The 54,453-nt window shown below is 44.3% G+C and overlaps 2 protein-coding genes across 2 annotated transcripts; one reads left to right on the forward strand and one right to left on the reverse strand.

Annotated features, from left to right (window-relative positions):
* Positions 1 to 465: 465 nt before the first annotated feature.
* LOC123429261 (probable cinnamyl alcohol dehydrogenase 6) lies at positions 466 to 1,858 on the reverse strand. Its single transcript, XM_045113318.1, has one exon. The coding sequence runs from the start codon at positions 1,732 to 1,734 to the stop codon at positions 658 to 660; it is 1,077 nt and encodes a 358-aa protein (XP_044969253.1). The 5' UTR covers positions 1,735 to 1,858; the 3' UTR covers positions 466 to 657.
* A 5,787-nt stretch (positions 1,859 to 7,645) lies between these two features.
* On the forward strand, positions 7,646 to 9,051 carry LOC123429262 (probable cinnamyl alcohol dehydrogenase 6). Its single transcript, XM_045113320.1, has one exon. It carries the CDS (start codon positions 7,756 to 7,758, stop codon positions 8,830 to 8,832), a length of 1,077 nt encoding a protein of 358 aa, XP_044969255.1. The 5' UTR covers positions 7,646 to 7,755; the 3' UTR covers positions 8,833 to 9,051.
* The last annotated feature ends 45,402 nt before the right edge of the window (positions 9,052 to 54,453 follow it).

Below are 54,453 nucleotides of genomic sequence, written 5' to 3' on the forward strand. Positions count from 1 at the left end.
GAATGCGCATCAATGCTTGAACAATAAGTGTTCATTTTCCAAAGCATCTTGCAGTGTATATGTCTAATAGAAATTGGGATGCTTCATAAAATTTTCACGTGGTAACAGTGATGCTCGGGATGTAAAGCGGTATCCGATCCGCCCGGCTTTCAAGTCAAAATATCTCGGATTAGTTATAATTTTTATGAGAAGCTCCTCTAGGTGAAATGATGGACAGCACAAAGGTTACTGTCGTCGGTCCGGATTCAAGTCTTCTTATTTCCTATAAAAATAAGAAAGGAGGAGTCTTCTCTCTGTTTTCATTCTTTTAGTTATAATTCCTTTTGTCAGATTCAATTTAGTTTACTTAATGTTATGTTTATACGGGTTTATGCAGGATGTCCATCTATATCCCTAAGTGGTACCCACAGGGATGTGCTACTGGCCTGCTACCTCTCTTTTTTTCTTTTTGCGGGGTCAGCTATCTTGACACGGCTCACAAATTAATCTTTTTCTGAGACTCAATGAGATATTGACATGGTACAATTTAATCGCAGACAAATTAAGAACCCCTGGTGTCGATCACTCTTCCCATACCCTGAAACTGAACTGAGCTGTGAAAATGAAACAGGCACCCATCCTTTCTTTGTGACAGAGCAGCCAGCCAGAATCCAATAGCTAGAGCCTGGAGCCATTCCCGGCGACGTCGACGACGAAGCGGTAGCGCACGTCGTTGCGCGCGAGCCTGGCCAGCGCGTCGTTGATCCCGTCGGTGGAGACGAGCTCGATGTCGGCGGTGATGCCGTGCTCCCCGCACAGGTCCATCATCTCCTGCGTCTCCTTCATGCCCCCAGTCATGCTCCCGCTCACCGTCCTCTTCCCGAAGATGAGCGGGAAGGACGGCAGCTCCACGGGCTTGTCCGGCGCCGCTACCAGCACAAGCTTGCCGTTCACCTTGAGCAGCTCCAGGATGGGCCCCAGCGAGTGCTGCGCCGACACCGTGTCGATCACGTAGTCCAGGCTCCTCGCCATGGCCTGCATCTGCTTCTCGTCGGTGCTGAGGACGAAGTCGTCGGCCTTGAGGCTCTCCCTGGCCTCGCGCTCCTTGGCCGGCGACGTGCTGATGACGGTGACCTTGAGCCCGAAGGCCTTGCCGAACTTGACGGCGACGTGGCCGAGCCCGCCCAGCCCGACCACGCCGAGCCTCCTGCCAGCGTGCAGCATCCCGTGCTGCTTCATGGGGCTGTACACGGTGATCCCGGCGCACAGCAGCGGCGCGGCGGCGTCCAGCGGGAGGGTGTCCGGGATGCGCACGAGGAAGCGCTTGTGCGCGACGAGCATGTTGGAGTAGCCGCCGTAGGTGACGCTGCCGTCCCAGAAGATGCCGTTGTAGGTGAGGGCGACCTTGTCGCAGTAGTTCTCCTCGGAGCGGCGGCAGTGGTCGCAGTCGAGGCAGGAGGCGGCGATGCAGCCCACGCCGACGCGGTCGCCGGGCCTGAAGCCGGAGACGTTGGAGCCGACCTTGGTGACGACGCCGGTGATCTCGTGGCCGGGCACGACGGGGTACATGGTGATGCCCCAGTCGTTGTTGATGAAGTGGAGGTCGGTGTGGCACATGCCGCAGTAGTGCACCTTGATGGTGACGTCGTCCACGCCGTTCTCACGGCGCTTGAAGGCGAAGGGCACCACCTTGCCGGAGGCCTCCATGGCCGCCCACCCGCTCGCGGCCTGCGTGTGGTTCGGGGTAACCTCCATCGCACAAAACCTGACGGACCTCTAGCTCTTTCTCGGCGCCGGAGCCTACACCGTTCGCGTGTAGGAGTATCCGTGAGTGTGTGAGATAGTGAAAGATTCTTGCTGTCTTTGTGGTGCTGGTTGCGCTGTGTGTTGTGCATCTCAGCAGCTCTACCCACGGCTACTTATAGTGCGCTTGAGCTTGACGCGGTTGGTCCCAGTAACTCAGTGTGGTCTACTCTGATTTTTTTGTAAAGTCTTGCTTTGGAGGTTAGGTTAATTTCGGCTAAGTAGTTAAAACTTAAAAGGGGTGATTGCACTTGACCTGCCAGGGCCGTCACATATAATCATTGAACACTTGGTCGTGTTGGACGTGTTCGTTAACAAACTTGACAGTTTTGTTGATCAACACATATAGTTCATTACTTCATTTCGTTAGGTAAAATTTTATAGAAAAAAAGAGGCTCAAAGAACATTTTATCTTATATTTATGAAGAAAAACAATAGCCTTAGCACGACGGTTTTTCGAGTGTCTAATACAACAAGATCTGACCTGCTCCAGTAAGAGAGGGGCGGTGATAGTGACACGCCTTCGGCTCGCTCCAATGCTTTTAGGGGGTCTACAAACATAGATGTGATTTTTATTATTTCTCATGTTCTTTATAATGTATGATGTTTGATGAATATAATAGATCAAAAAATAAAATAAAAATGAAATACAATGAAAATCATACTCTTTTTCTTGGACTGTTTGTCGCATGTGAAAGCATGAAATTTGGACCGAGCAAACAATAAAGGGAAGAGACACCTGCAAACATCCTCACTGTACAAGGTTAGACTGCAATAGCCACATGTCGCAAATAATTAGATCAAATATCCGCAGAAAGAACATCTGACAAAGAAACCACCATGCGTTTCAATTCTTCGACATCAATCTAGGGGGGAGGGGGTTGAAAATTCAGACTATGCCGCAAAACAAACCGAGAGAAGAGGTGAAAGTTGTTGCAACAAAATTCAGCCAACTGATGCCCATAGTGGAGACAAAAAGTAACCAAACCCGAAGATAGCTAACGGGTCTTGCAAACTTACCCTCACTAGCCCTTTGTTGGCATCAACTGAAAAGTTCAAGTGGTTCGTGAGTAAAGATGTAAAAGAAAATCTTGTTCAAAGATGTCGTCTGTGTTAGGAAGAGCTTGGAGAGATTTTGTTGAAACGCGACATCGTCACCACCACCTCGTTAAAGAACCATTTTTTTTAGAAAAACAATGACTTGCAAAAACTGAAAACCACGAGGGCATGGGTGATGGGTCCTCACTCGTCTAGACCCCGACGAAGTCGCCAGACAACAAAGAGAAGGGAAAGATAAAGGGCAGTTTGGTAAAAATATCACAATTTAGCCATAGAGAATTATTATGTTATTTTCTTTGTTTTTAAATATAAGTCTTTCTTTAAAGTAAAACTTATATTTAAAAACAAAGGAAGTATTTTGCAGAAATGCTACGTTCAGGGTGCCTGTTCACGCATACACCGGGACAATGCCAAAAGGAACCAGTACCTGAGTATACAGTATGGCGATATGGTAGTATGGTACATGACGAATCCACTAAAACAACACCCCACGCCGATTTGTCGTTCGAGTGGATCCAAATCCTGGCGAGAGGATCATCGTGCCTGCTGGTCGGCTCGACGCGCAAGCAGCAGTATACCACAAGATTTGGATTTTTCTTGGCATCCTTGGCATTTATCTATGTAAGAATCTTGAATCCGACCGATCAGACACGTGATGCGTCCGTCAGAAATTTGTACATGCACCGAAATGACAGAGAAGAAAAGACGAACGATCGCGTAAAATTACTGTGCACCTACCGCAGGATTTCAATCAGCCACAGCAGCACGCGCGTTCATGGCCGGGCCAGAAAACAAATGGTCCTGTACTTTAAATTTCTTTTTGACGGTTGTACTTTAAATATTACTCCCTCCTTAACACATACACACACACACACACAAACACCCCCTCCCCCGCCCCTTAAAGTTAGGAAGAGCATCTACAGCCCTGACCACTCGAACCCTCCTCAAATGTTGAGACTGGCCATTCGGTCATTGACCGGTCATAAAAATTCAATTCAGAAGGGCCTCTCAAACCGGCCTGAAACGTCCGGGCTGACCGGCATCATCCATTTCCAGCTCAAATATGCGGAGGATATGGAGAAGCCCGGGCATGCCCATCTAGCCCGCACTAGCCCGCATATATTCTTCCTCATTCGTTGGCCGGATCAAACCCTAACCACTTCATTCCACTCCAATACACTCCCATCTGTCACCCACCTCACCTCCGGCGATCTTCGACCTTCTCTGGCATGGCCTCCAGCGGACCCTATTCCGATCAGTCCAAATCCATCGACTGGGGGATCGTCCCGTGCGGAGTGAAGGAGGCAATGATGGTTCACATTGCACTTCGCCACTCCCACGAGGACAACGCCCGACTAACGGGAGGATCTGTCCGTCGCGACTCCATAGCGTCCGTTCAAAGGGCGCTCGGTTTCTCTGGGGCGGGATCATGCATGTCCCGACGGGCGGATCCATCGACTGGACCCACGGACTTCGAGTCCCACCAGGAACGAGCTGCCCGTCGTTGGAAGGAGAGGATAAGGACCGTCGAGGCCTATCTCGCAGAGGAAATGACGGAGGCGGAGGCGGTTGATGCAGCGGAGCGGGCGACTACAGAGGAGGAAGCCATACGCGTCCGCATTTTAAAGAAACGACACCGGCATAACACGCACGCCCTCGCCCGTGAGCAGAATCAGGCGGTCCGTAAAATAGCCGGACAACCACCAGAGGAGAAGGAGGTGAGCGACGGCGAGGACAACTCCGGCGACGAGCAGATCCGGCTTGATCCGTACTGCGTCTTCAACCGATACTTCCATGATAATGACGGCAAGGGCACTCGGAAGGGCAAGGGCTGCTGTGGATGATCTTCACCATATTCAAACATGTCAAATTTTAATAGTTTGTTGCCATGTTAATAGTGATGAAGTAGCGTCACGTCGTAGTTACATGAGTTTGTATGAATTTAAGATATAAGATTTGAGATGTCCGGATTTATAATGCATTATTTAAGACGTGATCGATTGATGTTTACGGACGCGTCCGGACGGTCGTTTGAGGGTCCGAACGTAGATGTTCTAAACTTAGTAGTACAAGCGTGTGATTGTTCCGGGTAATTTCAGTTCGAGCGTCACCGCTGTTGGCCTTCCGCAAAGCGGTTTTCTTTACGACGAGAAACACCACTGACGTGACGGCGTGGGGAACTGGGGATTCGGTCGGTCAGTCGTCAGACGAAAAACACAGCGCGTTCGCCCGTGATTTCCCGGAAAAACCACACGTGGTTGCTCCGCAACGGGAAGTGACAATGACCGGCGATCGGCGATCGCCGGGAAGAGCGTGTGAAATTCAGGTGAAACCGATGATGGGTTGCCACGGGGAAGGTACGGGAGACTTTGCCATGTGAAGAAGCGTGACCGGACAACAACCACTCGACCCGTGGGAAAGGGAGGCTGGCAGACCGAGCTTGACCCTGGAACGACCGCGGGCTCGTGCGTCCAGTTGAGTTCACGGGCGTGCCTCCGGGTACGTGGTTTCAGTTCCGGTCGGTCTTTAATTAGCTGTGTTGGGTTTTTCAGACTGACAGGGATCGATGACTACGTGGTAGTAGATTAGAGTGAATGATATACATCTGAACTTGAAGAGAGAAATAACAACTTATAATTCGGAGTATCACTTTTCAGACATGTGCCCCACCGGACTGTCACTTCACGTTTTCTCCCGCAGAACTTGCTATCAAGTGGGTTCTATGTTTTGGCTAAAAACCTATCGCTTTTGGTTAGAGCATCTACAGGACCCCTAAATGACCCTTCATACGATTATGGATATTTTCGGTTAGTGATCGGATAAAAGAGAGAAGAAAAAAATGATCGAACCGAACCCCTCGTATCATTCATATACGTCCGGACTGTCCATAAACCCCTCATATCCATCTCAAATATGAAAAGATATGGAGAGGATATGAGGGCTCACGGACGCGTCCGTGCGCGTCCGGTCAGTCCGTCACATAGGACGCGGTCCCACTCCGGATCACCTTATTCTTTTCTGTATTCATTCTTTTTTTTCTCTCTCTTCCTCTCCACCAATTACGTGTAAGTAATCGAACATATGAGAAAGAAAATGAGAAGTGTGACTATACGAACGGACAAATAGGGGACACGTCCGGTCACTGATCGAGCGCGTCCGCAGACGTTTAGGAGATTATATTTACAATATGCGGCTGTGGTTTAAGCTGGACTATGAGAGGCCAGGCCCATCCGCCAGGGCTGACCAGACACAAAATGTCAACTTCGTTAGTTTTAACAGTTATATTTGTCGTTATAACAGGTGGGCCACATGTCAGCATCACCCCTTTTCTCTCTTAATTTCGAGCTCGCGGTTCCTTCGAACGTTGCGGGCGGTGAGTGCCAACCTGATCCTTCGAACGTTGCGGGCGGCGAGTGCCAACCTGATCCTTCGAACGTTCAGGGCAGCTGTGGCTTATTAGGGTCTAGGTTGATCACGCTTGAGGGCGCGTCCAACAACGGCTCTGACTCCGAGCATGCCCCGTTCTCCTGCCTCGGTGACGGCCGAGAAGGGTATTACTGCCGAGGCACTCGCCCAAACCAAAACCCCCCGCTCCACTATTCTTGTGCTTCACCCCTACAGCCCATCCGTCGAAGCCCGCTAGAACCACCATCACCAAGCACCATTGACATTGTTCCTCATGGCTCGACGCAACGATCAGAAGAGAAGGAGCCACCCTGTTGACTAGTGGAGAGACGGGGACTGTGCTGGTGGTTGGTCAACAATTGGAGAGAGGGGGGTTGGGGACTTAGGTGTGTTGGGCTTCCATGTTGAGCATGTTGTGTGTGTGGTTTGGGTGACGCGTGTTGCGTCAGGCGGGAGGAGGCTTGCAAGTCGGTCGCCGCCTGCGGCGCGAGGCACGATCGAGGTGCATCTCGTCGAGGGGAGACTACATTGTTTTTTTACTCAGAATGGCATGTGGGTCCCAATATCATATCGATGCAACATAACGGGTTGATTTTTTCCACGTCGGCCCTAGCAAGTGGGGTTGGTGCGTCTCGCATCATCGAAGGACGTATAAAGGCAAAAATGCTAGACTTACGAATTTGTTTTAAAAAAAAGACGTGTCTCCAGCGGATCTCGCATGATTCGGTCGGTGTTTGTTTTTGATGGATTTACATAAATTATGTCTTGGTTTGTCTGTGCTCATGCGTTTACAAGTTAAGTGTCTCTTATATATATTTTTACCTAACCAAATGAATTATTATGTGTTGATCAACAAAACTGCCAAGTTTGTTAACGAACACGTCTAACATGACAAGTGTTCAATGATTATGGCCCTGTTTCTTTAAAAAGTCCTAGGACTTTTTTTAGTCCCAATTAAAAAGTCTCTAGTCCCTTTTTGTTTTTTTTAAAGACTAAACATGGACTAGAGGTCATTAAATGACATGCAAAAAGACCATGCTTCCCCTAGTAATATAATAGAAGTTATTAAATGACATGCTAAAAGTAGGGGCATTGTTTAGTCCCTAAAAGTCTCTAGTAATATACTAAAAGTAGTCCCAAATACTCCTTTTTAGTCCCTAAAAGCCCCTCATGTTTCTTTCACATGGGACTAAAAGAGACTTTTTTTAGTCCCCGCACCAAAAAAATCCCTGAAAAGAAACACCCCCTATATTTGACGGCCCTAGCAGGTCAAGTGCAACCACCCCTTTTAACTACTTTACAAACGATCAGAGTAGACCACACTGAGTTACTGAGACCAGCCGCGTCAAGCTCAAGCGCACTATAAGTAGCCGTGGGTGGAGCTGAGATAGATGCAGCAATCACAACCAGGAAGCACCACACGCATCAAGAATCTCTCTCTGTCTCTCGCCCACAGAGCCACCCACGGGCCGGCCGTGAGAAAGAAAGAGGTCAGTCACGCTTTGTGCGATGGAGGTTACCCCGAACCACACGCAGGCCGCGAGCGGGTGGGCGGCCATGGAGGCGTCCGGCAAGGTGGTGCCCTTCGCCTTCAAGCGCCGTGAGAACGGCGTGGACGACGTCACCATCAAGGTGCACTACTGCGGCATGTGCCACACCGACCTCCACTTCATCAACAACGACTGGGGCATCACCATGTACCCCGTCGTGCCCGGCCACGAGATCACCGGCGTCGTCACCAAGGTCGGCTCCGACGTCTCCGGCTTCAGGCCCGGCGACCGCGTCGGCGTGGGCTGCATCGCCGCCTCCTGCCTCGACTGCGACCACTGCCGCCGCTCCGAGGAGAACTACTGCGACAAGGTCGCCCTCACCTACAACGGCATCTTCTGGGACGGCAGCGTCACCTACGGCGGCTACTCCAACATGCTCGTCGCGCACAAGCGCTTCCTCGTGCGCATCCCGGACGCCCTCCCGCTGGACGCCGCCGCGCCGCTGCTGTGCGCCGGGATCACCGTGTACAGCCCCATGAAGCAGCACGGGATGCTGCACGCTGGCAGGAGGCTCGGCGTGGTCGGGCTGGGCGGGCTGGGCCACGTCGCCGTCAAGTTCGGCAAGGCCTTCGGGCTCAAGGTCACCGTCATCAGCACGTCGCCGGCCAAGGAGCGCGAGGCCAGGGAGAGCCTCAAGGCCGACGACTTCGTCCTCAGCACCGACGACAAGCAGATGCAGGCCATGGCGAGGAGCCTGGACTACGTGATCGACACGGTGTCGACGCAGCACTCGCTGGGGCCCATCCTGGAGCTGCTCAAGGTGAACGGCAAGCTGGTGCTGGTGGCGGCGCCGGACAAGCCCGTGGAGCTGCCGTCCTTCCCGCTCATCTTCGGGAAGAGGACGGTGAGCGGGAGCATGACTGGGGGCATGAAGGAGACGCAGGAGATGATGGACCTGTGCGGGGAGCACGGCATCACCGCCGACATCGAGCTCGTCTCCACCGACGGGATCAACGACGCGCTGGCCAGGCTCGCGCGCAACGACGTGCGCTACCGCTTCGTCGTCGACGTCGCCGGGAATGGCTCCAGGCTCTAGTTACCATTCCGTCCGTCTACACGGTGTGGCGTACGGGGGGTGACCGAGTACGTATACGAACACCTTCAGTATACGAAGGGTGATGGGTTTATTTATTTATTTTCTTTTGCGGGGTGGTGATCGTTCGTATGATGGGTTCTTATTAATTTGTCAAGTATGCAAAAAAGTCCAACACCAAGATGTATAGTTGGGGTAACAAATGGAGTACTATTTTTGACACCATCGCTGTTCCCTTCGAAGCTAAGATGATAAACACCCTAGAAACAATCCACACGCATGGATCCGCGACACCCCAACATCGATGATCAAAGTTGTCGGCGGAAGGGAACCGTTGAAGGGCGGCGCTGAAAGATTGTCCCCCGTGAAAAGAAATTGATGGAAGTTGAATCCATCAACTCTCATTTCCCTTTCTATGCTTAAACTCACACTAGTACATTTATGGGTCGTCCAATGCCCAGTTTACAAGATGTGTTGTTGGTAAATTTGTAGAAGTCGTTGAATTTATTGAACTCGGGAAACCGATGACGAATCTCCCCTCAATCTAAGGCTGGTCATATAGTAATATCGTGCATATGATATTATTATATGATACTACCTCCGTCCAAGTGTATAGGGCATGCGCGTAGTTTTAGGTTGTCAATTTAACTAGCTAAATATATATTATATGCGATAAAAATTACATATTCATAAACTACATCTCCACATGAATCTAATGATATATTATTTATTACATATAATACATATTTATGTAGTTAAATTAACGACCTAGAACTACGCGCATGCCCTATACACCCGGACGGAGGGAGTACTACCTTTTGCATGGTATCATAAACTAGTATCATATGTAGTTTTATTTATTGTCATGCATGACACAAAGTAGCATTGCATTTAACATGTTATGGTATCTACCTATGTTACTCTAATTCTTTCTCTCTTCTTTAATTGTTTGTCACATCAGCATGTTTAGGCTGCTCATAATGGGGAGTAACTAGGAGTAGTAACATAATGTTGTTACTACTCTATGTTACTACCTCCATAGTGGGGAGTAACATACATGTGGTGTCATGCAAACTAGCATTTATTAGGTTATAGACACATAATGCATTGAAATATGTGATGTGATGATAACTAGCTATGTTACTACCACCATCTCTCTCCGCATTAATTACTTGCCACGTCAGATTTTTTACCTACGTGACGTTGATGTTACTACTTAGTTACTTCCCACTATGGCTAGTCTTAACAGTACGAAGATTATGATACTACTTAAGTTATTCCCACTATGGCCAGCCTAAACATCTCTCTTGCACAGATGTGTTTATCTGATCTGTCGAGTCTCCAACGGTCTCCCGCCATCATAAATCTGTGAAGCGCTTGCACACTGAAAATTTTCTATGACAGCAACAACTCATTGTGAGTGCATCAATGTAGGGACCCCACCATCGGCACTACAGAAACATAGGAACCGACCATCTCCAGCAACTCAAGGATCTAGGACATGTTAGCTTCTTCGTTTAACCATGTGTATAATTTCGTCACAACTTTTCCCCAATTTGCTTGAATAAGACTGGGAGATATCTATGACCAATGATGTTCCTTGAGAATAGCTCAAAAGTATGTTCATTGAGAATACGAATAGTGTGATTGTGTGATGCGGAATAGGCATGTTGGTGCAACAGCTCCAAGTATTAACTGCACATCAACCGGACTTTGTGAAAGTAGTACTCCCTTCATCACAGTATATTGGACGTATCTCAGAGAGCTCTGTGACCTAGATGTTTTTCTATTGACAGAAAAAGCCGAGTCGACGAGTTGTAGAAGCGCCTAATTAATCACAAAATTAACGCATTAGTAACCTCCTGTCCACTAAACAAGCGACTTCCTCGCATGCATTGGTGGAGACGGTTTCCAAAAGACCCCAATTAATAGGCTAATTAATATCATGCGCCTTATTTTCTTCTAATTGTGAAAAAATATCGTTTTGGAGATACGTACAATATACTGTGATGGAGGGAGTATTAGTTGTTCCTGATCCATATATTTTTTAGAAAAGGAAGATGCACCCCTGACTTCTGCATCTGGACGATGCATGCAGCAATTTTATTAATTATTCATCAAAAAAAATTATAAAGTAATACATCAATATGTCTGAGGCCACCATGTTAACAACGGGCTACACCTATCCCCCTGAGGAAGGGGTGCCGAATGTCCAGGCCAAATACCAAACACACATCGCACCAAACCCTAACATCTAAAGCCGGATGCCTCATCCAAGCCACACCGTCGGGATTGGGTGACACACCGGTCCGACGCACTCCCAGTGGGCACCAACGTATACGCTGCAAGGACCGTCACCTCTGTCTTCCATGGATCCATCCTCAATGCAGCTACTGACGCATCTACCTTGCCAGGCCTCTGTGCCATCGACATCACCACAACGCCAGACATCGTTGTCCTCATACGCGAATCCATCGCCATGCATCGGATGCCGAGCCTCCACTGCTTCACGCCACTGAGATCCACCGCCATGAATATGTAGGATGAAGCACCGCTCCGCCGAAGATGAGTCCACTTGTCCCTCGAGCTCGCGTACACCTCCAAGAATGACGCCCCAAGGGGGAAACGACACAAGAGTGTCGCCGTCATTCGATCTGCTGATCTAGGGTTTCCCCCGGAGGTATTGGGTGGAGTTGGGAGCTTGACCTCGATGATGCCTTCATGAAGGAAACAACGATAAGGGCGTCGTCATCACCATCTCCGGCAGCGGCCGAAGACAAGGTTTTCACCTGGATCCGTCCCAAAAAGATCTACCCGACAACCTGTGCACCATCCCGACCGCCTTCAAAGCCCCAGATCTAGCTGCCTAAATCTGGCGACCATCCACGACAGCACTGTCACCGTAGGAGCCCTGGCGCACCGGCCACTGCCTGAGTGTGCCACCACTGGAGCGTGGGAGAAGGGCTCCCACCCCACCTCGCCAGACCGCAAGAGCCACCGAGATGGATCCCGCACGCTCAACCCCGTTTCTGATCCGAACGAATCCGTAGTAAAAGACCACAAGATCGTCGGTGCAGATCCCTTGGATGGGGACTGCACCACGCCATGTTGCCGCTGTCAGCTTGAGCTTCACCTGCCGCCACCTTTCAGGGCCGCCGCCCCAGGATCCAGGCCGAACGTAGCCGCCACCACCGACCATGTTCCGCCATCGCCGAACCGCCGAGTCGCTCGCCACAGCCAGCATGGCCTCCGCAACCACGCAGACGCGCCCAGCAGCCTGCACCACCCGATCTTCCACGTCGCCTTGCAGCTTCGTCGCTTCCGCCCACCAGCATGCCGCCACCTCGAGCCATCGCCGAAGTCGAGCCGCCGCGCCGCCGCGATACAAATTTTATTCTGTTACAATCAAAATTTTAGCAATCATCTAAAAGTAACACCTTTGACTTACATCAGATTAATAGGTTACTCATCTTTCTTGCTCCCTATAGCTCAATTAACCGCATGGTGAGTGAGTATCAGGTAATAAAGTTCAAGAGTAGCTTCGATGAATGGAAGCAACTGATAACTGTTCTTCTAATCGAGTGTCGACATGGATATTTAGAAGTTAGAACCATGATATAAGGTACACAAATCTAAGTCATTTACTACTAAAAAAATTCAGCATCATCAAGGTTACCCATAAACTTTACATTTAACACAACTTATTTGTATGGAAACATATTGTTATCTTCACCAAACTCGTAGTGTTAATGCATCTGGCTAATTTATGGTGTGATTTTTTTCCATTCTAATATTTTTACATCTCCCTAAAACTTGAATAAGTTTCTGTGAGCCAGTTGAGTAATTCAATGATATAGAAATATGTATAGAATTTTTAGGTTTTCTCTCGTTTTTGGTAAAATTCGGTCAACGCATCCAAAGTTGTCTGATAAATAATGAGATAGGCTTAAGATCCCGCAAACAAGAATATTTTGTAATGGTTCGAGTGGTACAAACGCACATGACAGTTGGAGGGATAGAGACATCCGAAGCTAAATTTCGTTACTCTTGCTCGTCGGCACGATGTTAGAAAAGATGGAAAGGAAAAGAAACAACTTTCTTGGGGATGACCAATATATCGATTCCGCAAAATACAAAGATCCTTTTTGCAGTTATATTAATTGCTCATCATATAACTGGATCATGTTCGTCCTTTTTATATTCAACGGGACAAATATTATATCTGCATGCGACACACTAGTTTATTTGTCACACATAATGCACGCTCGTTATCCCCTCCATATCTCCGCAAATCCCCACTCCCTCACCATCCACAAAGTGGAGAAATGAAACTCTGGTTTGCTTGGAAGAAAAAGACCGGAGAAGAGGAGAGAAATAATAAGAAGTAAAAAAAAAATCAAGAAAAAACAAGTTAATATAATAATTTATGTCCGGATTCAGATAGGAGGTGATGAATCCGGGAGGATTGTTTTGAAAAATATAATTGCGCCCACGTATCCAATCTCAATGATATGATTGCCATGTTTCTAACTTTGTAATAAACTTTTATATCCGTAATAACTCTATTTTATTTTGTTAGTTCATAGTTATAACTAATAAGTTGTTCTAAGCATATACCATATTTCATAATAAAAGTTAATATTTTTTTCGAAACACACTTCATGTTAAAAAAGTTAAACCAGAATCCTTGAAAATGTGATAAAATAAAAATGAAAGCCACACCTCTCATTAAGTTGTGCCACTTGTATGGATACTTTCTCCGTCACGGTTTAGAAGGCGTGCATGCAAATTCTCTAGGACCTAGGTGGTTATTGATTGGCTGCGAAATGAGTTAAAAAATAACATTCACACTACGCATGCATATAGAAATAGTACAACGGAGTACTAATTAGCTGCTAGGAGTAAATGCAACGTGACTTAATCTTTGTCTATTTTAAAAACGCACGCAAGTCTAACTTTGTCTTCTAAACCGTGATGGAGGGAGTATAGTGTATGTTCCTATGTGTGTATCCATAACTATTTTGGTAGATAAATAGAGTATAAGAATATCTTGATAGATGTTTCTAGTTTATGATTATACATAAACAAATTGTAGAAACTAAAGTACATATATGGTGTCCATGATCTTGTCACCAAATCGCTAGTACATTTTGATGTAATTTTTTTTGGGTCAAATGGGACTTACATATAACAGTGGGTTCGCTAATCTGTTGACGGCTCATGTCTACTCCATGATTGGTACCGAAATTTAACCCCTATAGCTAAGATGACATTTAGTACACCATATAGGTCGTTCAATGAAGAGAGAATGGTAGACTTCCTAAAGTAGCTAAGATATTTCTCTTTTGTCAACAACCTTTGTAATCAACAGAGAAGAAAAGCAATAGCCGGTTTGACAGTTGGTGGCCTTTTCATGTTTAATGTTGTTCCGACAGCTTGAATTTGCGAGAGCTCACTATGTTTGGTACTTATGAAAAAGTTCACCAGATGCTAGTGACATTGACTAGGCATTCGTCAAAAAAATTTCTCTACCTACATCTTTGGTATGGGTTTCGGAAAAAAAATGGACAATGCCAGATCATGTTTGCTAACCGGTTTTGGTGATACCCCTCCAAGTAGTGCCAGACATAGTCCAAATTTGAGTCCCTGACTTGTTAACGATGAAACTGTAGAATATGTGACTTGCGAAGATTCCTTCATGGATGGCCTAAACACACCGTTAGTATATAAAATAATTTCATGAAACTATTTTAAATCTTGAACTTTTTCCATAATTCATGAGCATTTTGTAAAGATTCATGGCAATTTTAAAATTTTAATTTTTTTTCTAAAATTGTGTGATCATTTTTTATAACTCGTGAACCTATTTAAATGCACGAACATTTTTAAAAATTCATGAAACCTTTTAATAAACTAGAAAAACGGCCGAAATATCGTGGGCCGTGTCCCCTGCCATGCACTTTGCGCATAGAATGGGCCAGCCCAGCGAGCGCTTTGGTTCTATTCCACGCACAGATTCAGCACGTTCTGGCCTCCCGGAGCTGGACGGAGCCGCACACCTGAAACCCCAGAGCCAAAACGACACAGCGGCGGCGGCCGCGACCGGCGAAGTCCTGGGCGAGGAAGCGCTGCCGGCGAGCACGCGCGCGGTCAAACTGGGCGAGGAAGCGCTGCCGGCGAGCACGCGCGCGGTCAAACTGGGCGATTCGCCCGGTGTAAGTTGCGGGCGTAGTCTCGACCTCGAGCACGAGCCCATCTGGTGAATTGTGAGTGAAAGAAGAACGATCCAAGGATAGTTCGTATTCCTGTGCCAGCGCTCCGTGACGATCCAAGGATAGATCGAAGGATATGTTATGTTCGGTTTTATTTGCCGTTGAGATTAACAAGGAGTTCGCCGCGCGCTGACCCACGCGCCTCCACAACGGAGCCCTATTTCAGCGGCGATTGGAGAGGCGAGTGAGCCCACCACTCCCGTTTCCTTTTCTTGCATCATCAGACCAAATAGCGGACTGAATGTGTTGAGGTGAATCCTGCGTCTTCTTCTCGTGCTAGCGGACTGAATGGTGCAGATGGATCCTGCTGGCATTCCGGGAGGGTACGTCAGATTCAGTCTTGTTTGAATTCCACCCCATTGATCTCTTTCATGTGATCAATCTGTGCGTGCGCGTTGCTTTGCATTCATGTCCACCTGGATTGTAAATTGCAGCAGTAGCACTAGTACTGTAGTAAGTCGTAGTAACTAATCGTGGATGCTGATTAATTTCAGAGTCGATACCATTCCCAACGACACATCATGTACCGACGGCAAGATGCAGAGGAATTGCCCACCGCCGCCGCCACAGCCCGCGGACGTAGTAGCCCGGAGGTCGCGGCCGTCGCCCACCGGGCAGAGAGCTACAGCCTGGATGCTTACGAGGAAGATTTCACATGCATCTATGAGTGCCAGAACGACACCATCTTCGTCTGTGGCTTCCAAGGCGGGACGTGCTTGTTTGAACTGCACTGGCCGTTGTGCCCCAACAGATGCGTCCTTCACATCCCAATGTGCCCACATCCACATAAACAACTCGGTGACGCTGGAATCACCGCGGCTCATTTCCTCTTGAAGGACGAAGGCGACGGTAAGAGCTTGACCTACATATGGTTCTCAGTGGATTATCTCATAGAGGAAAAGGGAAAAAAATATTCCTTAAAGTACAAGGCACACATATATATTCTGCAAGATGGTCTTTGGCACTGGCGTTCTGCAGCAACGGCAATGCTTCATTCTCCGCGTTCGAATGGTGCAAAGCCTCTCCTGTCTGGCGATCAAGGTTTTAAATTGCCGGCTATTGGATTTAGCGCCTGGCTTTTTCGTTGAGCTATTTGGGGCTATAGCTGGGCTATTTGAGGCTATAGCGGGCTATAGCGGTAAGATTGTGAAGGAAAGCAAAATAACTGGACACTGCAGAAACAGCAATAGCAGCAGCTATAGCTGATAATAGCCGGCAATTTAAAACATTGCTGGCAATAAGATCTATATGGAGAACTGCACCAACATTGTCGCATTGGATTTACTAACCTCAAGCTTCTCCACGATTCCGCTCCCGGAAGGAATGGATCAATATGTTTCTAAAGATATGATCTTGTCACGGGCCAACGATTCGGGGTTTTATCTCATACATCTTGAGAAACTTCAGCTTCGCATCTGGCTCCACGGGGAGGACAGCGGTGGCAGCATGAGAAACTGGTTGCTTTTGGATACCATTTGCTTGCCTGAGATGTTGGATGCTTTGGGGATGTCGTATCAGGCGTCTGATGGTGAGCAGCTGTCTGATGATGAACAGCTTACTCTTTTCGACACAAACCACATGGGGGATAATCTCCAGTTTCTGTTCCTGAAATTGGGCAGATGTGCACTTTACATGGATTTTAAGCGCAGGGAGCTACGCAAAGTGTATGAGGTGACAGATGATCGAACTTTAGAACGGATCCGTCCTTTTATGATGACATGGCCTCCCACATTCCCTGTGCTCAAGGATGATCCTGCAAGGTTTGTCTTTAGTCTCTGGGTGATCTGTACTTGCTGAGAACATACTTGAGATGACCAAAATTGACAATGTGGATTCTGTTAGTATTTTGTTTCTCATGTGTATTGTATAATTGTTCATGGTTAAGATTCGTAGTTGTGATCAATATATATACATCATCATAAAAAAATCTGTATATAATAGGCCGCACTGATCTTGCTACATTACTTTTGTAAGTAGTTCATCTCATCTACCATATGACTAATTCCGTAGGTTATTTAGGAACTCTAGTTAAGCATCGTTTTAGTGGATAAACTATGAAGGTGAAATATTTCTGTTCTGTAACTTGTCATTTAATCTTTGCGCTGGAATATATATGTATCAGTTGACACATAATATTTTGATTACCATTGTGTGCCTTGTCTCCTGTGTTTGACTCTGCTGTTTGATGCATGATGTCCTAATTCCATAATTCCATTTTTCTTTCTAATCCTAACAGAACTGTCACCTGAAGAACAAGGCATCATGAAGTTAGTGGCAAGGGAGGCTGGCATCAACGAGGAGCAATGAGCATCAAATCATGTCTTTGTGTTTTAGTACGGTGTTACTGCCAAGACCTATTTTCGACCTGTTATTCCTACCTTTTTTGCTTAGAGATTGATAATTAAAAGGACTCCGAGGTGATTCACCTTGAAAATAGTTCTCAGCAGATTGAAATGGTTAGTGTTTTTTTTACGTTTCTGGATTAATGAATGATAATCACTTCAATAGATCTTACCTTTTCCTTCCATATATAGCATTTCTTCATTATAAAGAGCTGGTTGGTTATCTCTAGAAGGTTATCACTAGGGAATCCTTCTCTGGAGATATGTGAAACCATGTGAAGCTTGTAAGATGACACAATATACATCCTTTTAAAGCATGTGTAATGAAAGTTTTATTTTCTCAAATCATCACTGTTGAAATTATCAGCTCAATACCACAATCTTTTAGAGCATCTCTAACGGCGCGCTATCTTAGCCGTGCGCTAAAAAAAACGTTTGTTTGCGCGCGCGGAGCCGAAACCGGCGCTCTAGCACATGCGCTAAAATCGTACGCGCGGTAAACTTGGTTGCGCGCGGGGGGAAACGACATCGGGCGCAGCTTATTTCGTGTGCCCGCTCCCGCACGCGAGTTTCATCAACCGTCACATCTGAGACCTCTAGGTGTTGGCGTCGTCGCCCGCGACCTTCCTCATTTGCTGCGGCGACCCAGCGACGCTTCCCTCGCCTATCCTCGCGCGCCGCAGCTGCTTCCTCTACCTCCTTTCCTCGCCGCCCCCCTTGAGCGCACCATTCCTCTAGCAAACAGCGCCCGACGGCCGTTTGCAGCTCCGTGCCTACAAGGTGTTTGACAAAACGCTTGGAGGGAAGATATTGCTTTAACTTTATAATTTGTATATGAATTTGGTGCATGTTGTTTGTAGTTTTAAACTGGTTCAAATTCAATATTGTAGATGACTTCGTCCTACGATTCTTCCGACGAAGAATTTGATATTCAAGAGGAGGAAGACATCGAAATAATCCTAGCTATGCACGTTAATGAAAAGCCTAAGCACGGTGGTTCGGTTATGGATCATCGGAAATTATGGAGGGATAAGATCGATGCTCACAACAGATTGATGAGGAACTATTTTGCGGAGGATGCCACATATACCGAGTCATACTTTTGACGCCGTAGATGAGCATCGAGTTGTTCAAACGCACTGCAGAGAAACTGGTGAGACATGGTCGGTGAAAGTGCGTTATATCGACTAGAGGGGGGTGAATAGAAGATTTTTAGAATTTCATCACTGAGGAAATTCCTTTTGAGGAAATTCTTCACTGATGACTAACTTACAGCGGAAACAAGAAAGGATCAGGAGTGCAAAGTATCACTACAGCAGTTTTTCATGGTAAAGAATATGGAAATCAGTTTGCACAGAGGCAGCGGGTGAAAAATAACTCGTGTGAAGAATTTGGGGTTGAGGAATTTCAGAGAAATAGTCTTCAGCAAATTCTTCAAACAGTGGCAATAAAAATCTTCAACATACAATGTGAGGAATTGAAATAGTTGAAGAAATAGAACCCGTTTCACAGTGAAGACAGTGGTTGATGACCCAGTTCCAACTGCTGTGACAGTTGTACATCTGGTTTGGAGCGCCTTGGTATTGAAAACCAAAGACACACAGTCCCCGGACACACAGTCCCTACCGTAATTTCCTTGAGCTAGGAACATACAGTCCTCGTCCAACACTCGTGATAAGTCTTCAGGGCAGACTTCCAAAGCCTCACAAACTTGGTCACCTGGCGATCCACAATTGACTGTTGGATTGCTCTAGACCATGACGCCTAACCGTCTGGATGATTCACAGTCCTCAAAGGTAAAAGGCTTCAGTCCCACACAGGAACAACTTCTTCAGTGATGCTCAATCACTTGGTTTTCGGTTTGTGGTTTGGTGTTTGGGTATTTCCTCACTGATGAATTACTCTCGAAGACTCTGAGGAATTTGGGTTGCTCTTATGACAAGTGTCAGTTTTCAATGGAGCAGCCAACCAGCTAATGGTTGTGGGGGCGGCTATTTATAGCCTGGGAGCATCCCGACATGATTTGACATTAATGCCCTTAAATAATATGACTGTTAATGTGGATAAGATCAGTGATGTGGCGTGACTTGCGGTAACGGTCGGGACCCTCAACTGTGAGAGTCCTCATACCTCTCATATTCCTCACTTGAGACTTTTGGTAGGATTAGGCTTGGGTTGAGCATCATGAGGAAATTCATTCCGACGTGTTACTTTGATCCCCTTTAACAGTACGGTGTTCCTATGACTCAAAAATGAAAAAAAATAAAACAGACAGAAATAAATCTTCATGCTTTAAAATATTTAGATTGTTTTTCTTCAGGACACACCGGATTCCTCATCTTCAATTTCTTCATGAGGAATATCAATTTCATCGCAATTTCTTCGCGATTCAATTCTTCAGCTTCAGACCAATTTCTTCAGCCGAAGATATACATTTTTAGGGGTCGATATTCATCGAATATTTCAAACTCCTCAGCGACTTATAGATCCTGTGTACACTCATGAACACATTAGATACTTAATCTATAAGTCTTCAAATCACCAAAATCACTAAGGGGCACTAGATGCACTTACAATCTTCCCAAACACATTAGATACTTAATCTATAAGTCTTCAAATCATCAAAATCAATAAGGGGCACTAGATGCACTTACAATCTCCCCCTTTTTGGTGGTTGATGACAATTAGGTTATGTCTTCAATGGAGATAAAAATATGAAGTGTAAATACTCATTTGAGTAATTTGAAATCAAGATTCAGAGAGACTCCCCCTGAAGATGTGCATATCTTGAGGATTTTGCTTTTCACAGCAAATGCACATTGATGATTTATATCATGGAGATCTCCTCTGAGTCTTGTAAAACATGCATACATACAACATATACTATGAAGAAATTGAGGATGCATGATGACAAATGATATCTGGCGAATTCCAGCATGCGTGCATTAATATTTTGAGGAATAAGCATGCGAAGAAAAATGTTCAAAAGCGTCAGAGTACCATCGGGCTTAAGTTACAACTCATTATATAAAACACTTCACAAGAGCCAAGAGTTTGTAACTTAAATAAAGTTCATAAGCACCAAAATATATCCCGCGTGAAGACTAACTCTCAGATTTCTCCCCTTTGTCATCAAGTGACGAAAAGGGACAAAACTGAGGATTAACGCCCCATGAAGACTTTCACTTCTTGGCAGTTGAGGAAGGCGCGTGAGGATTCTTGGAAGCAGACTTCCTCCTTGGACCAGTGGTAGTGTCTTGTTGGTCTTCATCTGATTTTGCAGTGCGGAATGAAGAAAACGAACTGTGCTCAAGGTCTGGACTAACACCTTCGGAGATGCCTGTAGAGCATCTTTATAGTCACCCAGTTACGTTGCGACGTTTGATACACACAAAGCATTCCTCCGGTGTCAGTGAATTATATGATCTCATGGTCATAGGAATAAATACTTGACACGCAGAAAACAGTAGCAACAAAATGACACGATCAACATGCTACGTCTATTAGTTTGGGTCTAGTCCATCACGTGATTCTCCCAATGACGTGATCCAGTTATCAAGCAACAACACCTTGTTCATAATCAGAAGACACTGACTATCTTTGATCAACTGGCTAGCCAACTAGAGGCTTACTAGGGACGGTGTTTTGTCTATGTATCCACACATGTAAATGAGTCTTCATTCAATACAACTATAGCATGGATAATAAACGATTATCTTGATACAGGAATTATAATAATAACTATATTTATTATTGCCTCTAGGGCATAATTCCAACAGTCTCCCACTTGCACTAGAGTCAATAATCTAGCCCTCACATCACCATGTGAATTACATTGTAATAAATCTAACACCCATACAGTTCTGGTGTTGATCATGCTTTGGCCGTGGAAGAGGTTTAGTCAGCGGGTCTGCTACATTCAGATCCGTGTGCACTTTGCATATATTCACGTCCTCTCCCTCGACGTAGTCGCAGATGAGGTTGAAGCGTCGTTTGATGTGTCTGGTCTTCTTATGAAACCGTGGTTCCTTTGCTAAGGCAATGGCACCAGTGTTATCACAGAACAAGGTTATTGGATTCAGTGCGCTTGGCACCACTCCAAGATCCGTCATGAACTGCTTCATCCAGACACCCTCCTTAGCTACCTCCGAGGCAGCCATGTACTCTGCTTCACATGTAGAATCTGCTACGATGCTTTGCTTGGAACTGCACCAGCTTACTGCACCCCCATTAAGAATAAATACGTATCCGGTTTGCGACTTAGAGTCGTCCGGATCTGTGTCAAAGCTTGCATCGACGTAACCTTTTACGGCGAGCTCTTCGTCACCTCCATACACGAGAAACATCTCCTTAGTCCTTTTCAGGTACTTCAGGATATTCTTGACCGCTGTCCAGTGATCCACTCCTGGATTACTCTGGAACCTACCTGCCATACTTATGGTTAGGCTAACATCCGGTCTAGTGCACAACATCGCATACATGATAGAACCTATGGCTGAAGCATAGGGGACGGAGCGCATATGCTCTCTATCTTCATCAGTTGCTGGGCACTGAGTCTTACTCAATCTCGTACCTTGTAGAACTGGCAAGAACCCTTTCTTGGATTGTTCCATTTTGAACCTCTTCAAAACTTTATCAAGGTATGTGCTTTGTGAAAGTCCTATCAGGCGTTTTGATCTATCCCTATAGATCTTAATGCCTAGAATGTAAGCAGCTTCTCCTAGGTCCTTCATAGAGAAACTTTTATTCAAGTAATCTTTTACGCTCTCCAAAAACTCCACGTTGTTTCCAATCAGCAATATGTCATCCACATAGAATATTAGAAACGCCACAGAGCTCCCACTCACTTTCTTGTAAATACAAGATTCTCCAACCACTTGTATAAACCCAAATGCTTTGATCACCTCATCAAAGCGTTTGTTCCAACTCCGAGATGCTTGCACCAGTCCATAAATGGATCGCTGGAGCTTGCATACCTTGTTAGCATTCTTAGGATCGACAAAACCTTCGGGTTGTATCATATACAACTCTTCCTTAAGGAAACCGTTAAGGAACGCCGTTTTGACATCCATCTGCCAGATTTCATAATCGAAAAATGCAGCTATTGCTAACATGATTCTGACGGACTTAAGCATCGCTACGGGTGAGAATGTCTCATTGTAGTCAATTGCTTGAACTTGTGAAAAACCCTTTGCCACAAGTCGAGCTTTATAAACGGTCACATTACCGTCAGCGTCTGTCTTCCTCTTAAAGATCCATTTGTTCTGAATAGCCTTGCGGCCCTCAGGTAGTACCTCCAAAGTCCACACTTTGTTCTCATACATGGATCCTATCTCGGACTTCATGGCTTCTAGACATTTGTTGGAATCTGGGCCCACCATTGCTTCTTCATAATTCGCAGGTTCATTGTTGTCTAACAACATGATTGACAAGACGGGATTACCGTACCACTCTGGAGCAGCACGTGGTCTCGTCGACCTGCGTGGTTCGACAGAAACTTGAACTGGAGTTTCATGATCATCATCATTAACTTCCTCCTCAACCGGTGTCGCAATGACAGGGGTTTCCCCTTGCCCCGCGCCACCATCCAGAGGGATGAGAGGTTCGACAACCTCATCAAGTTCTATCTTCCTCCCACTCAATTCTCTCGAGAGAAACTCCTTCTCGAGAAAAGCTCCGTTTTTAGCAACAAACACTTTGCCCTCGGATTTGAGATAGAAGGTGTACCCAACTGTCTCTTTTGGGTAACCTATGAAGACACACTTTTCCGCTTTGGGTTCCAGCTTTTCAGGCTGAAGCTTTTTGACATAAGCATCACATCCCCAAACTTTAAGAAACGACAATTTTGGCCTCTTGCCATACCACAGTTCGTATGGTGTCGTCTCAACGGATTTAGATGGTGCCCTATTTAAAGTGAATGCAGCTGTTTCTAATGCATAGCCCCAAAAAGATAATGGCAAATCAGTAAGAGACATCATAGATCGCACCATCTCTAATAGAGTACGATTACGACGTTCGGACACACCATTACGCTGTGGTGTTCCAGGCAGTGTTAACTGTGAAACAATTCCACATTGTCTTAAGTGAGCACCAAACTCGAAACTCAGATATTCACCCCCACGATCAGACCGTAGGAACTTGATCTTCTTGTTACGATGATTTTCCACTTCACTCTGAAATTGCTTGAACATTTCAAATGTTTCAGACTCGTGCTTCGTCAAGTAGACATAACCATATCTACTTAAATCGTCAGTGAAGGTGAGAAAATAACGATATCCGCCGCGTGCCTCTACGCTCATTGGACCACACACATCGGTATGTATGATTTCCAACAAGTCACTTGCACGCTCCATTGTTCCGGAGAACGGAGTCTTAGTCATCTTGCCCATGAGGCATGGTTCGCATGTGTCAAGTGACTCAAAGTCAAGTGACTCCAAAAGTCCATCAGCATGGAGTTTCTTCATGCGCTTTACACCAATATGACCCAAGCGGCAGTGCCACAAAAATATGGCGCTATCATTGTTTACTCTAACTCTTTTGGTCTCAATGTTATGTATATGTGTATCGCTATCAAGATTCAATATGAACAATCCTCTCACATTCGGTGCATGACCATAAAAGATGTTACTCATAGAAATAGAACAACCATTATTCTCTGACTTAAAAGAGTAACCGTCTCGCAATAAACAAGATCCAGATATAATGTTCATGCTCAACGCAGGCACTAAATAACAATGATTTAAGTTCATCACTAATCCTGACGGTAACTGAAGTGACACTGTGCCGACGGCGATTGCATCAACCTTGGAACCATTTCCTACGCGCATCGTCACTTCATCTTTCGCCAGCCTTCGCCTATTCCGCAGTTCCTGTTTCGAGTTGCAAATATGAGCAACAGAACCGGTATCAAATACCCAGGCACTACTACGAGAGCCGGTTAAGTACACATCAATAACATGTATATCAAATATACCTGATTTTTCTTTGCCCGCCTTCTTATCTGCCAGATACTTGGGGCAATTGCGCTTCCAGTGACCCATACCCTTGCAATAGAAACACTCCATTTCAGGCTTAGGTCCAGTTTTGGGTTTCTTCGGCGGATTGGCAACAGGCTTGCCGCTCTTCTTCGAATTGCCTTCTTGCCTTTGCCGTTTCTCTTGAAACTAGTGGTCTTGCTCACCATCAACACTTGATGCTCTTTACGGAGTTCAGACTCTGCGACTTTCAGCATCGCAAACAACTCGCCGGGAGACTTGTTCATCCCTTGCATGTTGTAGTTCAACACAAAGCCTTTATAGCTTGGCGGCAGTGATTGAAGGATTCTGTCAGTGATAGCCTCTTGCGGGAGTTCAATCCCCAGCTCAGCTAGACGGTTTGAGTACCCAGACATTTTGAGCACATGTTCACTGACAGACGAGTTTTCCTCCATCTTGCAAGCATAGAATTTATCGGAGGTCTCATACCTCTCGATCCGGGCGTTCTTCTGAAAGATAAACTTCAACTCCCGGAACATCTCAAATGCTCCATGACGCTCAAAGCGACGTTGAAGTCCCGGTTCTAAGCCATACAAGACTGCACATTGAACTATTGAGTAGTCCTCCTTACGTGCTAACCAAGCGTTCTTAACATCCTCATCAGCCGTAGGGGGTGGTTCATCTCCTAGCGCAGCATTAAGGACATAATCCTTCTTTCCAGCTTGTAAGATTAGCTTAAGATTACGAGCCCAGTCTACAAAGTTGCTTCCATCATCTTTCAACTTAGCTTTCTCTAGGAACGTATTAAAATTCAGGATGACAGTCGCGTGAGCCATGATCTACAACACAAATATGTTCAAAGTGGACTTAGACTATGTTCAAGATAATTAGAGTTTAACTTAATCAAATTATTTGCTAAACTCCCACTCAAAAAGTACATCTCTCTAGTCATTTGAGTGGTTCATGATCCACTTACACTAGCTCAAGTCCGATCATCACGTGAGTTGAGTATAGTTTCAGTGGTAAGCATCGCTATGCTAATCATATCAACTATATGATTCATGATCGACCTTTCGGTCTCATGTGTTCCGAGGCCATGTCTGCACATGCTAGGCTCGTCAAGCTTAACCCGAGTGTTCCGCGTGCGCAACTGTTTTGCACCTGTTGTATGTGAACGTTGAGTCTATCACACCCGATCATCATGTGGTGTCTCGAAACGACGAACTGTAGCAACGGTGCACAGTCGGGGAGAACACAATTTCGTCTTGAAATTTTAGTGAGAGATCACCTCATAATGCTACCGTCGTTCTAAGCAAAACAAGGTGCATAAAAGGATTAACATCACATGCAATTCATAAGTGACATGATATGGCCATCATCACGTGCTTCTTGATCTCCATCACCAAAGCACCGGCACGATCTTCTTGTCACCGGCGCCACACCATGATCATCCATCAACGTGTTGCCATCGGGGTTGTCGTGCTACTTATGCTATTACTACTAAAGCTACATCCTAGCAAAATAGTAAACGCATCTGCAAGCACAAACGTTAGTATAAAGACAACCCTATGGCTCCTGCCGGTTGCCGTACCATCGACGTGCAAGTCGATATTTCTATTACAACATGATCATCTCATACATCCAATATATCACATCACATCGTTGGCCATATCACATCACAAGCATAACCTGCAAAAACAAGTTAGACGTCCTCTAATTTTGTTGTTGCATGTTTTACGTGGTGACCATGGGTATCTAGTAGGATCGCATCTTACTTACGCAAACACCACAACGGAGATATATGAGTTGCTATTTAACCTCATCCAAGGACCTCCTCGGTCAAATCCGATTCAACTAAAGTTGGAGAAACTGACACTTGCCAGTCATCTTTGAGCAACGGAGTTACTCATAACGATGAAACCAGTCTCTCGTAAGCGTACGAGTAATGTCGGTCCAAGCCGCTTCAATCCAACAATACCGCAGAATCAAGAAAAGACTAAGGAGGGCAGCAAAACGCACATCACCGCCCACAAAACCTTTTGTGTTCTACTCGAGAAGACATCTACGCATGAACCTAGCTCATGATGCCACTGTTGGGGAACGTCGCATGGGAAACAAAAATTTTCCTACGCGCACGAAGACCTATCATGGTGATGTCCATCTACGAGAGGGGATGAGAGATCTACGTACCCTTGTAGACCGTACAGCAGAAGCGTTAGAGAACGCGGTTGATGTAGTGGAACGTCCTCACGTCCCTCGATCCGCCCCGCGAACAATCCCGCGATCAGTCCCACGATCTAGTACCGAACGGACGGCACCTCCGCGTTCAGCACACGTACAGCTCGACGATGATCTCGGCCTTCTTGATCCAGCAAGAGAGACGGAGAGGTAGAAGAGTTCTCCGGCAGCGTGACGGCGCTCCGGAGGTTGGTGATGACCTTGTCTCAGCAGGGCTCCGCCCGAGCTCCGCAGAAACGCGGTCTAGAGGAAAAACCGTGGAGGTATGTGGTCGGCTGCCGTGAAAAGTTGTCTCAAATCAGCCCTAATACCTCCGTATATATAGGTGGGAGGGAGGGGGGCCTTGCCTTGGGATCCAAGGACCCTCAAGGGGGTCGGCCGAGCCAAGGGGGAGGACTCTCCCCCCCCCCAAACCGAGTTGGACTAGGTTTGGTGGGAGGGAGTCCCCCTTCCTTCCCACCTCCTCCTTTTTTTTTCTTTCTCTCTTGATTTTCTTCTCCTTGGCGCATAGGCCTCTTGTGGGCTGTCCCACCAGCCCACTAAGGGCTGGTGTGTCTCCCCAAAGGCCTATGGGCTTCCCCGGGGTAGGTGGCCCCCCCGGTGAACTTCCGGAACCCATTCGTCATTCCCGGTACATTCCCGGTAACTCCGAAAACCTTCCGGTAATCAAATGAGGTCATCCTATATATCAATCTTCATTTCCGGACCATTCCGGAAACCCTCATGACGTCCGTGATCTCATCCGGGACTCCGAACAACATTCGGTAACCAACCATATAACTCAAATACGCATAAAACAACGTCGAACCTTAAGTGTGCAGACCCTGCGGGTTCGAGAACTATGTAGACATGACCCGAGAGACTCCTCGGTCAATATCCAATAGCGGGACCTGGATGCCCATATTGGATCCTACATATTCTACGAAGATCTTATCGTTTGAACCTCAGTGCCAAGGATTCGTATAATCCCGTATGTCATTCCCTTTGTCCTTCGGTATGTTACTTGCCCGAGATTCGATCGTCAGTATCCGCATACCTATTTCAATCTCGTTTACCGGCAAGTCTCTTTACTCGTTCCGTAATACAAGATCCCGCAACTTACACTAAGTTACATTGCTTGCAAGGCTTGTGTGTGATGTTGTATTACCGAGTGGGCCCCGAGATACCTCTCCGTCACACGGAGTGAAAAATCCCAGTCTTGATCCATACTAACTCAACTAACACCTTCGGAGATGCCTGTAGAGCATCTTTATAGTCACCCAGTTACGTTGCGACGTTTGATACACACAAAGCATTCCTCCGGTGTCAGTGAATTATATGATCTCATGGTCATAGGAATAAATACTTGACACGCAGAAAACAGTAGCAACAAAATGACACGATCAACATGCTACGTCTATTAGTTTGGGTCTAGTCCATCACGTGATTCTCCCAATGACGTGATCCAGTTATCAAGCAACAACACCTTGTTCATAATCAGAAGACACTGACTATCTTTGATCAACTGGCTAGCCAACTAGAGGCTTACTAGGGACGGTGTTTTGTCTATGTATCCACACATGTAAATGAGTCTTCATTCAATACAATTATAGCATGGATAATAAACGATTATCTTGATACAGGAATTATAATAATAACTATATTTATTATTGCCTCTAGGGCATAATTCCAACAAGTTGATGCCTGATCTGCGTCTGATGAATCTCATGATCCATGGAGCGTAAATCTTCAGGTCAAAAAGGGACATAACATTTTCTGCTAGAGTTCTCAAGAAGAAATCGTGAGTGTTGATGGGAATGCCATGGATGATGTTGAAGAGGATATTCTTCATGATGTCTACGACATCTTCTTCATCATCATGCCCCTTGATTGGCGCAAGAACACTGCAGATGATTCTGTAAACAGCCCTGGGTTCATACTTCAGCTCATGGACCAGGAAGGTTGTTCTTGGTGGTTGTCCCTTGGCCAAAGGCTTCATGAGGACTTCCATCAGCTTATTCGGCAGCTCCCGTTCATCATACATCTTCACGGCCTGCTCTGAAGGAATTGACACAATAAGTTCTCGCAGCAGCTCATTTGCAGGGGCCTTGAAGTGTGTGTGCTGCGTCATCCAATCCAGCACCTTGATATCTGTTGGATCTCCAGAGATGTGTAGAGTTGCATAGAATTGAAGAACGATGTCGCTGTTGCAATCGCAGATATCAGAGCACAGAGAGAGCAGTCATGTTTCATGAAGAACGTTGAGGACTGGGACAAAGCAAGAAATTTATTCAAGCTCAACATGAGGAATATGCATGTGCTGAAATTTTTTGTTTCTTCCACAAAGCACAGATGCATAGTAGTTGAGCTGAGTCTTGGTCCAGAACTTCATATGCCTAATGCGAGGTTTGTCATAAGGATTTTCTCCGATGAAATACATACGTTCCACAAAGCACAAGGAAGTATATATTCATTTGGTAGGCCACATATCAACTTATTTACTGTTTATAACTGTTAATGCTTGTCTATCTCAAATTGACAAAGTCTAATATCATATGATCAAGCAAGCACGAGCCATGACAAGACCACATCATCTGGGGGAGGTGTCCGAGCTCGTTGAGGAGATCCTGATCCTCATCCCGCCGGACGAACCCACGGTCCTCATCCGCGCCTCCCTTGTGTGCAAGGCTTGGTGCTGCCTCCTCTCCGGCCACTCCTTCTGCAGCCGCTACCGTGCCCTGCACAAAACACCTCCAATCTTTGGCTACCTACAAAACTGGGCGTCCAACGTTGAGCGTTTTGTCCCCACCACAAGCTTCCGCCCCCGCAATCCCAAGTGGTGAGACGTTTTCACGTTGGACTGCCGTCATGGTCGTGTTCTTGGGTGTGAGGATGAGGACGGCGAGTTGTACATGGTCGTCTGGGACCCCATGTCAGGGAGCCAGATGGAGTTGCGCGCCATCTGGCACCTCCCCCTCTAGCTATTCGGCCAAGGTGCTCTGTGCAGCGGATGGCTGCAACCACACTGCGTGCAACTTGGGACCATTTTCTGTGGCCTTTATCGGCCGTGAAGAAGACGAGAATGATGAACGTGAAGATGTTGAGATTGAGGATGATGTGATTGAGATTATTAATTATCACCAAGATAAGAGCGTGTTGCGGGCGTATGTATACTCATCAGAGACCCAGGAGTGGACCTCACCAGCCTCTATTCGTATTGGAAGCGTTGAATCATTTGGGGCAGGCTTGGCGGGAAAGCGAGGTGTCCTAGTTGGACAAGCGCTCCATTTCCACTTCACTAGTCGGGAACATGGCTTCGGCATTCTCAAGTATGATTTGGCTGAGCATTCCCTATCAACTATTGGTCAGCCAGAGCTGTGTGTGCACGACCCTCTCCTCGTTTTGGCGGATGATGGTGGGCTGAGTGTTGTCCACCTAGATAAGCACGACCTATGCATCATGTGGTCGATGGAGGTGAGTCTTGATGGAGTAGTGTCATGGATCCAACTCAGAGTAATAGACTTAAACATGCTTCTTCCCATTGGCCATCCCTGGAATGGAGATACAACAGAGTTGGTTGGATATGTGGAGGGCACCGAGATTATCATTGCGGCCACTAATATTGGTGCATTCACAATCGACCTCAAGTCCCTGAGGCTGAGGGAGTTGGTCAGCAAGAAGTTCGGATCCCATGTGGGATTATGTGATGCAATGTTTCTCTACATGAGCTTCAGTACTCCACCAGGTGTGTTTACTTTATTAACCCTTTGTATAAGGTGTATGTGTTCTTTAATGGGTTTGATACTTTGATTCACCAACACATGTTAAGTTATCCTTTAAAAATCGCTCAAGTTGGGAATTCCCATCCTATCGTTATTTGCTTCATTTACTGATGGCAGGTGTTCTGGACGATGCAAGAGCAAGAGCAAGACCAAGTAAACTCTCCGTATCGCAAAATGCCAACTAGGAACTTTCCAGGAGTGCGTGCTTACACTAATTCAGTTTTGTTGTGACATTTTAACTAGTAGTATACTAGATATGGTACCATTTTGATGTTTCCGCAGAAAAATAAGGGTAACATTTAGGACCTGTTCGGAGTCACTCCCGCTTCCTGACTCCACTCCAGGAGCAGCAGGAGCCGTAGTTAAACTTTACGGAGCGGGGAAACAGCTACTCCGTGGATCCTTCTATTTGACGGAGCTGGAGGTCTTCCGAATAGCTCCTTACTCGTGTAGTAGTGATCCACATGGATCTAGGGTGTCTTGTGCCCTGCACTATCTTACTCTTCAGAAATGCTTTGGTCTTCACTTGATGGCTCAACACCACCATCCTTGATTGACACCCCTTTGTCCAGAAATTTCTGGAGCCGACCGAAGAAAGCACACGAGTTAGAGAATCGTACGTTCCACATGAACAGAAGCACCAACCATCATCCAACAGCACATCGGAACCCCGGAAATGACGGTCACAGTCACTTACATTGGGTGCCTAGTTGCTGAGTGCTGGTGCAGGTACTCCTATGCTCCGACCGTTGATCCTAACATCAAATTTTGGATATGTGCCATTTCATCCCCCTAATACATGGCTAGCAGGTCTATAGCAAACTTATCACCCTGCTGCAGGTATGAATTAAGCAGACTTTAAACATGACTAGTTAATTGCCCATGCGTTGCCACGAGACATCATAACTTGCCAACAAGACAAACACTCATGCATAGGTGTGTTTCTGTGATATGATATGTTAGATTTATGATGACATGACATGTTAGAATTGATGCGTGTCATGCTTTTGTACAGGTTGATAATCCTCAAGCGTACTGTGTTGTTTTTGTGAAAGTTCATATCCCCGTGCGTTGCCACGAAACAACAAATTCAGGTAGTGCTAGCATCCTACAGATGACATGTAAGACCTCATAGCTCCATACCATAATTGTATCCATCACCATAGCACAAGTTGCACTCTTATAATCTCACAACAACATTTTCTTTGACTCCGCGCCACCGATAATGCATGAATTAGTGAATCCAATGACAATTAGATAGCTTTGGAATATATTTACCATCCAAAAGATTATTTACCTCTGGAAGGAAAGAATTTCAATACTATTGAACATACATATACTATTCAAAAACATATAGTACATATACTATTCAAAAACATATTGCATACTTTGATCTTATTCAACAAAATTAGCATAGTATATGAAGTCAGTTTGTAAATATAGGAATATACATAAAGACTTAACCAAAAAAATGCCACACCATCAAATAAACTTCGAAGAAATGCACACACATTTAACGGCCCGTTCACCTTCAACACAACTTGTACGTGCAGATTGAGCTTCTATTATATTTGTGCATCTGCTTGCTTCCTCCGTGTTACCCTTGAAGATGTAACCTCATGGACAAAGACTTCGACACAACATAGGCAAATTATTGACAAACTCATCTAAAACAGTGAGTAACCCCATTCATTAGCCTAGTGATATAAGAAATGATAGTCTATAATAGCCACGACTAATTTGGCTTATGCAAAGGAACAATAGCACTATCCATGTTGGTTTATATCATTTTCCAACAAACAAAAGTCATATATTTACTATAAATGTTCAAGTGTATGTCATAACAAATCCAAATTGGTATAACTTCAAATAATCATGTAAGGTCAATAGCAGTTATTCGGAAAACAAACATACATTTCTCTAGAAGTGGAAATACTGATTTGTAGCATTGACAAGACAACCATCTCAAATGCTATGAGCAAAAATAAATTAGTGTATGTACATATCTATAACCTTTGGCCAACAATATAATACAGAGCCTTGATTTTTACTGCTAAGCTCTCCTATTCTCGTAATGGAATCCATGTGTACAGTACTGCAAGATAAATGGATTAATTGCACTAAGCCATCTCAAATATCTATGCCCCATTATCTACTATTCTAGTAAAAAAGAGATAAACATACAAATTTTTCATTTAAAAACTGAACATACATGTATATTCTCATCAGCAATTTTCTCAGGTGTTACGACATTTTCTGTAGAAAGTCAACAATAATCTTGTTGTTCTCCAGTTGCTTATTTTTCTTGGCCACCTTCATATTCTTTCTTTATAGAGTCCCCTTCTCCCTTATCACTTTCCCTTGTTATAATCCTCTAGTTGTAATCCTCAACATTGTTGTTTGTAGAACCTGACAAGTACATTTTTATGTTTCGGAGGAAAGCACTGTACCAACATTATTATTTATCAGCATTTGCCTCATGTTTTTGTCTTCAAACCCCACAGGTAACAAAGGAAGCACATTAGCACACAAAGTACCTTGTACTACAAACTGAGCACAACCGAGTAATTTATCATAACAGGAGAACATCTCAAAGGGAGTTTACGAAGGATAGTTGAAAAACCAAATAACTAATCAAAAATTGTAAGATGGGTTGTTGGCAAGAGACACGGATGAATACATTGCTTAAAGAGAAATCCAAGAAGAGGACTATCTATACGCCCAAAAATATCAGTAGAGTAGATTGGAGAAGAATGACCTCACTACGGGCCCTGGTTCACCTATTTGGAGGTTGTGAGGCTGGCATGATCAGGCTCATGTTTTATGAAAATTTTGATTCTGGTGAACTCAAAGTATGTATGACAATGAATTGCTTGTTAAAAAGAAACTATATGAGTATACGGTGAGCACCACAATTGAAGCCAGGGGTAATTCAGATTTTCCATGGGCAAGAACGGTATGACATAGAATTCATGTACAGATTAATATGGTACCTAAAGAAACTGTTTCACCACAAGTGTATATGTTATGTCAATTTGAAGTTACATACGACTCCAGTTCATAGCATTTTTCATGTCAATTTAAAGTTACATATAACTCCAGTTCTTAGCGTTTTTCATTTGAATTTAAATACTTATCCTAAAAGATATACAAACAAGATTCAGAGGTTGACTCTGTCTAGCTAAGATGTGGGCTATAGTTGTTAACATGGATTAAAGAATACATCAGCACATCCTAGTCTGTCTTTGTCATGACGATCATAGCAAGAAGAAACAGACATGCATAAACAAAAAAAAAACAGGAAGTTTCATCGCTCTGGCACCCCTTTTCATAGATAGTACAGAAGGATCGAATGATCGATGATTCTTAAAGCAAAATAAACTTGACTGCATTATGAGCAAGATGACAGGCAAATTGGAAAGTAAGAAAAGATCAATAAGAACCTATATTAGTGAACTGAGTGATCACAACTAATAATTGATGATGCCAAAGTACGCGAAAAATAAGGAACCATGTTCATAACTCTCTGTTCTAATATCCGTATCAGCAAGTTTATTTTCGTCCAGTTTTTTGAATTTGCAATTGTTGCCAATACAGTCTTTGGCTTGAATTTATTAGTTCAGTTTGGCAAGATACGCCCGAAAAGAATTTCTGTTGAATTGTGTAATAAAAAAGTGGGAGATGAGGGGCGATGCAACATATTGATTCTATATTAGATGGATCAACTAATGAATAGAACATTAGATGCACCCTTATACTAATTATTAAAACATTGGAGTAACAAGTAAGAACAAGTTCATATATATTATATATAGAAGTGGAATTTCAGAATATGGAAAGGGGCAAAAGACCTCACCCATTTGATTCCATAGTGGAGGCTTGGAGTAGCCGCCGCTGCACCTGCTTGACACACAAGATGACAACGAGTGGTCCTGTGTAGGGTTGTGCTTGGCCGTTGTTCTTTTGCTCACGTCTCAAATGGGCAGCTAATAACATACAGAAACAATAGTGCCTAATACTATATTTCAAAACAAACAATCACACATAATCTTTACTGGAGGCGGACAGGACACATCTCGGAGATATCTCCAACCTGCCATTGCTAGAGGCCCGAGTAGTGTTGCTGAACAAGGTCCTCATAGTGGCTGACTCCTCTTCGGGGCTTGCCCTCAGCAACGTGACCGCCCATGCTCTCGCTGCTAGGTCAGTCAATATCCCATATGAAGCCGTCGTCGCCGCCCTGATCGACTGCTGCACGGCCCAGCCCGCGTCGCCGATACTATGGCCCCGCACTCCTGTGAGACCACGTGCTGGGTAGTCCCCGATATGGCCACCGCCTCCAAGGGCACTCTTCGTCTCTTCCGATGGCCTGACGCCCGCAGCCGTCCAGACGAGCCACGATTCACCAGCAGTGGAGAAGGACGGTCGAGGCCGAGGCCTAGTCCTAGATGAGATGCGCGACGCAGGAGAGGGAAATTGCAGGGGTGTCGGTCGGGTGGTTCGGATTCGGGACCCATGGGAGAAGTGGAGGACGTGCACGTTTTTTTTTCTTTTGGTTTTCGCTACTTTGGAATGTGGGGTTTCCCATCGTTGATTTTTTCTGCCGGAGAATCGCATGAGGTCGAACGAAAATGACGGAGATGGGGGCATGCGACGTGGGATGTCTGTTCGTGGGGTATTATTTTCTCCTATTTTATTTAGCAGAAAACGTGGGGAGGGGTTGGTTTGTTTCCCAGATATTTTTACCATGAGATGGAACGACAGTTTTGTTCGTGTGAGGATGTATCGATCGGGAGACGGGGGCAACGAGGGAGGTCGAACCATCACAACGACGGGAGATTCTCCTTTAATAGTAGAGATATTTAACAAGCTTTCCAACAACAGAAACTAGTGGGGACATGGCCTATAGCCCCGGCCCGTAAGGGGCTTTAGTCCCGGTTCACCAACCGGGACTAAAGGGGCGGGACTAAAGGCCTAACCTTTTCGTCCCGGCCCTCTTACACGCCGGGACTAAAGGTGCTCCACGTGGGCGCCTCGTAGCGCCCCAGGGGCAGGCCCTTTAGTCCCGGCTCGTTACACGGACCGGGACTCAAGATTTTCAGATTTTGCTGGTTTTTGGCTTTTTTTTTGAATGAAATTATTTTTGGGTTTTAGGGTTTTAGGGTTTAGGTGTTCGGGAGATTAACGTGATGCCTCGTTTGGTGTTCGGGAATTAGTTTCAATATAATTTAAAATAGAAATAATTATGCATATATATATATATATAATTAACTTATCTTACAAGCGAGCATAAATATACAATTATATGGAGATGAATTATCGGGACTAGAGCCCGTCTATTCGATTACATGGACGGACATCAGTAATGGCCCCTAACTACACTAAATCGTCCTTTGTCATCTATAGCTTCCGTCCTCAGAAAGATCGCAAGCTCCTCTGCAACAGCAATCGCGCGTTGCTCTGGTAGGACCTTCGTCGTCATGGCCGTGTGCTATATAAGAAGAGGAGATGAATATGAATATCAATCATGATAACAAAGAATGACGGGTAAAAATAGAGGTGTGAATGTTCATTGCTTACGTCGAATCTGTGATCCTTGTGCTCAGAGGTAAACGTGCGAATGGTCTCGTAAACATAGTATCCGCATAGATGCGTTCCCCGTGGCTGCTGGTCACACTTTACGAGAATAGAATATATATAATCAAAATAATAATCTAGCATCGTAAATGTATTGAAAATTAATAGAAGTATATCATACTACTACTTACCTGAGCCGCTCTAAAGGTCAGCTTCTCATGAAAGTTACCGGGAGTCACGCACTTGAACCGCTTCCAAACCCTGCCCGACAAGGATAATGATTTGCTCAGTTTTTCATTAATTGATATATCAGAAAATCATCGAAAGAGACCGATAGAGCGCAAGAATGATTAAAATTACCCTTGGAGCATGTCCTGCAGGCTTTGGAACTGTTTTAAGGGTCTCGATAATGGGTCGAAGGCATCAACTCTTCCCTTATCAATTTGAATGTCCAACAGAATCCAATAAAAGCTGCACATGTATATATATATATATATATATATATATATATATATATATATATATATATATATATAAGTGTCAGTAACTTATCAATTACACTTATAAGTGAATGGACACAACAGAGTAAAGACCCTCACCTGAAGTTGTATGAAAACAGTATGTGGTCACAGAAATTTTGATCTATTAGAAACCTTAGAAGGTTTTTCTCCGTCTCCTTGGGATAATTAGTTAGCGTCGCTATATGTATTTTATCTGGGTCAATAAACCCAATATTTAGGATGCACTTACTTTTACAATACATAATCTTCATTCTGCATAATAGAGTACAAGTTATATATAGACAATGAATTGAAATAACTAAACAAGTTATATATATGTAGACAACGAATTGAAAAACTTACAGACAATAGCAACTCATAAGCGATTTGTCGAGGGTGTCGCCATTGTACATCTGGAAGAGTTCATCAAAGTCGATATGGATTTGTTCAGGGCGGCCGTAGTACTCCTTGGGGACACTCAGCACGATCATCGTTCTCCCATTCTTTGATTCACTTAAGTACCATTGATGCAAGTAACGCATATTTGTTGGGAGATCATCTTTGCTGACAAATGCTCACCCAAGACAAACTGTGGCTTAGGGGCTACCACAGCCTTGGGTATCTTGTCGTCTTGGGAAGACAACAATTGTTCAACCGAGACACCATATTCAGCCGCCAACTTCTTTGCACTTTCTAAAGCTAGACCCTGGATCGAAGGGGGAACATTCTCGGTTAACACCTTGAGGGGTGGGATCGACTGTTTGGCCTATTGTCCAAGCTGAGGAACGTCTGATTTTTTCTTGCTTGTAGTTGAACTTGATTTGCTCCCACTTGCACTTGCACGTGATCTGCTCTTTTTCACTTCCTTCTGCAATGTACGTGTATAGTCATCAGGCTTATGGTGTAAGTCATAAGGTCTGATAGGAAGATTAGCATGACGTACCTTTGGGAGGGGCGACAGTTTGCGCTTTGGGGTGCTCTGTGGCTTAGGAATCGTCGGCGGAGCGTTCTTGGTGGCACGCTCCCTCTTAGTATCCGGAGCGGGCGGCGGCAGAGACGGACGACCCAAGTCCGGCGGCGGTGATCGAGATGGACTCGTGTTGTGCTGGCAATGTGCGTGTATAGTCATCAGGCTTATGGTGTAAGTCATACTGTGATGGAAGGGGGTACGATCATAAGGTCCGATAGGAAGATTAGCATGACGTACCTTTGGGAGGGGCGACCGTTTGCGCTTTGGGGTGCTCTGTGGCTTAGGAATCGTCGGCGGAGCGTTCTTGGTGGCACGCTCCCGCTTTGTATCCGTGGCAGGCTCAGGCTTTGTATCCGGAGCGGGCGGCGGCGGAGTGTTCTTGGTGGCACGCTCCCGCTTTGTATCCGTGGCAGGCTCAGGCTTTGTATCCGGAGCGGGCGGCGGCGGAGCGTTCTTGGTGGCACGCTCCCGCTTTGTATCCGTGGCAGGCTCAGGCTGCGTATCCGGAGCGGGCGACGGTGGAGCGTTCTTGGTGGCACGCTCCCGCTTTGTATCCGTGACAGGCTCAGGCTTTGTATCCGGAGCGGGCGGTGGCGGAGCGTTCTTGGTGGCACGCTCCCGCTTTGTATCCGTGGCAGGCTCAGGCTTTGTCTAGGTTTGGCCGTGCACACCAACTGCGAGCACCACCGTGGTGAGCCTCTTGTTCTTATCTTCTTTTTAAAATCAAAAAAATCTTACTTGTATGATTTAGATACATACTTGTATAAATTACTCACTTTCATTATTTTTTGTTATTATATAGTGCGATGGTTTTGGTATCCGCCTCCGTCGGCCCTCATCCTGTCTATGATTCGGATGTGATATATATTATCTTTTATAACTATTTGTTTTATTTAGTGTTTATGACAACTATGACGACCAATGTGACATATATTTTTTTAATCTAGGAGGTATGTGAACCGGAAATTCCAACCCACATAAAAATTCTTGTCGAGAAGTTAAATTTGGTTGAAAAAGAAAACAAATATTTGAAGAAAAAATTGAAAATAATTGAGGATAAGAATATGGAACTGGAGTTGCATGTCGCCGATGTCATCGATGATCGTAAGATGAAGATCGATGCGATGCGGTTGAAGATGGATGCAATGCGCTTGAAGATGGATGAAATGCGCTTGAAGATTAGGAATATTAGAAAATATGCCATTGATAAAGAGGCTTGGTATCATTATGCTGTTGGGTCAATTGTTACCTTAGTTGCGATTTTGATCGCGTTTGTTGTTGCATTTAAATGTTTTACATAGTTGTATGTTGTTTTATGAGAGAACTTTATGTATTTATTTTTTGCAATAATAACATTTGATCACTAATGTTCTTTGACTTTAATGTGATGATGAACTTGTATTAATTTGGTCATATGTTCTGCAATGATTTTTTAAACTTATTTGAACTCCATACTTTTTGTGTGATCAAAATGCACCATTCAAAGGCACACCACAAAATTTCAACACTTTCTCACTTCATTTGGTATATTTCGTGCATTTACTTTTTTTTTGAGCTAGTTGACCCTGATATTGAAAAGCACTACAAATGAACTCTGAAAATGTTGAAAATTGGCATGCTATCATCATTTCACCCACATAGCATTTGTTAAAAAGTTGAGAGGGCTATAACAAAAATTGCATGCACTTCGTGTACAAAACGGACAATCTCTCTCGAAGTATCAGGGTTTCGAACGAGAACTCATCTCTTACAAAGGGATTTCATTTTTTTGAACTTATTTGAACTCCATACTTTTTTGTGTTCAAAATGCGCCATTCAAAGGCACACCACAAAATTTCAACAATTTCTGACTTCATTTGGTATATTTCGTGCATTTACTTATTTTTTTTGAGCTAGTTGACCCTGAAATTGAAAAGCACTACAAATGAACTCTGAAAATGTTGAAAGTTGGCATGCTATCATCATTTCACCCACATAGCATGTGTTAAAAAGTTGAGAGGGCTACGACAAAAACTGCATGCACTTCGTGTACAAAACGGACAATCTCTCTCGAAGTATCAGGGTTTCGAACGAGAACTCATCTCTTACAAAGGGATTTCATTTTTTTGAACTTGTTTGAACTCCATAATTTTTGTGTGTTCAAAATGCACCATTCAAAGGCACACCACAAAATTTCAACAATTTCTGACTTCATTTGGTATATTTCGTGCATTTACTTTTTTTTTTGAGCTAGTTGACCCTGAAATTGAAAAGCACTACAAATGAACTCTGAAAATGTTGAAAGTTGGCATGCTATCATCATTTCACCCACATAGCATGTGTTGAAAAGTTGAGAGGGCTACGACAAAAACTGCATGCACTTCGTGTACAAAACGGACAATCTCTCTCGAAGTATCAGGGTTTCGAACGAGAACTCATCTCTTACAAAGGGATTTCATTTTTTTGAACTTATTTGAACTCCATACTTTTTGTGTGTTCAAAATGCACCATTCAAAGGCACACCACAAAATTTCAACAATTTCTGACTTCATTTGGTATATTTTCGTGCATTTACTTATTTTTTTGAGCTAGTTGACCCTGAAATTGAAAAGCACTACAAATGAACTCTGAAAATGTTGAAAGTTGGCATGCTATCATAATTTCACCCACATAGCATGTGTTGAAAAGTTGAGAGGGCTACGACAAAAACTGCATGCACTTCGTGTACAAAATGGACAATCTCTCTCGAAGTATCAGGGTTTGGAACGAGAACTCATCTCTTACAAAGGGAATTCATTTTTTTGAACTTATTTGAACTCCATACTTTTTGTGTGTTCAAAATGCACCATTCAAAGGCACACCACAAAATTTCAACAATTTCTGACTTCATTTGGTATATTTCGTGCATTTACTTATTTTTTTTGGGCTAGTTGACCCTGAAATTGAAAAGCACTACAAATGAACTCTGAAAATGTTGAAAGTTGGCATGCTATCATCATTTCACCCACATAGCATGTGTTGAAAAGTTGAGAGGGCTACGACAAAAACTGCATGCACTTCGTGTACAAAACGGACAATCTCTCTCGAAGTATCAGGGTTTCGAACGAGAACTCATTTCTTACAAAGGGATTTCATTTTTTGAACTTATTTGAACTCCATACTTTTTGTGTGTTCAAAATGCACCATTCAAAGGCACACCACAAAATTTCGAACGAGAACTCATCTCTTACATGGATACTATGAAAATGAAAAGTGTTTGAAATTTAGTACATTCCATACATGTATTACATAAAAGGTTTAATACATTATTACATTATTGCACCAATATTCCTATCTATTATTTCTGTTTTCTTCTGGTTCGTAGCCATGGAGAATCTTCATCATTCAGTAGGATGCTTGGGTCAGTTTTCACTTTGAAGAGCGGAATTTCATGAAACTTATTATAATCTTCTCACATGTCTGTCTTGTCATCTACTCCCACGATGTTTCTTTTCCCTGAAGTACTATGTGGCGTTTTGGCTCATCGGACAATATCTTCTTTTGCTGATTTTTTTCTCGTTAATGTAGACATGTCCTTCACATAGAAAACCTGAGCGACATCATTGGCTAGGACAAATGGTTCGTCCATGTATGCAAGATTGTTGAGATCCACTGTTGTCATGCCGTACTTTTGGTCTACAACTACCCCGCCTCCTGTCTGCTTCACCCATTTGCATCGAAATAAAGGGATCTTAAAGGTAGGTCCATAGTCAAGTTCCCATATCTCCTCTATGTACCCGTAATATATTTCCAAACAGTGCCCATTCTCGTCTGTTGCATCAAAGCGGACACCACTATTTTTGTTGGTGCTCTTTTTATCTTGGGCAACCGTGTAAAATGTATTCCCATTTATCTCATACCCTTGGAAAGTACATATAGTCGAAGATGGTGGCCTGGCCAAACAGTACAGCTCATCTTCAATGGTGTCGTCATTCATGAGATGTGTCTGCAACCAACTGTCGAAAGTCTTCTCGTGTTCCCCTTTAATCCAAGAGTCAGCCTTCCCCGGGTTTTCGGAGCGTAGAATATTCTTGTGTCTCACGATATACGGAGCCACCACGGTGGAATTGTGTAGAACTGTGTAGTGTGCTTGAGAGAAAGAATGTCCGTCCATACATACTTTTGCTTTCCTTCCTAGTGTGCCTTTTCCTGTCAGCCTACCCTCATACCGAGATTCAGGAACACCAATCGGCTTAAGGTCAGGAAGAAAGTCCACACAAAACTCAATGACCTCCTCTGTTCCATAGCCCTTGGAGATGCTTCCTTCTGGCCTAGCACGGTTACGGACATATTTCTTTAAGACTCCCATGAACCTCTCGAAGGGGAACATATTGTGTAGAAACACAGGACCGAGAATTCTAATCTCTTCGACTAGGTGAACTAGGAGGTGTGTCATTATATTGAAGAAGGATGGCGGGAACAACAGCTCAAAGCTGACCAGACATTGGACCACATCAATCTGTAACCCTGATAGACTTTCTCGATCGATTACCTTCTAAGAAATTGCATTGAGGAATGCACATACCTTCACAATTGCCAAGCGAACATTTTCTGGTAGAATTCCCCTCAATGCAACCGGAAGCAATTACGTCATAAGCACGTGGCAGTCATGAGACTTTAGGTTTTGGAATTTTTTGTCTTTCATATTTACGATTCCCTTTATATTCGACGAGAAGCCAGTCGGGACCTTGATACTGAACAGGACTTCAAAGAAGATTTCCTTCTCTTCCTTAGTAAGAGCGTAGCTGGCACGCCCTTGAAACTGTCCTGGATGCATGCCATCTCTTCCTTTATGACGTTCCTGGTCCTCCCGTCCTTCCGGTGTATCTTTTGACTTCCCATACAAGCCCAGGAAGCCTAGAATACTCACGCACAGATTCTTCGTCAGGTGCATCACGTCGATTGCCGAACAAACCTCATGGACTTCCCAATAGGGTAGCTCCCAAAATATAGATTTCTTCTTCCACATGGGTACGCGCTTATCAGGGCCGTTAGGAACAGGTTGGCTGCCAGGACCCTTTCCAAAGATTACTTTTAAATCTTTTACCATATCAAATACTTCAACACCAGTATGAATGACAGGCTTCCCCCGGGATTCTGCCTTACCATTGAAATGCTTGCCTTTTTTCTTTAAGGGATGCTTGGGCGGAAGAAAACGACGATTGTACGGATACACATTCTTCCTACAGTTGTCGAGATATATACTTTCTGTCTGATCCAAACAGTGTGTGCATGCATTGTATCCCTTGTTTGACTGTCCTGAAATGTTACTAAGAGCAGGCCAATCATTGATGGTTACGAAAAGCAACGCTCGAAGGTCAATTTCCTCTTGTTTGTGCTCGTCCCACACACGTACACCTGGTTCGGCCCACAGCTGTAAAAGTTCATCAACTAATGGCCTTAGGTACACATCAATATCGTTGCCGGGTTGCTTTGGACCTTGTATAAGCACTGGCATCATAATGAACTTCCGCTTCATGCACAACCAAGGAGGAAGGTTGTAGATACATAGAGTAATGGGCCAGGTGCTGTGACTGCAACTCTGCTCCCCAAAAGGATTCATGCCATCTGTACTCAGACCTAACCATAAGTTCCTTGCGTCAGCTACAAATCTCGGGAACTCTCTCTCGATTTTTCTCCACTGCCGACCATCAGCGGTGTGCCTCAACTTATCGTCTTTCATACGATCTTCCATGTGCCATCGCAACAACTTCGCATGATCTTTATTTCTGAACAGACGTTTCAACCGTGGTATTATAGGAGCATACCACATCACCTTCGCAGGAACCCTCTTCTTGGGTGGCTCGCCCTCAATATCACCAGGGTCATCTTTTCGGATCTTATACCGCAATGCAGTGCATACCGGGCATTTATCCATATTCTCGTACTTCTCACCGCGGTAGAGGATGCAGTCATTAGGGCATGCATGTATCTTCTGCACGTCTAATCCTAGAGGGCAGACAAGCTTCTTTGCTTCGTACTGCTGGCGGGCAATTCGTTCTTTCTTGGAAGCATCTTCTTCATCAGTACCAGCAACTTTTCGAATAACGAGTCAGTCACACCGGTCTCTGCCTTCCACTTCAGCAATTCCAGTGTGCTACCCAGCTTCTTCTGGCCATCTTCACAAGTTGGGTACAACAATTTGTTGTGGTCCTGTAACATCTGCTCGATCTGCAACCTCTCCTTTTCTGTGTCGCAACCTCGCCGTGCATCAGAAATGACCCGGCCAAGATCATCAGCGGGCTCATCTGGTTCCCGTTCTTCATCCTGATCTTCTTCTTCATTGTCTTCCATTGCGGTATCAGCATACTCAGGGAACATAGATCGGTAGTTGTCATCATCATTCTCTTTTTCTTCATCGTCGTCTTCCATCATAACCCCTCTTTCTCCGTGCTTGGTCCAAACATTATAGCCTGACATAAACCGGACCGAAGCAGGTGGCTCTGAATGACTCTTGAGGAAGTGTAATCCTTCTCATTCCGACATTCAACACATGGACAAAACATATAGCCACCACCATGCTTGTTCGCATCGACTGCATCTCGAAAAGAATGCACGCCTTCTCTGTAAACGGATGTGCGTCGATCACCGTACATCCATGGATGGCTCATCTGTGTTATACGACAGTATATCAAATACAATCACGATCCTAAAAATTAGTACCGCACGGTCTAAACGAGGAAATATAGTTGCTAACCTTTTAGAATAAGTAGAAATAAAGAGGAAGAGGTTTAAGCGTGGCTCGCTCTAACACACATTTCAACAAACACCTCTAGTGCATAAAAAAAGTGGAGAGCAAGCACCCACCCACAATCCTCCATCCAAGAAAAATTGCAACAAAGAGGGGAGAGGGGGGCTGTGCTATATATAGGCAGAGGACTTTAGTCCCGGTTTGAGACACAAACCGGGACTAAAGGTGGCACACATGCGGGCTGCCCACCGCGTAGCCCTTTAGTCCCGGCTTGGGACACGAACCGGGACTAAAGGCTCCTTACGGGCCGGGACTAAAGCCTCGAGGGAGGATATGAGAATTGGGGCGACGTGGCCGGGCCTTTAGTCCCGACCCAGAGGCAGGCCGGGACTAAATGGTCCCGGCCAAAGGCCCGTTTTCTACTAGTGAGATGCAACAATTTATTTCTCAATAGATAATACAACTGTAGAGAAGACATAACATCAAACTTCTTATATAGGAAGTGTTGAATGATTTCCGCTAGCAAGTTGCATCATTGTCGGATCTCCTTGAGCGCATTTCCATTTTAAACATATATACAGGACACTTGAACCAAAAGTACTAAAGAAATTTTGCGTCAAATCTCGCACATCTAGCCCAATCCCTTTCCTTCCCCGTTTTTCTCCTATCAATTTACTCCTCTTTCCTTGTTGGTCACCACAATGGTGCCATGTCCATACCTATCACGGATTCACACTAGAGATGATGGAGAATATGAAAACAATGTCAACATGTGATAAGGTCCAGCTATAAGAAAGAGATCCAACTGAATTATCGGCTCGCAAAAATCATATGTGGCGATGACTGATTGAGCTATAGATTGGCGACATGGTTTCTTTTGGGAACTGAATCAATTTTAAGTCTCAACAGCAGGTTGATACTGACATGGCAAGTGCTAAAACAATTAAATATGCAATCAGGAGTTATCTCGGGAGGGACGATTTTCAGGAATCAATAGTATGTGCGTCAAGTGATACATCTCAAAGATTAAGAACACAAAAATGAACAAACACATTTTTCTCTGGGTATTATTTATGGTTGAAATGGTTCAGGCAATTTACCAATGAAGCACGACAATAGCACAAACCTGAAGCAACATAGATAGACCCATCATTCATAGAACAACTGGAAAACAGAGAACCAAATTGAAACAACTGAATTGGCACAAAATCATAGGTAACTGGGCAAGCAATCACACTAGAAACAGAACACCATGTAGATATATCCAGAAGTTCAGGAATCCATTATTCTCGTTCCATTTCCTCTGTCTAATAAAACTATAAAAGTACATGTAATGAGATAACTATGGAGTAGGGAAAAACAAGAATAGGGAAGGCAAGGCAGAAAAGCCATCAAGCTACAGTAGAGCAAGGGGCATGAAGGCAACAACAAATGTAACAAGGAGAGGGGATATGCGGTTTATATATGTACAAAAATACTGTTTGGGCATAATTTTTTAGGTATGCATCCTTAATTTTCAACACATTTTACATAACAATGGTGTATGTATATGACCTTAAAACTGTCAGCGGTAGCTTGTGCTCGGAAGTAGAAATGCTAGCTAAAATCCCAAAGGAAACTGGCAACAACACATTTTGCAGAGCAATGCTAGTTATAAGCATTCAGTCCTCCTGCATGGTCAGGTTAATAGAAAACAGTCTAAAGCTGCACTTGACGTACATGATTCAGCACCAGTTTCCACGATGCATATGAAGGCAGCTCGGGATAGATGATTTCTTTTTGTAGAACATTAGTGAAAACTAATCTATAGTTCAAAGCTGCACTCGAGCAAAGAAAAACACATCTATCCTGAATTTCCTTCATATCTATCCAGGATAATGTTCATTGAATTTGAAAAATAATTGTGAATTATAAAAATGTTAGCCAGACCAAAAATGTTCATGAACTCAAATAATATTCATGAATGAAATTTTTTCAATAATTTTAGAAAGTTTTATGAATTTTAAAAAGGTTCCATTTTTAAAAAATATACATAAATTTCAGATACGTGCGTGGCTTTTAGAAAATGTTGGAAAACTTTAAAATTGTTCACGAATTTTTAAGAAAAGTACTAACCTTAAACAGTTGTTCACAAAAATTAAAGATATTCCAATATTTCAAAAAATATCACAAACCTGAAAAATGTCTACCATTTTAAAACTGTACAAGGAAAAAGGAAGAATAAATAATGCATAAGAAATCGACTAAAGAGAAAAATGAAACACAAAAAAAGATGAAACAATCAAGGGAGGATTAAAAAAAGATTGGAAGGAACCACCGAAATAAGCCGGCCCCATAGCACGATTTTTTTCCGTCATTGGTCCAACAGAGACCACCATGCTTGTGGTTTGCTTTAAAGGGCCTGCTACGCATCCATCGGTGGATGTTTACTAAACATCCACCACTTGGAGGGCCGTCCGATCTACGCGTAGCCGTCCGATCTGCTCCGGCCAGGCACCCCATAATTCCTGAAACGATGGCTGAGTTGCAGAAACTTTCGCTTTGTTGTAAGAAATAAACTTTGGACCCGTTAATTTCTGAAACAACGGTCGAGTTTCAGAAACAATTTGCTTGTTGCAGGATTTTTTTTCTTCGTTTTGCGGGAAAAAAAAGATTGGAAGGAACCACCGAAATAAGTCGGCCCAATAGCACGATTTTTTTTCCGTTATTGGTGCAACAGAGACCACCATGCTTGTGGTTTGCTTTTAATGAACCAGAACGGAACATTTTGAAAGCAGCTCCTCTAAAACATAAAAAAGGCTATATCTCGCTTATAGCGAGGCTTCCTTTGATCTCATCTGAAGCGTCTATAGTGTGGGCCAGCCCATTCGCGCATGAAATAGACTAGAGACAATAAAGGGTTGCACGGGAATCAAACCCGGGAGGCACCTTGGCGAGTACTGTATGATCCTTGGAGAGATTGATGATAGAAAGACGAGACTGCAGAGTTGTGAGTTTGTCCACAAACACCGCGCAAGTAATTATTAGGCACACATATTAGCTAAATAATCCACCACACTTTGTATTGGTAGTGAATTATTGATCCACCGGATCACATTCGTATCCCTTTCAACATTATTGAATGAAATAAAGCATGGTGTTCTTCTAAAAACAAGGGAATCAAACCCGGGATCTCCCGTTGCAGCGCAGGGCAGCTAGCCACTAGGCCGCCGTTAGTTTTGCGATAGATTAGTCGATCTTGACATTATTAAAGAAAAAAGATGTGATTTCAAAAAAAAAAACAAGTTTGTTTTTGCTTTTTCCTGTTTTATCATTGGTTTTTCTTTGTTTCTTTCTTTGTTTTATTGGATATTTTCTTTTCTTAGTTTTTTCACTTTCATTGCCTTTTTATTTTATTTTATGTTTTCGTTGTTTTTGTGTTTTCTCCGGGGTTTTCATTTTTTATACACATTCTTTGCATATATCTAATACATTTTTTTAATTTTTTAAAATAAAAGTTTAAAAAATACTGAATACTCTCTCAACATTTGTTCTGCATATATTTACATTTTTAAATACTGGATTATCATTTATTCTATATACATTTTACATTTTTCCAAATTCTTGATTAACAATTTTTAAATACAAGTTTAATATTATTCTAATACATGTTAATTATTTTTTCTGTACACAATTTTTTTCAAATGCTTGTTTACAAGGTTAACTTTTTTTAATACATGATCAACATTTTTTTCTATACACATTTAACATTTTTTTCATATGCTTGATTAACATTTTTCAAATAAAAGTTTTGTTTTTTTCAATACATGATTCCTTCAGATCATTGTCTCCGGCCTATGCTCCTTTTTCCTTCACGTTGTTTCTTTCATCCGACCTACTTGACTTGGCAACCGAGTTGGGGGTGGGGTTCATTTTTCTTTCCTCACCACTTGATGCATCATCATCAACAATAACAATAATGATATTCCTAGCAAGCTCTTCCTCTTATTAGGAATTTGAAATAACTCTTGGCTCTTCCACTTCTCCTCATTTTCAAACTCCTTTCAACAATAGCGCAACATGCATGCTTTTCCTTTCTTCTTATTGTTCCCATTCTTCCCTCTGCTCCGGAACAAACCTTGAGCAATCATGAGCTACATACCATAATTGAGAAATTAAGTTAGGCACATATGCAACAACGTGCAAGCATGATAAACATACTACAATTGAGAAAAAGAAATGATGAATTTAGCAAACAATCACCATATCATCATGGTTGCAACCACTCAGGGTCGACATTTGTCAAGAAAACGGACCACTTTTGACATTCCACGGATATTGTGGACCATCAATGGCGGGGAGAAGCGGTTGATCGGTCATAGCCACTATTTTATGTGCATAAAAGACTCTTTCATCCGCATCCAGTATGTGCTTATTTGTTGCTCACTTTCGACGACCGCGTTAATAGAAATCTTCTTCCAAACCACTGATAACAACATGTCTTCATCATTGCATCAAGATAACCCTCCTCCTCTATATGAAGAAGCTCATCATCATATTGTGTTTCATATTCTTGAGAGACAAAATGTTTATTTGCACCATTTGCATACTGTAAAAATGTGTCATCATCAACACTACATGCACACAAAATTGAATATATGCACACATCAACTTACAATTGCAAAATTGAATATAGGCACAAAAATCTTTATTTCCAACATTTAAAGTTGCATTCAACATGAAAAAAATACAAAAACAAAAACAATACAAAACATTTCGTCAAACATGTTGTGGATGACCGTCGTGGTCACGATGGGTGGCGTTGATTCCTCTACGAGCGGCGACAAGGTGATAGGGGGAGAAGGAGGATGCACCACCGTAGCAACGGCAACAGTCGCTGACACGGCCTTCCCCTTCTTTGACCATGAAGCAACTGAGGCGGGGTCACGCGGTGGCCTCTTCACGCTGATGTCTCTTGGCTTGGGCGCGACGACCTTCTTCTTGTTGGAAATATGCCCTAGAGGCAATAATAAAATGGTTATTATCATATTTCCTTGTTCATGATAATCGTCTATTGTTCATGCTATAATTGTGTTGACAAGAAACAGTAATACATGTGTGAATAAATAGATCACAATGTGTCCCTAGCAAGCCTTTAGTTGGCTAGCTCGTTAGTCAATAGATGATCATGGTTTCCTGGTCATGGGCATTAGATGTCATTGATAACGGGATCACATCATTGGGAGAATGATGTGATGGACAAGACCCAATCCTAAGCGTAGCACTAGATCGTATTGTTCGTATGCTAAAGCTTTTCTAATGTCAAGTGCTTTTCCTTCGACCGTGAGATTGTGCAACTTCCGGATACCGTAGGAGTGCTTTGGGTGTATCAAACGTCACAACGTAACTGGGTGACTATAAAGGTGCACTACGGGTACCTCTAAAAGTGTGTGTTGGGTTGGTACGAATCAAGATCGGGATTTGTCACTCCGCGTGACGGAGAGGTATATCTGGGCCCACTCGGTAGAACATCATCATGAGCTCAATGTGACTAAGGAGTTAGTCACACGATGACGTGCTACGGAACGAGTAAAGAGACTTACCGGTAACGAGATTGAACAAGGTATAGGTATACCGACGATCGAATCTCGGGCAAGTTCTATACCGACAGACAAAGGGGATTGTATACGGGATTGATTGAATCCTTGACATCGTGGTTCATCCGATGAGATCATCGTGGAGCAAGTGGGAGCCACCATGGGTATCCAGACCCCGCTGATGGTTATTGGCCGGAGAGGTGTCTCGGTCATGTCTGCCTGTCTCCCGAACCCGTAGGGTCTACACACTTAAGGTTCGATGACGCTAGGGTTATAGTGAATTGTTATACGAGGTTATCGAAAGTTGTTCGGAGTCCCGGATGAGAACCCGGACGTCAGGAGGAGCTCCGGAATGGTCCGGAGGTAAAGATTGATATATAGGACGGATGGTTTCGGGCGTCACCGGTAACGTACCGGGACCACCGGAGGTGGCCCCGGGGATCCACCGGTAGGGGGCAACGACCCGGGAGGCTAGATGGGCCAAGTGCGGGAGGGAACCAGCCCCTAGGTGGGCTGGTGTGCCCCCCACATTCAGCCCAAGGCGCAGGAGGTGGAGAGGGGAGGAAACCCTAGGCGCTGGTGGGCCTAAGGCCCACCTAGGGGTGCGCCACCCCTCCCCCCTGCCCTGGCCACCGCACCTCACCCCCCCTCCCCTCCTCCTATATATAGTGGGCACTTTTGGGCTTTTGGAGACACGGTTTTCCCTCTCCCTCGGCGCAGCCCTGCTCTTCTTTCTCCTCCTCTGTGCCGGTGCTTGGCGAAGCCCTGCCGGGAGACCTCGTCTCTCCATCGACACCACGCCGTCGTGTTGTCGGAGATCTTCCCCAAACTCTCCCTCCTCCTTGTTGGATCAAGGTGCGGGAGACGTCACCGGGCTGCACGTGTGTTGAACGCGGAGGTGCCATGGTTCGGCACTAGATCGAAATCACACCGCGATCTAAATCGCCGCGAGTACGACTCCATCAACCGCGTTCTAGCAACGCTTCCGCTTAGCGATCTTCAAAGGTATGAAGATGCACTCACCCCTCTCTCGTTGCTGGTCTCTCCATAGGAAGACCTGAATATGCGTAGGATTTTTTTTGAATTTATGCTACGTTCCCCAACAGTGGCATCCGAGCCAGGTTTTCTATGCGTAGATTCTATGCACGAGTAGAACACAAAAGGTTGTGGGCGATGATTTGTCAATTGCTTGCCGCTACTAGTCTTATTCTTTTCCGGCGATATTGTGGGATGAAGCGGCCCGGACCGACTTTACACGTACGCTTACGTAAGACTGGTTCCATCGACAGACATGCACACCGTGCATAAAGGTGGCTAGCGGGTGTCTGTCTCTCCTACTCTAGTCGGATTGGATTTGATGAAAAGGGTCCTTATGAAGGGTAAATAGCTTTGGCGTATCATCGTTGTGACTGTCACGTAGGTAAGAAGGCGTTCTTGCTAGAAACCCAAATCAGCCACGTAAAACTTGCAACAACAATTAGAGGACGTCTAACTTGTTTTTGCAGGGTTTGACATGTGATGTGATATGGCCAAAGTTGTGATGTTGCATGTATGATGTATGAGGTGATCATGTTATTGTAATAGGTTTCACGACTTGCATGTCGATGAGTATGACAACCGGCAGGAGCCATAGGAGTTGTCTTAATTTATTGTATGAGATGCAACGCCATGTGCTTACTACTTTTACTTCATTGCTAACGGTTAGCTATAGTAGTAGTGATAGTAGTAGTTGGCGTGATGACTTCACGGAGACACGATGATGGAGATCATGATGATGGAGATCATGGTGTCACGCCGGTGACGATGATGATCATGCGATGCCTGAAGATGGAGATCGAAAGAGCAAAGATGATAATGGCCATATCATGTCACTATATGATTGCATTGTGATGTTTATCATGTTTTTCATCTTATTGCTTAGAACGACGGTAGCATAATAAGATGATCCCTCTTAAAATTTCGAGAACGTATTCCCCTAAGTGTGCAACGTTGCGAAGGATCGTTGTCTCGAAGCACCACGTGATGATCGGGTGTGATAGATTCTAACGTTCGCATACAACGGGTGTAAGCCAGATTTACACACGCGAAACACCTAGGTTGACTCGACGAGCTTAGCATGTACATACATGACCTCGAATACAAGAGACCGAAAGGTCGAACATGAGTCGTATGGTTGAATACGATCAGTATGAAGTTGCTCACCATGGTGACTAGTCCGTCTCACGTGATGATCGAACACGGGTTAGTCAACATGGATCATGTATCACTTAGATGACTAGAGGGATGTTGATTTAAGTGGGAGTTCATACTTAATTTGATTAAATGAACTTAATTGTCATGAACTTAGTCTAAAATTTGTCTTTATAATTATTGTAGATGGACAACGTCAACCTCAATTTCAACGGATTCCTAGAGAAAAACAAGCTGAAAGATGATGGTAGCAACTATGCGGACTGGGTTCGCAACTTGAAGCTCATCCTTGAAGCAGCTAAAAAGGCTTATGTCCTTGATGCGCCGCTAGGTGACCCTCCCGCTCCCGCAGCAGCCCAGGACATTCTAAACGTCTGGCAAACGCGGAGTGATGACTACTCTCTGGTTAGGTGTGGCATGTTATACAGTTTAGAAACGGGGCTCCAAAGGCGTTTTGAGCAACACGGTGCATATGAGATGTTCCAAGAGCTGAAGCTAGTTTTTCAAGCTCATGCTCGTGTCAAGAGATATGAAGTCTCTGACAAGTTCTTTAGCTGTAAGATGGAGGAGAATAGTTCTGTCAGTGAGCACATACTCAAAATGTCTGGGTTACACGGTCGTCTGACTTCACTTGGAGTCGACCTTCCGGATGATGCTATAATTGACAGAATCCTCCAGTCTCTCCCACCAAGCTACAAAGGTTTTGTGCTGAACTACAACATGCAAGGGATGGAGAAGACCATTCCCGAGTTGTACTCGATGCTGAAGTCTGCAAAAGTAGAAATCAAGAAAGAGCATCAAGTGTTGATGGTCAACAAGACCACTAGTTTCAAGAAGGGCAAGGGTAAGAAGAACTTCAAGAAAGATGGCAAAGCCGTTGCCGCGCCCGGTAAGCCAGATGCCGGGAAGAAGAAAAAGAATGGACCCAAGCTTGAGATTGAGTGCTTCTATTGCAAGGGAAAGGGTCACTGGAAGCGGAACTGCCCCAAATACTTAGTGAACAAGAAGGCCGGCAACGTTAAAGGTATATGTGATATACATGTTATTGATGTGTACCTTACCAGCCCTCGTAGTAGCTCATGGGTATTTGATACCGGTGTTGTTGCTCACATTTGCAACTCAAAGCAGGAACTGCGGAATAAGCAGAGACTGGCCAAGGACGAGGTGACGATGCGCATCGGGAATGGCTCCAAGGTCGATGTGATCGCCGTCGGCACACTACCTCTACATCTACCGTCAGGATTAGTTTTAAACCTTAATAATTGTTATTTAGTACTAGCTTTGAGCATGAATATTGTATCAGGGTCTTGCTTAATGCGAGACGCCTACTCATTTAAGTCAGAGAATAATGGTTGTTCTATTTATATGAGTGATATGTTTTATGGTCATGCTCTGCTGGTGAATGGTTTATTCTTGATGAATCTCGATCGTGATGTTACGCATATTCATAGTGTGAGTACCAAAAGATGTAAAGTTGATAATGATAGTCCCACATACTTGTGGCACTGCCGCCTTGGTCATATCAGCGTTAAGCGCATGAAGAAGCTCCATACTGATGGACTATTAGAGTCTCTTGACTTTGAATCATTTGACACATGCGAACCGTGCCTCATGGGCAAGATGACTAAGACTTCATTCTCAGGAACAATGGAGAGGGCAACCGACTTACTGGAAATAATACATATTGATGTGTGTGGTCCAATGAACGTTGAAGCTCGCGGTGGCTATCGTTATGTTCTCACTCTCACTGATGATTTGAGTAGGTATGGGTATATCTACTTGATGAAGCACAAATCTGAGACGTTTGAAAAGTTCAAGGAATTTCAGAGTGAGGTCAAGAATCAACGTGACAGAAAAATTAAGTGTCTACGATCTGATCGTGGAGGAGAATATTTGAGTCACGAGTTTGGCACACACCTAAGGAAGTGTGGAATCATTTCACAGTTGACGCCGCGTGGCACACCGCAACGCAACGGAGTGTCTGAACGTCGTAATCGCACTTTATTAGATATGGTACGATCTATGATGTCTCTTACCGACTTACCGCTATCATTTTGGGGATACGCATTAGAAACTGCAACATTCACTTTAAATAGGGCACCGTCTAAATCCGTTGAGACGACACCGTATGAACTATGGTTTGGCATGAAACCTAAGTTGCCATTTCTTAAAGTTTGGGGCTACGATGCTTATGTGAAGAAACTTCAACCAGAAAAGCTGGAACCCAAAGCGGAGAAATGTGTATTCATAGGATACCCTAAGTAAACTATTGGGTATACCTTCTATCTTAGATCCGAAGGTAAAACCTTTGTTGCCAAGAACGGATCCTTTCTAGAGAAAGAGTTTCTCTCGAAAGAAGTAAGTGGGAGGAAGGTAGAACTTGATGAGGTAATTACACCCCCTCTCGAACAGGAAAGTAGCGCAACACGGGAAGTTGTTCCTGTGGCGCCTACACCAACTGAAGAGGAAGTTAATGATAATGATCATGAAGCTTCGGATCAAGTTACTACTGAGC

This window comes from Hordeum vulgare, chromosome 2H (genome assembly GCF_904849725.1).
Source record: "Hordeum vulgare subsp. vulgare chromosome 2H, MorexV3_pseudomolecules_assembly, whole genome shotgun sequence".
NCBI classification, from domain to species: domain Eukaryota; kingdom Viridiplantae; phylum Streptophyta; class Magnoliopsida; order Poales; family Poaceae; genus Hordeum; species Hordeum vulgare.

Excerpts from the sequence above, each read along its gene's own strand:
- LOC123429262 (XM_045113320.1), top strand. The coding sequence starts at position 7,756 with ATGGAGGTTACCCCGAACCACACGCAGGCCGCGAGCGGGTGGGCGGCC.
- LOC123429261 (XM_045113318.1), bottom strand. The coding sequence starts at position 1,734 with ATGGAGGTTACCCCGAACCACACGCAGGCCGCGAGCGGGTGGGCGGCC.